Source organism: Oncorhynchus masou, chromosome 18, assembly GCF_036934945.1.
Source record: "Oncorhynchus masou masou isolate Uvic2021 chromosome 18, UVic_Omas_1.1, whole genome shotgun sequence".
NCBI lineage: Eukaryota > Metazoa > Chordata > Actinopteri > Salmoniformes > Salmonidae > Oncorhynchus > Oncorhynchus masou.
In genome coordinates, this window is record NC_088229.1 from 45,135,599 (window position 1) to 45,207,687 (window position 72,089).

Here is a 72,089-nt window from a genome sequence, read left to right on the forward strand (position 1 = left end):
GGAAGTCATTGTAAGATACCGAACACTACTCTCTCTGCTCATCTTCATTCCAAAGCATGTCTATTTAGCTTTGAGTCATGTTGGCTCGTTCTGGCTCAACATACTCACTGTAAAATGTCCTGATCGGCAACTGCACGTTGCATTGAGTAGAGAAAAAGTATTCCAGTAGATAGGATTTTGAAAGCAAAGCCCATCTATAGTGCAAGTACACACCTGAACTTTGCCTATCTTAAAACACTGCCCAAGTGCATTTGTTTTTCACGCTATCTTCAACAATATTTCAACGCTGTGATGAGATTTGTCCTCCAACTATATTAGTAATAGGGAAATATAATTGCTTCATATGTTCAGGTGCATCCAACATGCATTGCAATCAGTGCTAATTTGAAGATACTGTATGTGTATAGCTGTTCCTCTTACTAGACAAAACACACTGCATTGTCCTTTTTTAAATAAGGGGTTGAGGTAGCTGAATATAAATGATTAAACCCAATCGATATCATGTCTGTTATAGGGTGAAGTATTTTGTTGACATGAAGCTAACGTTAGCTAGCTAAAGGAAACAGAAGTGTCAATGTAGCGGAAGTGGTACTGCCCTGAACGATTCGAGGAGAGAGACGGAGAACGGAGGCTGCATTGTCCAGAGAAAAAGCAGGAATTAGAGCCGTAAAATTGTGAGTTTGCATACTCGGGACCCGAGAAAAGTTCATTTTTGTCTTGTGTTTATATTTCATGTGTTCAATATTACACATTATATCCGTTTCGGTGTAATTATATTCGTTAGCCATCATGCTAGCTCGCTAACTTTAATTATACAACGCTCCTCGGTGAAGTGTGCTGAACAAGGACTTGTTTTCTAGGTGGCTAGTAAGCTAACTGAGCTCCTACCAAACTAGCTAGCTAGGCCATGTACGCGAATTGAAAATGGTTAGCTAACTTATCAGCTATAACTGATAAAGCGGATAACATGAACTAAATCGTAGTGGAAAATAACCATTGACCTATTCCTACTGAAATGGACATGCGAAAAGTCGATAACCGCAGACATCGTATTTTACAGCTAGCTAGCTACTCCTAGCCATTTGACCGACCTCCACTATTCTGAGGTGGTGTGCTGCAGCTAGCTGTCGACTAGCATCTATAGCTATTCGTCTAATAACAGGCAGAACACAGGCCTTTGCGGCTGACCCGCAACGTTAGCCGGATAATTGTTTTGATTCAATAACAACACATATGTCTAAGCCAGCTAGTCAACTACTTTAAATTATATCGTTTGACAAGGATAGTAACCAACGTTACCGTTTGCGAGTTAAAGTTAGTTACATCAAGCCTATTACCGCAACGTTAACAAGCTAGCAAATGCCCCGCCATTCAACCATCGTTGTTTTAATATCGCATTAAATTGGCTAACGTTAGCTAGTAATAACCAACACGTTAACGCTAGATGGCAAAACATTATACAGAACATATGCCCCACTAAAGAGTTTAGGTAGTTAATATATACATACACCAATCGACATTAACCGTCCTATATATTTATTGAAATGAGCTGCTATATTTATTGATTTCAAACGGGGTGGCTAGCTAGGGGCGGGTGAAGACAAATCGAAAGGTTATTAATGTCGATTGATTGTTCTGTCAGAATTGGACAGCAGTAGTAAAGTTAACTAGCTTCTAGATAGCTTGCTAAATTGACGAAATTATTGACCCATTAATATACATCCCTGCTTAGCAATTTTATGCATGTAGTCTTACAAGTTATGTAGTGAGTGGTGCCGCCCTACGGCCCCACGACGCATTACTGCCACTAATATCTAGTACAAACTTGCGTGCAAGAACACATTTAGGACATGAACACACCACCATGCCTAGTTGTATGGAACTCTTACAATGGCGGCCATGCACCAGTAAAACATTAAGGCTAAGTGTAGTTCTACATAGCTACCTGTTTTAGCTAACATTCAATTGCAATCATTCAAATTCATAGAAAATTGCATAATCGTGGCGCAAATCACTGAAATCACTTATTTATCTATATTTCAAATGGCCTTAGTCCTGGTAATATGAAAGTAGACAATATCAGAGTCCCCTAGACATTAATTCATAAGAATGGCCTAATCTATCTAAAAACCAAGAGAAGGGACATGAACATTAATCAGTTAGATTAACCTACTGCCCTGTGTCACCTCTCAGCAGTTTGAATAAATTCTGTAATTGACTAGTCATATGTAGGGTGCTATAGGTATATCTAATATCAATAGTCCTGTCCTTCATCTGCACAGATATGACAAAAAGGCCCACCAGACTATTTCGATACACTCCTAACATTCTGCACTCTTTTTTTTTTTCTCACAGACTGAAAAATGGACAAGAACGACCTGGTACAAAAGGCCAAGCTCGCTGAGCAGGCTGAGCGCTATGACGATATGGCTGGGGCCATGAAGTCTGTGACGGAGCAGGGTGGGGAGCTCTCCAATGAGGAGCGCAACCTGCTGTCAGTGGCCTACAAGAACGTTGTGGGGGCACGCCGCTCATCCTGGCGGGTCATCTCCAGCATTGAGCAAAAGACAGAGGGCAATGAGAAGAAGCAAGCCATGGCGAAGGAGTACCGGGAGAAGATTGAAACCGAGCTGCAGGACATCTGCAATGATGTGCTGGTAAGAACTGTTGTGGTCCACCCTCTGAAATATAACTTTTACATTTCTCTCTAGGTGGGTATGCTGATTTCAATAATTTTTGTCTTCTCTTTCAGGGACTTCTTGACAAGTACCTGATTGCCAATGCAACTGCAGCTGAGAGCAAGGTGTTCTACCTGAAAATGAAAGGCGATTATTATAGATACCTGTCTGAGGTAGCAGCTGGGGATGCAAAAAAGAGTAAGTAAACAAGACAGTTTATTTAGTTGTATGACATACACCAAATCACATAATGACTGCTAATGGATCAGATGTCTGGATAGAGGAATATGTTAAAATATTCCCTAAAGATGTGATGAATTGTACTGCTACACACTAAGTGCTCAAATTTATCCTCTCCCTCCTTGTTGCCTTTAAAGCCACAGTGGATAATTCCCAGCAGGCATACCAGGATGCTTTCGACATCAGCAAGAAGGAGATGCAGCCAACACACCCCATCAGGCTCGGCCTGGCCCTCAACTTCTCTGTCTTTTACTATGAAATCCTCAACAACCCTGAGAAGGCCTGCACCTTGGCCAAGACGGTGAGAGAGCGACTTCAAGTGCTAAATCATGCCGCCTCAGCTTTCACCCCCAAGACAATAAAAAAGTGCTTCACTCAAAGAATGCAGAGCCATTGTGACATGTCTTATCTTGCCAGTTTTTGCAATTGTAAGAAGGCACTTTGGCTCAGTTTGCAAACATGAAATTGGATCTAAAATTGTGCCCATCCTGCAGTTATTTCAGCATACCACTATTTTAACAAATGACTGGCGTGACAATAACTTAATGCATTTGTATAGCAAAGGGATAGCTGTGTACTGGAATAACTGGTGGCAATTTAGCATTCTATTCTCAGTGTAATTTCTTCTTTACAGGCATTTGATGAAGCCATCGCTGAACTTGACACCTTAAATGAGGATTCCTACAAAGACAGTACTTTGATCATGCAACTACTAAGGGACAACCTGACTGTAAGTCTTTTCTTTCTTCTTTTTTTTGTATAATTATTAAATGGCTTGACACCAATTCCTCTTATTGTAATTTCTTCAAGTCAACCCATTGATGCTTCCAGTTACATGCATATGTTTTGTTCATTTCTATGGCGTGGTGTAGAAGATACCAAATTCAGTTTGGGGAGTATAATGTAACAAACTTTTTTTTTTTTGCAGCTGTGGACATCGGAAAACCAGGGAGATGAGGGAGAGACCGGAGAAGGGGAAAACTAATGGAATTGCACTGTTAATCTACCTACACTCTTAAACACAAACGGCTTATAAACATCCACCTCCACTCCATCAACCCCTCCCCCCTCTGTATGACAAGCAGCCGGAATTGTTCCTGACCAACTAGTTTATCCCTCTCAGGTCACTGAGGCGACAGGGTAATGTCCAGGTTGTCATTTTGTTTGTGAAAATAATGTGGTTGTATTGAGTAGCGAGTCCATGTTGCTGTTATTTAGTTGTTGTTTTTTTGTGTGTGTGCGTTAAATTGGGTGTGTGAATGACTGACTGTGTTGGGGGCGGGGGTTGTTAATTCTAATCGTCCTTAATTCCTTTGTTCCACCTAGCTGGTTGTGCATATTTTGTTACGGTCATTTTTTTTTGTGATTTGTCATGGTATTGCAGATTTAACGTATGGTTATTAAACTTGCAGTTAATTTTCACCAATACTGTGATGCTAAGTGTTATATTTTCTTCCCCACATCACTATTGCTTTAAAAAAAATTCAGACAGTACAATCCTGTATTTAACTAACAGTGCAATTCTGCTGTGTGCTCATACAGAAAGGAGGCAAGTTGTATTGTGACACTGGCATCTGGGCGTTTTGCTCTATAATCACTTTCACAATTTCAAGGTTTGATTAAGGGACCCCTTACTTCACCATGTTAGATTTCCCCATTATAAGACATTCCACCAGAATTGTATTAGGCTTTATGAAAGGCAGAACTCTTTTTGAACAAAGTGGATTATTGTCCTAATGGTAAAACTCACTGTTCAAGATCAAGCGCTGCTTGAACTCAATACAATGAAAATTGTATGTGCTTAAATGTTCCATGTATTTTGCAAGATTGACTATCTTTCTTTAAAACCTAAAGTAACTGAACATTTTTTTTGAAAATGTCATCACACTGTATCAACCCTGCTTGCAAAATATTCCTCTTAAAGTGGTTGTTTTCTCCAATGTTTCTGTGCCTGGTTTCCTATTAGACACTTCAAAATGGAAGACTGTTCATGTCGCTTGTTTGACTGCCAAGAAGTTGAAATTAAGCTTAGACAGTCTTCTATTCTCTCTTAGAATCTCAACATATTTGTTATGTTTGTTCTATGGTTTGTAAGGTATGTCATAATTTGCTCTCATGCCCCTAAACTCCACTGCTTTGAACATAAGCCTCTGAAGCCATTGCTGTACAATTTATTGTGAAGCAGCAGATTGGAGACCCAACCCATACCACAACCCAAGTAAGAAGCAGTGTCACAAAATCACAATATCAACACAACCATTACATCCCACATAGAGTAAGACACTCATCTACATATAGCGGCCAGTCTGCTTTCTTAGAGTCAATTCTCATCTTTATCTGAATAAATAAAATGTGGAACAGGCTATCTTGCTTTGTTTTTACTGACCAGTATTCTTTCTTGACAAAAATGTGCTCCTATAACCAGGTTTCTATCAAACCTTTTGTGATTAAAGTACATGTTGGAGAATTGGTTTTAATGACAGGTCTGATGGAAACAGCTGATTTGTCTGTAAACTTTCCAAATGTCGACAAAACAAAATATGCTAGACAAGAAGGGCTCATTTTTTGTTGGTAAAATTGATTGTACGAGATGTGGATGGAAATGCTTTTATACATTAATATCGACAAAAGCATTATATCAAAGTAAACTTGCAGTCTCACAATATGTTGTGTGGTACTCCCACTGACCCAGGAAAGACATGATGGTTGATGCTTGCCTGCCTTTTGACAAATGCACATTTCATGTAGTATAGGCTATCCTACATGCACTGTGTCTGCGAGCTGTTGTTTAGAGCACACGTGCCAGAACACAATATAGCTGAAAATGTTGTGACAAAGTCATCAGTGAAGTTAATCATTCGATGGAAACCCATTCAACTTTTAGTCTTTATTTGGTACATGGGAATTTAACAGTTAAGTTGTTTTTGTGTACTACGTCATCACGCCTGTCAATTTGATGGAAACATCTGGGGAAAATGCACATTGTATTTGTTTTTTGAAATAATATTATGAAAATCTGTTGCCAATTGGGTGGAAACCTAGCTTGAGACAGTCTATTTTCACAGTGGCACATGGTTGTCAAAAGTTAGAATAGCTAAAAGTAGCTACTAATGAAATTGGGAAAACAGGTTATAGATTAAATATTTGTCTTGCAAAAAACATCCCAGTTTCACTTAGGTAATCATTTGTAAACTGTCAAAGACCAAGTGAAATAAGGTTGTGTTTAAGATTTTTTTTAAAGGCAGAATGTCGTCATTTTTATTATTCAACAGTATTTACATAGTACATTATTGTACAATCATTGGTTTTTGCCAATTATCAACCTGGTCTCTGAGCATTTCGTATTATTCTGTATGTCAATTCTAGATAACATATAGTAAATAGACTATATTTCATATGGCATGTATTCATTTTGTGGATTTCCATCTCGTATGATATGTTATGAATTCAAGCAAGCTGGCTAACGTTAGCTAGGCTAGCGGTTAGGGTTAAGTTTAGGAGTTACATTAAGGGCAAGGGTTAGATAAAGGGTTAGTTAGATAATATAAGTAGTTGCAAAGTAGCTAAAAAGTAGTAAGTATATTGAACACAAATATAAACGCAACATGCAACAATTTAAAATATTTTACTAAGTTACTGTTCATATAAGGAAATCAGTCAATTTAAATAAATACATTAGGCTCTAATCTATGGATTTCACATGACTGGGAATACAGATACTGTATGAATCTTTTGGTCACAGATACCTTTAAAACAATAGGTAGGGGCACGGATCAGAAAACCAGTCAGTATCTGGTGTGACCACCAATTGCCCCATGCAGCACGACAAGTTGATGAGGATGTTAATTGTGGCCTGTGGAATGTTGTCCCACTCTTCTTCAATGGCTGTGTAAAGTTGCTGGATATTGGCGGGAACTGGAACATGCTGTAGTACACATCAATCCAGAGCATCCCAAACATGCTCAATGGGTGACATGTCTGGTGAGTATGCAGGCAATGGAAGAATTGGGACATTTTCAGCTTCCAGGAATTGTGCATAGTTCCTTGCGACATGGGGTCGGCCACGCATTATCATGCTGAAACATGAGGTGACATTTTCTGGCAATAGCTCTGGTGGACATTCCTGCAGTCAGCATGCCATTTGCATGCTCTGTTAAAACTTGAGACATCTGTGGCATTGTGTTGTGGGACAAAACCACATTTTAGAGTGGCCTTTTATTGCCCCCAGCACAAGGTGCACCTGTGTAATAATCATGCTGTTTAATCAGCTTCTTGATATGCCACACATGTCAACTGGATGGACTATCTTGGCAAAGGAGAAATGCTCACTAACAGGGATGTAAACAAAGATAATTAAGCTTTTTTGAAAATGTCTGGGATCTTTTATTTCAGCTGATGAAACATGGGACCAACACTTTACATATTGCATTTATATTTTTGTTAAGTGTAGTTGAAAAGTTGCTAATTAGCTAAAATTATGAGATTCAAACTCTCAACCTTTTATACACCCATCCACCCTACTTTTCTTTTTTGACTAAAGTAACCATATGTCTTATGTAACCATACAGTACCAAACATATTCTAATTTAGTTTAACGAATTTACGTTTACGCTACGTCTAGTATATGAGACGAGGCTGCAGTGATGTATACACCTGTCACTCATTTGTTTTAACAAATGTTGGACTTTTACTAAGTGTCCGGGACCCAGTTTTCTGTTTATTCGAATCCCAGAATGTAGCGTTTCAATGTACGGGACTACTTTTTCACGCAGAAGATTTATTCGGGCCGCGACGACATAGTTTATCATGGCTACGGAGTGACAAGGTTGGTGTTTCACAAGGAAACGCCGTTTGGGTCTTTGAGTGTCAAAAAAGATACACGTCAAAGAACACTATTTAAGTCGTCAGTAAGCTTTTAAATTTGACACGTCAAGTCACAGTTCTATTATAGAATGTTGTGTGCTGGATTTGTGTTAGCAAAGCACAACTATCAGTAGCATACAAAGCTGTACTAAAAAAGTATGCGAACAACACAGGCAAACGGTGTGTTTACAATACCGAGTTGGTAATAAGGTATTATTTGTTAGACCAGATGGGAAAACGTTTGTGTGAGCATTTGGAATAAGATTTTAAAAAATGAAATATTTTTGATACAGATGTTATTAGCAACTTCTAGAGTAGCTAGCTAGCTTTAGCTTGGTACCGAGCTAGCGTCAATGCAACCAGCCTGAAACTGCAGTCATTTACAATATTCTAAGCAATGATGTAGGAATCGTAAGTATTAGATAGGTAGCCACTTGTTGTTCGCCTATTGGAACTGAACTTAAGTTTATGAAAAATAACTAGCTAGCCATCTACTTATTCCTGTTGCCCATAGCTAAAACCATAAGCAGCCACTTACCATCGTTCGTGGACTGTGGGTGTTCGCACTTTTTTTAGTGCAGCTTTGACAGTGCTACAGATAGCGGTGCTTTGCGAACACAAATCCAGCACACACAAAATTATATAATAGAACTGTGTTACTTGTGTGAGGTTCTGTGTTATACACTATAGCCCGTTACCATATGTGATGGAATATTATTTGCTGTTGGCTTGTGTGGGTATATGTGTTATGCAACATAGCTGACTTGAGACATTGTTAACAGTTTCAGGGCCATGGGCCTTTCTCGTGATGGAAAAATACGGAATAACATAAAAACGGACACATACAGAACGTAGTGTAGGGAACAAACGGTCTTTTGTTAGATAACAGGAGCCAGGTGCCTGATAACTGTATCGAGCATGGGCGCATAGATATTCTACACAACGACAACGACTGACCGCTGAAGCGCCTAGAGGGTGGGACCAGCTCGGGCGCCAACAATCAGCGATAGGCTGAGTGAGTTTAAACCACGCCCAGTCTCTACTCTGACAGGCCGGCTCGGAAGCAGAAACTACTTCTGTCAAAGAGTATATTATAATTTTGTCAGAAACAAGTTAGTTCTCTGTTTGCCCTGCGAGGTGTGACAGAGAGCCCGTATATACGAAAATTGCATTTACCACTTATTGCTTAGCTAATAAAAAGTACATAGTATACAATCGGTGACTCATTGTCATATTTATCCTGATACGAGATTCGATTGACGCAACCCTTAACACTTGACGTGTCAAATTTAAAAGCTTATTTGAAGCGTCAAATAGTGTTCTGTGACGTGTATCTTTTTGACACGCAAAGACCCAAACGGCGTTCCCTACTGTAGTTTAATGACCAAAAAAACTACTTTTATAGGCCAGCACTTTGTAAATTAAGTAATCTGACTGTGCTCTGTTTCCACCTTGGGCATTTGAATAAGGTCAGTGTTGGAGGATTTTTATCAATAATGACTAAATAGTGTATACATTTTATGTGGAATTATAACTAACATTAATTAACAGAATTCTATGCTGTCTGAAGAGTAAGATGTTTGTACTAAGAGGAAGTGTTAACAGACAGCTTGTGACCACAGTGAAACTAACAACAGGAGAAATGTCTGGTCCCCATCCAGGGAGGGGAAAAACCGTAGGCCTTGCAATAGATTGTGTAACATGTGGTAACATAAGATAAACAATATGTGTGTGTTGGAATTGGAATTGCATTGAATTGCATTGAAAAGTAGCTAAGTCATTGTCCAAGAGGAAGAGAGACAATGTCCAAGAAGAGGAGGGACATATTAAAAGCTATGACGCTATGTGTGATATAAAACCTAATGAACATGTGATTAAAAGCAGAGCTCTCGGAAATAAATGCTACTGATTACTTTTAAGGCTGGTCTCTGTCCATTTTATGCAAATAAGGATCTTACAAATTCTTAGAAACGGACAGAGTGTTTTAATTGAATTGGTTAATGAACATATAGGAATCAAAATTCCTCTAACATTCAGTCATTCTCCAATAATATAGATTTATAAATGGCAATCAAACTTGTGGAAAAGATGGACACTCAACCTCAAACAAGTGAACATTACTGTGCAATCCATATTTAGGTTTTTACTCAGTTCAAGTTTAAAAGTTAAAGTTTAATATTTGTTTTCAAACAAAGTGTTGGGAGTCCAACTTGGCTTGTGACCTGAACCTAGCTAGCTGACATTCGCATTCTCAAAAATAAGAATAAATGGCAATCATGGAACAAAGGCTAAAAAGGCAGAGGAATTAGCCTAACGTTAGCTAACTAGCTATCTATGTAAGTTGCTAAACAGCTAGCTAGCTAGCTAGCTAGCAAGCCATGTAGCTAAGCAAACAAGTTGTATTTCAAACAAATGACCGAATGCTACCTGCTAGAAATCTGCAATCTGTTTCTACTACGAACGTTGTAGTTAATTTAACTCACTGCGTACCAAGCATCGATGATCATGTCACCATAATAAGATCTTTGATTTTTATTGGAAAGGAGTATCAAGCAAATCCCCTTGCACTTTCAGCACCCTGGGAAGTTCATAATTTATTAGCCCTTATTTATCTGTAGCCTAATAAACAACTAATTTTCCTGAAGAGTTGTAGTGGGAGGACCACACAACATGCCATAGTGTGACTCCAAAGCCTTGTTTCCATTGGCATTTAAAATTAGGGCCAAGTTTGAGCTGGCTCAAATGGAATTCTGAAATTCGAGCTGGGTTGATGGAAAACCAGTGCAGCCCAGTTTCACAACTGGTGCCAAAGGTGACAGCTCCCTCTTTTTCCCCTGCCCCGCTACAAAGTTTCTCCCTGCAGGCGGTCACTGAGTCCAAGGTGCTAAAGGAGCTCCTTGAACATGACCCCAAAAACACATCTGGGTCAGATGGTTTAGACCCTTCTTTAAGGTTGTTGTCCCTATCATCGCTAAGCCTATCCCTGACCTTTTTAACCTGTCTTCTCTCTGGGGAGATTCCCATTGCTTGGAAGGCAGCCACGGTTAGTCCTTTATTTATTAAATGGAGGATCAGCTTGATCTCCATCTGTTATAGGCCTATTTATATTTTGCCCTGTTTATCAAACATGTTGGAAAAAGTTGTCAATAATCAACTGACTGGCTTTCTTTTTGATGTCTATAGTTCTCTCTCTGGTATGCAATCTGGTTTCCGCTCAGGTTACGGATGTGTCACTGCAACCTTAAAGGTCCTCAATGATGTCACCATTGCCCTTGATTGTAAGCAATGGTTGTGCTGCTCTTTTTATTAACTTGGCCAAAGCTTTTGATACGGTAGACCATTCCATACTTGTGGGCTGGCTAAGGAGTATTGGTGTCTCTGAAGGGTCTTTGGCCTGGTTTGCTAACTACCTCTCTGAAAGAGTGCAGTGTATAAAGTCAGAACATCTGCTGTCTCAGCCACTGCCTGTCACCAAGGGTGTACCCCAAGGCTCAATCCTAGGCCCCACGCTCTTCTCAATTTGCATCAACATCATAGCTCAGGCAGTAGGAAGCTCTCATCTATGTATATGCAGATGATAGTGTTACACCCAGTTGGCCTCTCCTTGGATTTTGTGTTAAACTCTCTACAACAAAGCTTTCTTAGTTTCCAACAAGCTTTCTCTGCCGTTAACCTTGTCCTGAACACCTCCAAAATAAAGGTCATGTGGTTTGGTAAGAAGAATGCCCCTCTCCCCACAGATGTTCTTCTTCTGAGGCTTTAGAGCTTGAGGTAGTCAGTCACCTCATACAAGTACTTGGGAGTATGGCTAGACGGTACACTGTTCTCTCAGCACATATCAAAGCTGCAGGCTAAAGTTAAATCTAGACTTGGTTTCCTCTATCGTAATTGCTCCTCTTTCACTCCAGCTGCCAAACTATCCCATCCTGGATTATGGAGACGTAATTTATAGATCGCAGGTAGGGGTGCTCGAGGGGCTAGATGTGCTTTACCATTTGGCCATCAGATTTGCCACCAATGCTGCTTTGCGTGATGTATTGTTGTCTCTACCTTCTTGCCACCTGTCCTGTTGTCTGTGCCCAATAATGTTTGTACCCTGTTTTGTGCTGATACCATGCTGTGTTGCTACAATGTTGGTGTCATGTTGTGTTGATAACAAACGCTATGTTGGTGTCTTAGGTCTCTCTTTATGTAGTGTTGTCTCTCTTGTTGTGATGTCTGTTTTGTCCTATATTGTATTTAATGTTTTTCTTTTTAATCCCAGCCCCCGTCCCCGCAGGAGGCCTTTTGCCTTTTGGTAGGCCGTCATTGTAAATAAGAATTTGTTCTTAACTGAATTGCCTAGTTAAATAAAAACATAAAGACGCTGTTACTATGCAACCACCATGTTGATCACTGCTGGATGCTGACACAACATTAGCTAGCTCGTCTGGGCTTGTTGCTGTTAGCTAGCACATGGACAAGCAGTACTGCGTTAATCCCACATTACACAAGTTACCACCATAGCTGTTGGTTCATTTTTGCACAACACCATTTTTTCGTGAGAACAGTCAGCCCTCAAATGCTAGCTACCTAACATTAGCTAGCAGGAATTTTAGCTGTCCAGGTCATATTGAAATCTAGCTAGGTACATCATATCAAACCTGTCGTCTGGTTAGCTTGCTAGCTGATAATCAACTCCATGGTAAGCAAGGTTAAGCTAGCTAGCGTGTAATGCTAGTGAAGACGCTAACCGTTTAGCTAGATAGCTAACGTCAGCAAGCTAAATACCTGGCTCTTGCTGGAACTGTCTGGCTGGCACCCTGCTGTAATGTTAGTTACAGCATCGTGAGGGTGAATACAATTCTTCAACATGCTAGCTAGCATCATTAGAGAAGCCGGCTGCAGTCACATAATGGCTATCTAGCAACATTACATAATTTGTCATTTCTGGAGGCAGTGGAAACTCAATTTGAGCTAGGCCAGCCAAACCTAGTTTGACTTTTAAAGTGATAATGGAAACGGAGCTCAAGTTTACTTCGATATAATGGTTATAATATTTAGACACAAAATGAGCTCCCCTTGTCTACCGTATTTAGTTTTGTCGACATTTGGAAAGTTTATTGGAGTTTATAGGCCTGTCATCACTTTTTTTAAATCCAGCATGTACTTTACTTGCATAAAAAGGTTAGATGGAAACCTGGTTACTGTGCCAAAATGGATATACGAATTTAAGTCTGACATGTTAAAATGATCTTGGCAAGCGGGGCTCTCAAATTATGGATAAAAATATACAGTACCAGTCAATAATACTCATTCCAGGGTTTTTCTTTTTGTACTATTTTCTATATTAAAGAATAATAGTGAAGACATCAACACACTGAAATAACACATGGAATCATGTAGTAACCAAACAAGTGTTATACTTTATATTTGAGATTCTTCAAAGTAGCCATCCTTTGCCTTGATGACAGCTTTTCACACTCTTGGCATTCTCTCAACCAGCTTCATGAGGTAGTCACCTGGAATGCATTTCAATTAGCAGGTGTGCCTTGTTAAAAGTTAATTTGTGGGATTTATTTTCTTGTTAATGCATTTGAGCCAATTAGTTGTATTGTAGCAATTTAGAGGTGGTATACAGATATAGCCCTATTTGGTAAAAGACCAAGTCCATATTATGGCAAGAACAGCTCAAATAAGCAAAGAGAAACGACATTCCATCATCACTTTAAGACATGAATGAGTCAATCCGGAAAATTTCAATAACTTTGAAAGTTTCTTCAAGTGCAGTGGTAAGCCAAGCCATAAGACTCCTGAACAGGTAATCAAATGGCTACCCGGACTATTTGCATTGTGTGACCCCCTTGGTGTCTGTATGTAGCTTCTACTTTTATAGCCTCGCTACTGGATATAATCTTTTTACTGTTTTATTTCTTTACTTACCTATTGTTCACCTAATACATTTTTTGCACTATTGGTTAGAGCCTGTAAGTAATCATTTCACTGTAATGTCTACACCGGTTGTATTCGGCACACATGAAATAAACCTTGATTTGAAAAACCATCAAGCGCTATGATGAAACTGGCTCTCATGAGAAACGCTACAGGAAATGAAATCTGTCCTTTGGTGTGAGTCCGAATTTGAGATTTTTGGGTCCAACTGCCGTGTCTTTTTGAGACGCAGAGTAGGTGAACGGAGGATCTCCGCATGTGTGGTTCCCACAGTGAAGCATGGAGGAAGAGGTGTGATGGTGTGGGGGTGCTTTGCTGGTGACACTGTTTGTGATTTATTTAGAATTCAAGGCACACTTAACCAGCATGGCTACCACCACATTCTGCAGTGATACTCCACCCTATCTGGTTTGTGCTGGGACTATCATTTGTTTTTCAACAGGACAATGACCCAACACACCTCCAGGCGGTGTAAGGGCTATTTGACCAATAAGGTGAGTGATGGAGTGCTCAGCATATGTGGGAACTCCTTCAAGACTGTTGGAAAAGCATTCCAGGTGAAGCTGGTTGAGTGAATACCAAGAGTGTGCAAAGCTATCATCAAGGCAAAGGGTGGCTACTTTGTAGAATTTAAAATACATTTAGATTTGTTTAACACTTTTTTGGTTACTACATGATTCCATGTGTTATTTAATAGTTTTGATGTCTTCACTATTATTCTATAATGTAGAAAATGGTAAAAAATTAAGAAAAAACCCTTGAATGAGTAGGTGTGTCCAAACTTTTGACTGGTACCGTATATATGATTTGTATTTTTTTTTGTATAAGATACAAACAGGTGAGGAGACTGGGGAGGGGGGACTCTTATGACATTGCCAGCAGTAAGATTTGAGTTCGACTACCCAAAAAGGAATTTAGCTTTCAAATGTCACTTTCCCCCCAAACTCACTGGAAACAACCACTGAGTTAAATAGGTTAATGAAGTAGTCTTTGAACCTCACAAATCACCAGACATTGTTGTGTAACATTACTCAAATTTTTATGGAGGGCAAGTGCTAGCATAGACCTCACACAACCAGTTCAGACAGAACATAGTTGCCACACTTGGCTTGATAGGCCATTCTGATCCTCAGCTCGTCAATTCCGTTATGTGCCACAGGTGACACCTCCCCTTCCACCCCCACCCGAGAGACAGACCATGTGTCTCAAGTTCCAGGTCAGATAAACTAACTAGCCTAAATCTGTAAGACTTGGTAACGTCATATAAGAAAGCAGTCAATGAAATAGTGCAAAACAGTCTCCAACTCAACGTCAGTTTGTATTATGTTGTCTGCTATTTTCGGTCTATCTTCTTCACTCTCTCTGTGTTTGCAGGATGAACAGCACTGGTTAATCATACCAGTTGTCCTCCCAGTACACAGGGGACCTGCACCCTGATGTCACAGAGGCCATACTCTACCAGAAGTTTTCTCCTGCTGGACCCATCATGTCCATCTTACTCTGTCGTGATGTCATCACTCGTAGGTCCCTAGGATAAGCCAACATCAACTTCCAGCAGCCCACTGATGGTAATTATTTTTCTATTCAGATTTTTACTACGTATCAATCATGGACAAATAGACATATGGTGTCAGTTACCATCAGCTTATGAGAGCTTTGTCTGTCTCTAACTAGAGCCACTCCAAAGGTCAACTACATTGAAGTAGACTTTGATATTTGCTTTGATCAGCTGGATGGCAAGATTAATCCTGCTAATTGATTAATATTCCAATGATTAAACCAATTAAATATATTTGTTTATTCATGGACATTTGTGTGTTGAGCTGATGTTTGATGCAGTGGATGTCTTTACTCTTAAAATTTTTCTGCGGAACGTGCTCTGGATACGATGAACTATGAGGTCCTCAAGGGTCGACCTACCAGGGCTACGGAAGTCTGGAGCTGGAAACATTTTTATCAAGAACATGAACATGCCCCACTGACAACAGTGGGGCAAAAAAGGTATTTAGTCAGCCACCAATTGTGCAAGTTCTCCCACTTAAAAAGATGAGAGGCCTGTAATGTTCATCATAGGTACACTTCAACTATGACAGACAAAATGAGGGGGGAAAAATCCAGAAAATCACATTGCAGGATTTGTTATGAATTTATTTGCAAATTATGGTGGAAAATAAGTATTTGGTCACCTGCAAACAAGCAAGATTTCTGGCTCTCACAGACCTGTAACTTCTTCTTTAAGAGGCTCCTCTGTCCTCCACTCGTTACCTGTATTAATGGCACCTGTTTGAACTTATCAGTCACACTCCAAACTCCACTATGGCCAAGGCCAAGACCAAATAGCTGTCAAAGGACACCAGAAACAAAATTGTAGACCTGCACCAGGCTGGGAAGACCGAATCTGCAATAGGTAAGCAGTTTGGTTTGAAGAAATCAACTGTGGGAGCAATTATTAGGAAATGGAAGACATACAAGACCACTGATAATCTCCCTAAATCTGGGGCTCCAAGCAAGATCTCACCCCGTGGGGTCAAAATGATCACAAGAACGGTGAGCAAAAATCCCAGAACCACACTGGGGACCTAGTGAATGACCTGCAGAGAGCTGGGACCAAAGTAACAAAGCCTACCATCAGTAACACACTACGCCGCCAGGAACTCAAATCCTGCAGTGCCAGACATGTCCCCCTGCTTAAGCCAGTACATGTCCAGGCCCGTCTGAAGTTTGCTAGAGAGCATTTGGATGATCCAGAAGAAGATTGGGAGAATGGGCAACGAAGGAGTGGCTTCGTAAGAAGCATTTCAAGGTCCTGGAGTGGCCTAGCCAGTCTCCAGATCTCAACCCCATAGAAAATCGTTGGAGGGAGTTGAAAGTCTGTGTTGCCCAGCAACAGCCTCCAAACATCACTGCTCTCGAGGAGATCTGCATGGAGGAATGGGCCAAAATACCAGCAACAGTGTGTGAAAACCTTGTGAAGACCTCTGTCATTGCCAACAAAGGGTATATAAAAGTATTGAGATACTTTTGTTATTGACCAAATACTTATTTTCTACCATAATTTGCAAATAAATTCATTAAAAATCCTACAATGTGATTATCTGGATTTTTCTCTCATTTTGTCTGTCATAGTTGAAGTGTACCTATGATGAACATTACAGGCCTCATCTTTTTAAGTGGTGAACTTGCACAATTGGTGGCAGACTAAATACTTTTATCACATTTACAAAAATATTCAGACCCTTTACTCAGTACTTTGTTGAAGCACCTTTGGCAGCGATTACAGCATTGATTGTTCTTAGGTATGACACTACAAGCTTGGCACACCTGTATTTGGGGAGTTTCTCCCATTCTTCTCTGCAGATCCTCTCAAGCTCTGTCAGGTTGGATGGGGAGCGTTACTGCACAGCTATTTTCAGGTCTCTCCAGAGATGTTCGATCGGGTTCAAGTCCTGGTTCTGGCTGGGTCACTCTAGGACATTCAGAGACATGTCCCGAAGTCACTCCTGTGTTGTCTTGGCTGTGTGCTTAGGGTCGTTGTCCTGTTGGAAGGTGAACCTTTTTTGGTACCATTCTAGTGATGGTACCCAGAGCTGTGCCTCGACACAATCCCGTTTCTGAGCTCTACGGACAATTCCTTCGACCTCATGGCTTGATTTTTGCTCTGACATGCACTGTCAACTCTGGGACCTTACATACACAGGTGTGTGCCTTTCCAAATCACATCCAATCAATTGAATTTACTGCAGGTGGACTCCAATCAAGTTGTAGCTACATCAAGGATGATCAATGGAAACAGGATGCACCTGAACTCAATTTAGAATCTCATTTGCAATGAGTCTGAATATTTATGTAAATAAGGTATCTGTTTTTATTTTTAATACATTTGCAAAAATGTCAACCTGTTTTCGCTTCGACATTATTGGATATTGTGTGTAGTTTGCTGATGATTTTGTTTTATTTAATCAATTTTAGAATAAGGCTGTAACGTAACAAAATGTAGAAAACATCAAGGGGTCTGAACTTTTCGAAGGCACTGTATAGGCTTCTTTCTGTTCTTGGTATCCCAAGCAGGACCCTCAGTGTGTGGTTGATGTAAGAAAGGGGCCGGTCTCTTAGATTTGTAAACTATGGAAACCAATACAACCCTGAAGTTGCTCCCTTATGTGTCATCTCTTCATCAACCAGCATGATGTCATTATAATGTGAAAATTGGGAACATGACATTTAAAATTGGGCTTTTTAAGTCAACTTTGAATGCTTTTAGGCAGTTGAGGAGATGGGAATGGGAAAGAACTCGTTCCTGGTCGAGTTTTGTACGCGAGCGAGAGGATTGCGCGACAGGGGGAGCTGAAACGGAAGTTTAAACTGATGAAACAGGAACGCATCCACCACTATCAGGTACTATAGGGAAATGCACACACCTGTGTCATGAAGAAAAATGTCTTTAACCTAAATTAATTGGAAGAAGTGTTGTGTTGATTCAGTGGGTCAATTTGTGCATCATGAACTTGAGAAACTCAGGAAGGAGTTTGCCCCTTACATCACCATCACAGGTGCCAAGGTAGTAATACCCATACTTTATCATAAGTAGCCATCCAATGATGTATCACAAAGGTGACTGAGATGAACAGCCCCATCATCGCCACCAAGCTGCTGTACGTGGCTCTAGCCCAGTGCAAGGAGGGGAGTAACAAGTACATGAAGAGGCTGGGCACCGTCGGGACCATGCCCAGCCCAGTTATCGACTCCTACCAGCAGGCAGGCTACTACATGTCTGCTGTGCCTCAGGTTCGTAGTACAGTTGGAGGGAGGAGGTAATCACTAGATAGCTCACAGGCTCGCTGATTTTGTCGGTTACCTTTAGTCTTTTATCTTAGGACTGGCCTGGAAGAGGCGACTCCGGGATGCTGGTCTTCGCGGCAGAGTTGCAAAGATAAAGCCATATCTGGCCAATAAAAAAAGAGATTAAGATGGGCAAAAGAACACAAGACAGTAGACAGAGGAACTCTGCCTAGAAGGCCAGCATCTTGGAGTCACCTCTTCACTGTTGACGTTGGGGCTGGTGTTTTGCGGGTACTATTTAATGAAGCTGCCAGTTGAGGACTTGTTGAGGTGGCTGTTTCTCAAACTAGACACTCTAATGTACTTGTCCTCTTGCTCAGTTGTGCACTGGGGCCTCCCACTCATCTTTCTAGTCTGGTTAGAGCCAGTTTGCACTGTACTGTGAAAGGAGTAGTACACAGTATTGTACGAGTTCTTCAGTTTCTTGGCAATTTCTCAGAACAAGAATAGACTGACGAGTTTCAGAAGAAAGTGCTTTGTTTCTAGCCATTTTGAGCCTGTAATCGAATTTACAAATGCTGATGCTCCAGATACTCAACTAGTCTAAAGTCAAGACAATCTGAAGCACAAAACTTCTAGTTTTATTGCTGATTTAATTAGCACATCAGTTTGTGCTAACATAATTGCAAAAGTGTTTTCTAATGATCAATTAGTGCCATTGGAACACAGGAGTGATGGATGCTGATAATGGGCCTCTGTACACCTATGTAGATATTCCATTCAAAATCATCTGTTTCCAGCTACCATAGTCATTAATAACATTAACAATGTCTACTCTGTATTTCTGATCAATTTTGTTATTTTAATGGACCACATTTTTTTTTGTGTTTTTCTTTCAAAAACCAGGACATTTCTAAGTGACCCCAAACTTTTGAACAGTTGTGCATATGTGAAAATAAAATCATGCTGTTTGCAGTGGGTTATGTTTATTCTACCAGTGTTAAAATTTAAGGAAGAGAGTCATATTTTGTGCTTTAAACCTGTGGATCACGTCTCATTTGTTGTGGATCTGTGGAATGAAATCCCCTTCAATTTTTCTGTTATAGATCAATGATTAGTTCAAAACAATAGAATATTGAAGTGTGAAATTGTGGTAAGGATTGTGATGTGACTAATTCCTTGGAGAAGTAGTTAATGTTGATAATAGCCTAATACCCCAATGGGATCTTTCAAAGGTGAAAACAAACTAGAGGCAAGAGGGGATCATATTGAGATGGGAATAGTTTCTGAATGTTCCAATAATATCATGATGGAGACATTCAAACAAACCGATAGGTACAGGTACCAATTGAAACACCTTGGCTCATGCTGCATTTAAAAGTAACACATTAATGGTCAGTAACACAATTTAATGAAATGTTCTGTATGTAAGCAATAAGCATTACCTGCTGTGCTTGATAAAGGGCAATACCAGATTATAGAGCAGATGGTTTATTACTTAGGTGTGCAGTATAGCAATAATTGCACACGTTTAAACTCAGACTACATTATTTCACCATTGGCTCTTTCAACTGCAGGTATCATGCAACAAGTGGAGCACTGCACCTGACAACATTCATGTAAGTGCAGTAGAAATGTCTAGTAGCAATGTTCTACATGTTGCACTGGTTTACCCCACTGAATAAGCCCTGAGTGCTTTAGGTTTCAGTTAGGTTTCACCACCGGATTGGTTTTCATACAAAGAAGAGTACCCTTCATGTGCTTCTTAAACTTCTGATCTCGTAGACCGTAGATGAGAGGGCTGAGCAGCTGGGGTAACATGTTAGTTATGATGTTATTGCAGAACAGTATGATGGAGCGGAAGTTGGGGAAGAGGATGATGAGGGTAGTGTCCATGACAGGAGTGATGTAGGACAGCATACAGAGTAGCAGCTGCACCCCATGCAGTAGTATAGTAATCTGTGCTTTTCTGGCTGAAACTGGATCTGAGGTTGCAGCTTTGGCTGAAAGCATCACTCTGAAGTAAGTGTAGACCAATGTGATCCACACAAAGCACATGTAAAGGATATTGGTGGCATAGTTGTTGTTATAATTGTGAACAGAGTCAAAGACATTCTGATGATAGCACATCCTACCGGTAGAGAAAAATGACAAAGGCTTTAAGACAAAGGCGATAATGACATCTATGAACCCGGGGATGGCCCCTACAACCCAAATACAGGCGATGAGTGCATAGGTCCTACTCACTGTGCAGATCAGAGGGTGCTGTAAAGGATGACAGATGGCTACAAAGCGTTCAATAGACATGATTGCCAAGTTCAGAGGAGCGTTCTTATGAGTGTTGCTTCCTATTAGAATCAGAATTATACACACGGACACATTTAGGAAAGGGAGGACATATGACATGACAAGCAAGAGCACAATGAAAGACATCTTGATGCTGTCATTGATGATCAGCTGCATGTACAGGATGTACCTGGAGTCGCTGTGGAAGGTCACGTTGGTGAAGAAGGTGTACAACAGGGTCCCATTGATATAGTTAATAACAAGGCCAAACAGAACCACTGCGAGGTTCTTGAACAAAGCCTCCTCAAAGAAGTCTCTTCGCCCGCTGGAGGAGGAGAAGTTGCTAGTCATCCCTGTGGCCTCTGGTGCAGAGCCTAACACCAACGATGAACCTGTTACCTAGCTCTCACTGCTACCTCTAAGGTGTGTGAAGAGCAGACACTATAGTAGCGTTGTCTCCAAAACACGATAAAGGAAGATGCATTAAGTACAGATGTGCTATGAAATGAATCAAGAAAAAGATCATGATAAAGAACACATGGCTACTGTTAACCATTGTGGTTCCTTGAAAATGGATACATACAGTACTGAATATCTGTTCTGTTGAATGGATGGGAAATGTCTTACCCCTCTTTGAAGGGGGCTAGAAGGGTTTCTTATAGTCACTGGTGTAGAAAACAGGTCACCCACTGGTGATAGAACATAAGATGCATACATAGGATGTTCTCAAGGGTCCCAGCCTAAATGTCAAGAACCAAGGTACAGTAAAGGGACCAACATTGGGGTATGAGTTCATGTTTATTGGTGAAGTCTGCAGGCTCTCAACAGATCACTGCTGACTTGGGACCTGTAGAGTTCTACAGATAAACATCTTATCGTGGGGGCTTAGGGGACCCAGTGACATTTCACATTCTCCTCAGAGTCAATCCCAAGCGACTCCTTAAAATGGTTATTACCAGAATGCATCACTGTCAAGCAATTCTCATAAGATGTTGTTGACAAAAGTTAGGAGTGATTTGATGCGGGTTTCATAATTGGCATTCATGGGAGTTAGGACAGCACTAAGGGATTAATAATTGTGAGTTGAGAAAAGTCAAGACTATCTGAAGCACAAAACTTCTAAATCTATTGACCAGTTCTGTACTGCTAAATGTAGTGATTTATCAAATCAGTACCATACCCATGGTGTAACTGTGTAGGAATACAATTTCTACAGATGCGTTTACTCTATATTTAAACATTATAATTATAAAGCAGGAGATGGGGTTGCGTAAACACCAACTTAGAGAATAAGACCAGCTGTTGTAAACCAGGTTATGACAAATACATAGGACTTTGGATTGTGTCATCTGGAATGGAGGGCAAAGTCATTAAGATGACAAAAAGCATCACATTGGCCCACCCGAATCAAGTTGATTACAAAATGTTAACGTAAAGTAGTCTCAAAACAATTAATATCTTGCTTGTAAAAAATAAATATGTAGGCATCTTTTTTTAATTTAACACGTTAACTGACAAAAACGTACATGGCAAATGAACATTTCTAAAGCACAACTGAATGACTAAATGTCCAATAGAAATGCCCTAATGGGATGACAGGATATGGCAAACTGCAATTCGAGTCACAAGTTAATTTGGTTGGGCTGTCCAAAAATGGGTTGTTCTTCTGGGGTCAGTTTCAACAGAAATATACACAGACTTCCCACTAAAACAACTCTGTACCCTATGTGCCCCTCCCCCCACCAAAACCCCAAAAGGTAGTATTTTCACAATGCAGGTTGAAACAACATAATTTGCTCAAATGCAGCTACAGAAATGTGTCACTACAGAAGAACTCAAGCTTAGCCTCTAATAGCTGTCAGACTGAACAAAAAAACATTGCGTGATGAAGATAGGGTGGATTGGTACAGTAATTTGCTACTGTGTTCAATAAGATCCCAAAATATTGGCAAAAATGTACATTCCTGAAGCCAACAGGCATTGTGACATCTACCCCATGCATGGCAGAATCATTGCTGCACAGGCATCAATAACTGGGCTGCAGTTACAGAATCAGGAAAAAGGTTATGGTAGGTCGGAAAAGGTACGTATGCTGCAGTGATCATATTACCTACAGAGAGAGAAAAAAAACATTCCATCAATACTTGTCAAATACATATGCATTAGTCATGTACTAAATGTAGAAAACTGAGAGTTCAAAAGAACACAATCTAGCTACAGATTACAAAATCAGCAGCACAAATTCCCTAAACATGGTAATATTTCATTTTGGTTAATTCCCACCATCCCTAGCCAAACATAACTGATTTAAATACAAGGTATAAATATAAAATAATGACCATACATAATCCATTGGTACAAGGATACACACCAGCAAACCACCGCCCATGTAGCGCATTCACTGCAGCCATTGCTGTTGGGATAGTCGGGCATTTCATGTACACATTGCCCTAAAAAGGAAAGGAAGAAGGTAAGGGTAAACTATCAATCTGCAACAGACCATTTGATGGGTAAAAAAGTAGAAACATACATTTCTACATTAAACCATAATAGAAAATTAAAGAAATGGTAACTGCATTTATCATTAATTTGCAAAGTGCGCAATTTGCTGGACCACCTTAAACCTATCCACTTCTATAAAGTTGTCATGAAGTTGCCCTGTTGTAGGTTTATGACCGCCATAAATACATTTCTCCCTTCTCTCCACCCTACAGAATGGACTCTTGGAAAGCCCGTTGTTAACATTAAAAAGGTTGGGGAAAGGTACAACATTTCTGTAATCCATCCAGTTGAAAGTGTCCGTTGGTACTTAAAGAATATGTCGTCAGATCAGTTGGTGTATGAGACATTATATCTGATGATCGGACGACAAATTCTATCTTGGAAAGGCTACACATTATAGTTATCAGATTCACAAGGAATTGTTGTGCAATTTAAAATGTTTAAAATTACGTTTCATATTTAGATTCTAAATAATAGAATTGTTTTCATAAAGTAAACTATACTCACTCAGTGACCACGCCCAAGTGAACAGACATTGGTTGAGAACTATGAAACACACCCCCGTCTCTCCCCCAATACAAAAGCCCATTGATGGAAGTCAACTTAGGTTCTTCGATGACGTGAGGACTGGTGTCCATACGTTTAAAACGGCTAATTTCAACGTGGAGGTGACGATCATCACGCTGGAAGGAGGAATTTCTACTAGACAAACCAGAATTCAGCACGAGCTGATTATGGCAAAATTAACTTTGAACTCATTCACTAAAGAAATTATACATCCTAAAAGTTGAGTTATCAGCTGCAGCTGTAACCGTACGTGGCCTAGGAAGGGACAGAATCTCCTAATAAGAACAACAGGGTACAACATATCCGACCTACACCCAGAAATATTCTTCAAAGGACAAGGGCGATCTCTGCTGGGCAAACCAGTCTTCCATCTATCGAAGCACAGCTCAGTGTAAATATATATCTTGCATTTTCCTTATCCGAATGGGCAGTTATTAGAATTCATAAGATTCTGTATTTATGGCAGCATAGCTTCTCAAGGACCCAATACTTTTGTTCCTCAGTCTTCCCACTCTTTCATTTAAACCCAACCCCCTTTCTTTGTTTAATCAGCTGTCATATCGGTTTAGTCCGCTAGGGACTTTCTTTTATGACATGTAATCGATGTATGCTCCATCCTGTGTATATGTAATTCTGTGTGATCATTTACAGTGGGGCAAAAAGTATTTAGTCAGCCACCAATTGTGCAAGTTCTCCCACTTGAAAAGATGAGGCCTGTAATTTTCATCATAGGTACACATTGTAGGATTTTTAATGAATTTATTTGCAAATTATGGTGAAAAATAAGTATTTGGTCACCTACAAACAAGCAATATTTCAAATTAAATAATTTTTGTAGGCGAAATAGCTCCGTTTGTTTTTCACGTTTGGCTGAGAAATCGACCGGAAAGTCACTACAACGGCGAAATATATTCAAAATGAACACCATAATATCGACAGAAACATGGCAAACGTTGTTTATAACCAATCCTCAGGGTGTTTTTCAAATATCTATTCGATAATATATGAACCGGGACTGGTGGATTCTTAGTAGGAGAGAGAAACAACGGCCGCATTTGTCCTTTACGCACAAAACACAGAGACTTCAGCTGACCGTTGACATTCAGGCTCATTTTTCAAAATAAAAGCCTGAAACTATGTATTGTGACACTAGACACATTAGGGAAGCCATAGAAAAAGTAATCTGGTTGACATCTCATTCACTGCTCTATTAAGGACACATAGGAACGCAGAGCTTTCTAAACAAGAGTCCCTTCCTGATTGGATTTTTCTCAGGCTTTCGCCTGCAATATCAGTTCTGTCATACACAGACAATATTTTTTACAGTTTTGGAAACTTTAGAGTGTTTTCTATCCTAAGCTGTCAATTATATGCATTTTCTAGCATCTTGTCCTGACAAAATAGCTATTAACTTTGGGAAAGTTATTTTTCCAAAAATGAAAATAGTGCCCCCTAGATTCAAGAGGTAACCTCTTGAGGTTAGGGGGCAGCATTCTGAAATTTGGATGAAAAGCATGCCCAAATTAAACGGCCTGCTACTCGGACCCAGAAGATATGATATGCATAACTGGTAGATTTGGATAGAAAACACTAAAGTTTCCAAAACTGTTAAAATAGTGTCTGTGAATATAACAGAACTGATTTAGCAGGCGAAAACCTGAGAAAAATCTATTCAGGTTGTTTTTTTTTGTTGTAGTTTCTATTCAATGCCATTACAGTATCCATTGACTTAGGACTCCATTTGCAGTTCCTATGCCTTCCACTAGATGTCAACCGTCTTTAGAAATTGTTTCAGGCTTGTATTCTTATAAATGAGGGAGTAAGACCAGTCTGAACGAGTGGACCCTAACGTGACGCAGAGTTTCAGGCGCATTTCTTGTTTACCTTTTATATTGATGACGTTATTGTCCGGTTGAAATATTATAGATAATTTAGGCTAAAAAACAACCTGAGGATTGAATATAAACATCGTTTGACATGTTTCTATGAACTTTATGGATACAATTTGAATTTTTTGTTTGTTTTGACTGAGTTTGAGCCTGTGGATTACTGAAGAAAACGTGCTAACAAAACGTAGGTATTTGGATATAAAGAGACTTCAAACAAAAGGAACATTTGAGTAAATTAATGTCTTCTGATTGCCACCATATGAAGATCATCAAAGTTAAGGGATTAATTTTCTCTCTATTTCTGAGTTTTGTAACACTTCTGCTTGGCCGGTTACTTTTTGTAATAATTTGTCAACTGGGCTATGTTCTGGGCAAGGTATGCTTTCGCCGAAAAGCATTTTATAAATATGACACTGCGGTTGGTTTAACAAGAAGTTCATCTTTAAACCTATGTAAAATATGTTTTGTCTTCTGAATTTTTTATAATGAGCTTTTCTGTAATTGAATTTGTCGCTCTGCAACCTCACTGGATGTTGGCCAGATGGGACGCTAGCGTCCCACATACCCTAGAGAGGTTAACGAGTTAATTGTTGCATGGTTTAATTCAATTATGTAATCAATCAAACATTAGGTAATCGATTTGACAAAGTAGCCTATCATAATTTAATCAGTCAGAGACACAACAAAGTGCATTTCAAAAGTGGATTACCTGAGGGGAGTTCTTGTCAAGGTATATGTGGACAATTCCACCGTGTTTGTTGCACTCCTCAATGACGTCATCTTGAATCTCGACATCCCAGCCAGGTTCCTTTTCCCTGGAAAAGAGGCAGGTAATTTCAAGCCATTCATCACAAACGCATCTGACCTAACCCAGCTTCAGGACATTAACATTAAAGTAAATACTTTTGGGCTCCCAGAAACATGCCATATTAATTACTTTACAATCATTCAGTATTTTCCCATTTCTATCCTAATCTTATATTTGGGAATGCATTTATGAATTCAGTTCAGTGAATTAAATTGAAGATCTAAAACAATGCTTCCTTTCATCATGAACTGATAAGGTTAAAAGTCGTGTCTCACAACTGAGGGTTGAACATGTTGGACAGCTGTAGGCAGTGCGTAGCCAGTGGCTGCGTTGAGAGGGTCATGGCCTGGTTCATGCTTGGAGCCAGATTCAGTGAAAGGGTGGCAGGAGCTGTAAAAGGGGATGACAGTATCATTAACAGAGGTCCTTCTTACCAGAGCTGCTGTCAAGTGCAGATTAATGCCCGTCTGTTGAATTGAACATCAGTTCCTGGACTGACTGGAATTTCAATGGCATTAATTGACCCCACCGAGAACATCAGATTGACAATAATTTCCATTCCCTCCCAATGAATACATCTCAAAGTACAGGACCAGTTTTTCACATGTAGTTTCAATGCACATCTGGAAACCAGAGAAGATGAAAACAGACAGCTTGAGAATTTTATCATTTGGCTTAAACAAAAAGAAAATGTGGTTATGCATGACAGCAATGATTTCAAACCAATACAAGAAAAAAGGACCATTGGAGAGCTCTCTCCAGTTTGAAACATGAGAACTTGAAACAAAATGATTTATTTTAGATGAGCATTAAATAATGTGCAGATTTGAGAAGCTGTACACTTTCTTTCACATTCACCGTCAGGGGGGGGGGGGGGTGTTCAGGCTGGCTTGTATGTCTAAAAGATTAGAAGAAGAGAAATTAAGTACGCACTTCAGTTAGAAAAGGTTGTGAGGATGGAACAAAGCACAATGGATGAAGACCATTGACTTACTACACTGCAGTGCACATTAAGCCTATGTGCTAGAGGGGGACAACCATAGCATTAGGCACACAATATGAGAGAAGCAATGGTTATCTGCATGCTAGTTCAATATCAGCATTCACATCTAACATGGTACTGTGATATTGTAGTGTGTTACATAAGTTTGAAGAGTCCCTTCACTTAGCAAGACAAACTGCTGGCTTTGGCAAGTCAAAACAACACACGGGTTGACTTGAATGATGTTAACTCATTTCTCGGTTTCGTACAAGTTTCCCATGATATTCAATGTGCTTTTTTCAAGCAGCGCCAGTGAGTGAAAAAACAGCTTTCTCAGAGGCCGACTCATCAGAGACTGGCAGGATGTTGAAGTGATTAACATACCTCATAATGAGTGTTGGTGGCAATGCCAGATTGGCCTTTAGTGTTTACATGTAGATCTATTGGATACATGTGGAAGAGATCATTAAAAGGAGAAATGATAGTGAGAAAAGACAAGTCTTAAGGCAGTTCATTTGAGATCATATATTGGTGGTCATGGATGCAGATAATGTTAACACACTTAATCTCCAGATAATGTTAGCCCTCTTTACACTGTTTTCTGACACGTCAAAAACCAAATTAAGGGAGGAGCAAAAAGGTAACTGGAAATTATCCTGCCAAAGCAGGTGTGACAGCTTTCCGTTGATACCTACCTTTAGAATGAGATTCATGATCAATAGCCAAAGCAAATTTAGTGGTGAATTTCACATTTGCATGAGGCATCAAAAAGCTCAAACTTCAAATGCCTCCCCTTTGAGGAGTCTGCAGTGCTCTTAGATGAGGCCAGTGAGTAGTTCATTCCACATGGATAATGAGCCTACCTGTACCAGCTGCCATGTTGACGAAGTGGATTGGAGTCGAGTGGATGGAACCACTCATCTGTAGAGCCTGCTGTGCAGCCGGGGGGATCTGAAGACCAGTACCTGCGGGAAACAAACTATTCATTAGCATCAAGTCTGTTCAAAGCTATTCAAAACAACTTGAGCACACACTGGAGCGATTATAGAAGTCAACTGGAGTAACACCTTGGTTGACCAAATCAGTTTTAGATTTCAGCACAAAAGTAGACATATCGAATACTAAGCTCAACTTTCACTTACTGCTGACAAACCTAAATGGCAATTTTGAGCACCAAAAAACCCAAACTACATCCACTCAAAAACAGCAGTTAATATCGCACCCTCTGCCAGCCGGGCCATGAGCTGCAGGCGCCCGGTGGTGCCCAGGTCAATGCCTGTCCTCTCCAGCTCGTCGTTGTCCAGGAAGGAGCTGGCGGTGGAGGGGTCGGTGCGTTCCGTCACGTGACCAACTTTCATGGGTCGCCCGGCCAGCTCAAAGCCATTCAGCTGCTCCAGGGCCTTCTTAGCGCACTCTGCATCTGCAAACTACAATAATACAGCATGAATCAGCTAACTAAAATGGCACACACCCTAATCTATTGCAAGTCTAAAATCAGGAACTTACTGAGATGAAACCATATCCTTTGGATCGTCCAGTTTCACTGTCATTCATCAGTTGTATGCTCTCAATCTGTTAAGGAAAACAGTTAGATACAAGAGTTAGTGTAAAAGGAGGTTAAAATGTAATTGATAAGTAATGGTGTTTCCTCCTTACTCTTCCGAAAGGCTCGAAGACACCTCGCAGCATGTCCTCTGTGATGTTGAAGTGTAGAGAGCCCACATACAGCCGCATAGGGCCAGCATTACCCTTCTGAAGGTTGTTGGCCATTGCTGCAGCTCTGTTCTTCTCAGCCTGCACACACACAAAAAATGGTGAGTCTATGCCATCTGCCAAGTAAGCGGTGAAAGGTGACATCACATATAATAATTCCATCAATGCTAAATATTATAGTTAACCTCTGCACGGAACCCGCAAGTGGGCTGAAATTCCACAACATACGGTGATCGCTACATAAAGTCATATTAAACATTCATGAAAATACAAGTATCTCACATGTATCGAAAGCCTAGATTCTTGCTAATCCAACTGTGTTGTCAGATTTAAAAAAGGATTTACTGCGAAAGAATACGATGCGATTATCTGAGCATAGAGCCCCATAAAAATAAAAGATTTTTTAACCAGCACAGGCGTAACATAATCACAAACAGCATTAAAATAAATCGCTTCCCTTTGACGATCTTCGTCTGTTTGCAATTCCAATGCTCATTGTTACACAATGAATGATCTTTTGTTTGATAAAAATCGGTTTTTATGGCCTAACACAAAACATTTTGTGAACCGCTTGTGTCGTGAATTCCGTCTCATTCCATTTTCGACGACACATTCCAGGTAAATAACCCACACAGAACGTGACATTTCCAGTCATGTTTGGTTTCACTGCGATCAACTGGTTTGTTTGTAACACAATCAAACCTGATGGGCCATTTTGCGGGACGTATTGACTGAAAGAAACCGATTTGAAGACAACAAGTCATGACATTGTGCACCAATGATTTTCCCGCTGTTTCGTTGATTGACTGTCTTTTAACCCAATGACCACTGATCGTCTTGAAATCTAGCTGGGTAGATAGCCAATGAGCTGAGCTAAACGGCAATACGCCATGTTTATGTGTTGCAAGACCAACCCATGTAGTAAGCTCCAGCGTAAAGAGAGTCATGTGCCATTGCATTTTCATACTGGAAGGAGAAACACATTACGCATTGCATTGTTTGGCGAACGCGCAGATTCAGCTGTTTATATATCAATCATTATGGCGACTAAGTCAGGCAAAGCTAAATCTAAGTCTAGATATACAGATGTACACACAATTTTAGAATAAATTGATTGGGAAGGTGAGACAGATTGTTGTAGGCCGATTAATTTAGCGATTGTGGAGGAATATTTTTGAACGGGAGAGGACATCGTTTTGGACTGGTAAGTTCTTATCATGCTAATGCCCTTGTTTGAAATTAATAATATAAAATATTAATTGTGATTTTTAAATTTTAGAAGCAATATATAAACATGTATTGTGAGATGCATGTGTCTGCCGCCCCACCCCAACCCACATGGACTACCTGGCATGATGACTCCTTGCTGTCTCCAGTCCACCTGGCCTTGCCGCTGTTCTAGTTTCATCTGTTCTGCCTTGGGCTATGGAACCCTAAACTGCTGTCCTTTTGCACCCTCTACAACCACTGATCTCCACCCGGCACAGCCAGAAGAGGACTGGCCACCCCTCGTAGCCTGGTTCTTCGAGGTTTCTTCCTAGGTTTTTGCCTTTCTAGGGAGTTTTTCCTAGCCACCGTGCTTCTACACCGGCATTGCTTGCTGTTTGGGGTTTTAGGCTGGGGCTATATAAATTGATTTGATAGAGGACTGAGGGTCTTCCAAATATTGAAAGTGTGTAAATTAAATAGTTACCCATGTTATTTTGTAAATATATATATATATATTTTTCCACCATATATTTTTTTAATCAATAATTATTATTTTTTCATTTATTTTTCTCAATTCTTTGGGGGGGAGGGGGGGGGGGGTGTTAGAATACCATTTTGGTATTTTGTATATAGTTATTTGTTTCAAAATGTATACCTTCACCAATTTGGCCACTTGGGTACATTTGGGCTACTTGTGTGGGACACCTGGGTGACTTCATGATAAATGTAGCACACTCATTTTGGAAGTTATCACTCTGAAACTTTGCACAAGTACTGTTGCCCTCTTATATTTTCCACTGAAATTGTCCCCATCATCCTGTCTGAATGTTTGTTATATCTTGTTCATTTTAAAGTAAAAAAATGTATGGTTTTCTTCATTGTTTTATCTAAACCAGATCTATTGTGTTATATTCTCCTACATTCAATTTACATGTACACAAACTTCAGAGTGTTTTCTTTCAAATGGTACCAAGAATATGCATATCCTTGGTTCTGTGCCTGAGCTACAGGCTGTTAGATTTGGGTATGTCTTCAGGCGGAAATTGCACAAAGTAGGGGGGAACCTATAAGAGGTTAAATCCACTACCTGAGGGGCCTGTACGATGATGGGCACTCCTAGAAGTCTCTGACCAGTTAAGCCAATAGCCAGCGGGACTGAATTCACATCCAGAAACTCAATGTAGGCAATGCCCTTTGACCTCCTGGAGTTTCTGTCAGAGATCATCCTCACGTCTCTCACCTACAGGGGATACAATAGTAATAGTGTGTCAAGAGTGAGCACCTTCCTAATGACCATTAGCTAAATTCTGTCAAAATAAAGTCTGTTGAATTATTTCATACGGCAAAGATAATGCAATCTACTTTTAAGTTTGTGAACTGTAAACTGCGAATACTGACTTTCCCCACGGCTGAGAAGAAGTCCTCTAGGTCTCGTGGTTTGATTCTGGCTGCCAGCTGCATACAAAATACAGTGTGGGCATCCCTCTCCTCTGGGGTCAGGTTGTCAATTGGTTTCCTTGAAAAAAAGCACAGAGTTTAACACATATCATTTTCATGGATGGTGAGCAAAAAAAATAAAAAATGAAAACATGAGAGCGCTTATAAATCAAAGTTTATTGGTCACATACACAGATTTGCAAAAGTTATCCTAGGTGCAGCAAAATACTTATGTCCAGCTCAAACAATGCAGCAATACAACACACAAGTAGAAATAACAACGAGCAGTATCTGAACGATCAATGTCCACAATATAAATATGTATATACAGCATATGAATAGAAAAGGTGATTACAGCAGTAGTTATATAGGATAAGCCATGACTAGAATACTATACACACACATAGTCGTGGCCAAAAGTTGAGAATTACACAAATATACATTTTCACAACGTCTGCTGCCTCAGTTTGTTGATGCCAATTTGCATATTCTCCAGAATGTTATGAAGAGTGATTAGATTAATTGCAATTAACTGCAAAGTCCCTCTTTGCCATGTAAATGAACTGAATCCCCCCCCAAAAACTCCATTGCATTTCAGCCCTACCACAAAAGGACCAGCTGACATCATGTCAGGTGATTCTCTCGTTAACACAGGTGTGAGTGTTGGCGAGGACAAGGCTGGAGATCACTCTGTCATGCTTATTGAGTTCAAATAACAGACTGGAAGCTTCAAAAGGAGGGCGGTGCTTGGAATCATTGTTCTTCCTCTGTAAACCATGGTTACCTGCAAGGAAACACGTGCCATCATCATTGCTTTGCACAAAAAGGACTTCACAGGCAAGGATATTGCTAGTAAGATTGCACCTAAATCAACAATTTATTTATCGGATCATCAAGAACTTCAAGGAGATTGTTTCAATTGTTGTGAAGGCGGCTTCAGGGCGTCTAAGAAAGTCCAGCAAGCGCCAGGACCGTCTCCTAAAGTTGATTCAGCTGCAGGATTGGGGCACCACCAGAACAGAGCTTGCTCAGGAATGGCAGCAGGCAGGTGTGAGTGCATCTGCACGCACAGTGAGGTGAAGACTTTTGGGAGGATGGCCTGGTGTCAAGAAGGGGAGCAAAGAAGCCACTTCTCTGCAGGAAAAACATCAGGGACAGACTGATATTCTGCAAAAGATACAGGGTTTGGACTGCTGAGGACTGGGGTAAAGTCATTTTCTCTGATGAATCCCCTTTCCGATTGTTTGGGGCATCCGGAAAAAAGCTTATTCGGAGAAGACAAGGTGAGCGCTAGCATCAGACCTGTGTCATGCCAACGGTAAAGCAGACCATTCATGTGTGGGGTTGCTCCTCAGCCAAGGGAGTGGGCTCACTCACAATTTTGCCTAAGAACACAGAACATGAATAAAGAATGATACCAACACATTATCGGAGAGCAACTTCTCCCAACCATCCAGGAACAGTTTGGTGACAAACAATGCCTTTTCCAGCATGATGGATCGCCTTGCCATAAGGCAAAAGTGATAACTAAGTGGTTTGGGGAACAAAACGTTGATATTTTGGGTCCATGGCCAGGAAACTCCCCAGACCTTAATCCCATTGAGAACTTGTGGTCAATCCTCAAGAGGCGGGTGGACAAACAAAACCCCACAAATTCTGACAACCTCCAAGCATTGATTATGCAAGAATGGGCTGCAATCAGTCAGGATGTGGTCCAGAAGTTAATTGACAGCATTCCAGGGCATATTGTAGAAGTCTTGAAAAAGGGTCAACACTAAATATTGACTCTTTGCATCAACTTCATGTAATTGTCAATAAAAGCCTTTGACACTTGTAATTATACTTCAGTATCACATAGTAACATCTGACAAAAATATCTAGACACTGAGGCAGCAGACTTTGTGCAAATTAATATATTTGTGTCATTCCAAACTTTTGGCCACGACTGTGTGTGGTATGTATGCATGCATGTACACATACACCACGCCGGGTGGTGCCAGAACAACAACCTATCCATCAACGTAACCAAGAATAAGGAGATGATTGTGGACCACAGGAAAAGGAGGACCGAGCACGCCCCCATTCTCATCGACGGGGCTGTAGTGGAGCTTCAAGTTCCTAGTTGTCCACATAAACAACAAACTAGAATGGTCCAAACACACCAAGACAGTCGTGAAGAGGGCACGACAAAGCCTATTCCCCCTCAGGAAACGAAAAAGATTTGGCATGGGTCCTGAGATCCTCAAAAGGTTCTACAGCTGCAACATCAAGAGCATGACTGGTTGCATCTCTGCCTGGTACGGCAATTGCTCGGCCTCTGACCACAAGGCACTACAAAGGGTAGTGCGTACTGCCCAGTACATCACTGGGGCTAAGCTGCCTGCCACCCAGGACCTCTATACCAGGCGGTGTCAGAGAAAGACCATTTTTAGGGCCTAAGACCCCAGCCACCCCAGTCATAGACTGTTCTTTACTACCACATGGCAAGCGGTACCAGAGTCCCAAGTCTTGGACAAAAAGGCTTCAACAGTTTTTACCCCCAAGCCATAAGACTCCTTAACAGGTAATCAAGTGGCTACCCGGTCAATTTGCATTGTGAACCCCCCCAAAACCACTCTCTGTTCATCATATATGCATTGTCATTTTACCTATACATTCATGTACATACTACCTAAATTGGGCCGACCAACCAGTGCTCCCACACATTGGCTAACCGGGCTATCTGCATTGTGTCCCACCCTCCACCCCCTCTTTTACACTACTGCTACTCTCTGTTCATCATATATGCATAGTCACTTTAACCATATCTACATACTACCTCAATCAGCCTGACTAACCGGTGTCTGTATGTAGCATCACTACTGTATACAGCCTGTCTTTTTATTTCTTTACCTACCCATTGATCACCTAATACCTTTTTTTGCACTATCAGTTAGAGCCTGTAAGTAAGCATTTCATTTTAAGGTCTACACCTGTTGTATTCGGCGCACGTGACAAATTAACTTTGATTTCACACACACACACGGTAAGAGCGTTGGGCCAGTAACCGAAAGGTTGATAGATCAAATCCCTGAGCTGACAAGGTACAAATCTGTCGTTCTGCCCCTGAACAGGCAGTTGACCCACGGTTCCTAGGCCGTCATTGAAAATAAGAATTTGTTCTTAACCGACTTGCTTAGTTAAATAAAGGTAAAAAAAAAAAAAAAAAAAAAAAAAAAAAAAAAACAGAGTTCCTAGGCCGTCATTGTAAAAAGTTTCACTTCTTAGGGCTCCAATCCCGTTAACGGGATCGATATGACAACAGCCAGTAAAAGTGCAGGGCGCCAAATTCAAAACAGAAATCTCAATTAAAATTCCTCAAACATAAATCCCATCACTGTCTGATTTCAAATAGGCTTTACAGCGAAAGCACCACAAACGATTATGTTAGGTCACCACCAACTCACAGAAGTCACAAAAAGCAGAAAGAGAGAAAATTAATCACTAACCTTTGATGATCTTCATCAGATGATACGCATAGGACTTCATGTTGCACAATACATGTATGTTTTGTTTGATAAAGTTAATATTTATATTTAAAAAAATCTGAGTTCACACTGGCGCGTTACGTTCAGTAGTTCTAAAACATGCAGTGATATTGCAGAGAGCCACATCAATTTACAGAAATACTCATAATAAACATTGACAAAGATACCACTATTATACATGGAACTTTAGATAAACTTCTCCTTAATGCAACCGCTTTGTCAGATTTCAGAAAAACTTTACGGAGAAAGCAAACCATGCAATAATCTGAGAACAGCCTTTAGACAACAAAGCAGCCAAAAAGATACCCGCCATATTGGGTAGTCAACATTACTCAGAAATAGCATTTTAAATATTTACTTACCTTTGATGATCATCAGAATGCACTCCCAGGAATCCCAGGTCCACCATAAATGTTTGATTTGCTCGATAATGTCAATCAGTTATGTCCAAATATCTTCTTCTGTTTGGGCGTTTGGTAAACAAATCCAAATCGGATGAAAAGTTCAAAAAGTTCCGTTACAGCCCGTAGAAACATGCCAAACTAAGTATGGAATCAATCTTTAGGATGTTTTTAACATAAAACTTCATTCATGTTCCAACCGGACAATTCCTTTGTCTGTACAAATGAAGTGGAACGTAGCTACCTTTCACGTGAGCGCGCCAGACCGAGGCTGTGGCACTCTGGCAGACCACTCACTCAAAGAGCCCTCTCATGAGCCCCTCCTTTAGAGTAGAATCCTCAAAACAGGTTCTAAATACTGTTGACATCTAGTGGAAGCCTTGGGAAGTGAAACAACTAATATCACCCTGTATCTTCATTGGGGGCTGAATTGAAAATCTACAAACCTCAGATTTCCCACTTCCTGGTTGGATTTTTTTTCTTCGGGTTCTTGCCTGCCATACGAGTTCTGTTATACTCACAGACATTATTCAAATGGTTTTTACAATTTCAGAGTGTTTTCTATCCAAATTTACTAATTATATGCATATTCTAGGTTTTACGGCTGAGTAGCAGGCAGCTTAATTTGGGCACGTCCAAGCTACCCAATACTGCCCCCTACCCCAAAGAAGTTAATGAAGGTTAAATAATTAAAAATATATATATTTTAAGTGGGTTAAAACAGTATGTAAGCATTGTTAAAAAGTGACCCGTGTTCAATGACTATGTACATAGGGCAGCAGTCTAAGGTTCAGGGCAGGGTACCAGCTGGCTAGCGAAGGCTGTTTATCAGTCTCTCAGTCCCAGCTTTGATGCACCTGTAGTGTCTCCACCTTCTTAATGATCATTCTTGCCTTCCTGTGACACCGGATGATGTAGATGTCCTGGAGGACAGGCAGTGTGCCCCCCATAATGCACTGGCTGACCGCGCCACCCTATGGTTGCGGCCGGTGAAGTTGCCATACCAGTCGTTGAAACAGCCCGACAGAATGCTCTTGATGGTGCATCTGTTGAAGTTTGTGAGGGTCTTGGGGGCAAAGCCAAATTTCTTCAGCCTCCAGAGGTTGAAGCGGCACTGTTGCACCTTCTTCACCCCGCTGTCGGTGTGCAGGAACCATTTTAGATCCTCTGTGATGTGCATGCTAAGGAACTTGAAGCTTTTGACCCACCCCACTGTGGCTTCTAAGATAATCCGGCTGTGTATCTCACCTTACTGGACTCTTGTCTTTCTTGAAGGGGCTACAACTTCTGGAGCGTTTCCAACTGAAAAAAGGATCAATCACAACGTTTAGTTCTTACTCAGACTTTACATACATACTTTATTGACAAGACATCCAACAGGGAAACAGTAACACAACACATCAAAGAATTATATATATTAAAAAAAACAAAAAACTTTGTTGTCATGTGGTGGACCAACCTTCCCTCCCGAAACTCCACAAAATTTCAGCTCCAAACTAGGGTGTAAAACAAGGTTCAGCTCAGTATGTACGCCTACAATGCCAAACTGTATAGGTTTTTAATACATAAGTATTATTCTATTCAACTTACTTTCCTTCCCTCATTTGGGCCTACTTTTTGTACTCTACTTCACTTGAAACACATCAGCCCGGTCACAAACAGGGAGGGGATTGACCTGAGGACACAAAACCAGGGCTATGGCTTCAAGTTCAGATGACAACAGTAGTAGGCTTGATTACCAACGATGACGAGATAGCCTACAGGGAGGAGGGAAGGGCTCGGAGTGTGGTGCCTGGAAAACAACATCAACAAAACAAAATGATCACAGACTTCAGGAAACAGCAGAGGGTGCACCCCCCTATCTACATTGACGGGACCGCAGTGGAGACGCTGGAAAACTTCAAGTTCCTTGGCGTACACATCACTGAAACTGAAATGGACCATCCACACAGACAGTATGGTGAAGAAGGCACAACAGAGTCTCTTCAACCTCAGGAGGCTAAAGAAATTTGGCTTGTCACCTAAAACCCTCAAGCTTTTACAGATGCACAATTGAAAACATCCTGTCGGGCTGTATCACTGCCTGCTACGGCAACTGAACCGCCCACAACTGCAAGGATCTCCAGAGGGTAGCGCAGTCTGCCCAAATCACTACAGGGGGACAGCACCCAATGTCACAGGAAGGCCAAAAAGATCATCAAGGACAACAACCACCCGAGCCACTGCCTGTTCACCCTGCTATCATCCAGAAGCCGAGGTCAGTACAGGTGCATCAAAGCTGGGACCGAGAGACTGAAAAACAGATTCTATCTCAAGGCCATCAGACTGTTAAACAGCCACCACTAACACATTCGAGGCTGCTGCCTATAGACATATACTAGAAATCACTGGCCACTTTAAGGAATGGAACACTGGTCACTTTAATAATGTTCACATATCTTGCATTATTCAGCTCATATGTACAGTGGGGCAAAAAAGTATTTAGTCAGCCACCAATTGTGCAAGTTCTCCCACTTAAAAAGATGAGAGAGGCCTGTAATTTTCATCATAGGTACACTTCCAACTATGACAGACAAAACGAGGGAAAAAAATCCAGAAAATCACATTGTAGGATTTTTTATGAATTTATTTGCAAATTATAGTGGAAAATAAGTATTTGGTCACCTACAAACAAGCAAGATTTCTGGCTCTCACAGACCTGTAACTTCTTCTTAAGAGGCTCCTCTGTCCTCCACTCGTTACCTGTATTAATGGCACCTGTTTGAACTTATTATCAGTATAAAAGACACCTGTCCACAACCTCAAACAGTCGCACTCCAAACTCCACTATGGCCAAGACCAAAGAGCTGTCAGAGGACACGAGAAACAAAATTGTACACCTGTACCAGGCTGGGAAGACTGAATCTGCAATAGGTAAACAGCTTGGTTTGAAGAAATCAACTGTGGGAGCAATTATTAGGAAATGGAAGACATACAAGACCACTGATAATCTCCCTCGATCTGGGGCTCCACGCAAGATCTCACCCCATTCACAAGAATGGTGAGCAAAAGTGACCTAGTGAATGACCTGCAGAGAGCTGGGACCAAAGAAACAAAGTCTACCATCAGCAAGGGCATTGAAGATGAAACATGGCTGGGTCTTTCAGCAAGAAAATGATCCCAAACACACTGCCCGGGCAATGAAGGAGTGGCTTCGTAAGAAGCATTTCAAGGTTCTGGAATGGCCTAGCCAGTCTCCAGATCTCAACCCATAGAACATCTTTGGAGGGAGTTGAAAGTCTGTGTTGCCCAGCAACAGCCCCAAACATCACTGCTCTAGAGGAGATCTGCATGGAGGAATGGGACAAAATACCAGCAACAGTGTGTGAAAACCTTGTGAAGACTTACAGAAAACGTTTGACCTCTGTCATTGCCAACAAAGGGTATATAACAAAGTTGAGAAACTTTTGTTATTGACCAAATACTTATTTTCCACCATAATTTGCAAATACATTCATTACAAATCATACAATGTGATTTTATGGATTTTTTTTTTCTCATTTTGTCTGTCATAGTTGAAGTGCACCAATTATGAAAATTACAGGCCTCTCATCTTTTTAAGTGGGAGAACTTGCACAATTGGTGGCTGACTAAATACTTTTTTGCCCCACTGTATATACCTTATTCTATACCATCTTTACCAGAAACAAGGCTCTCACCGTTGCTGCTTGTTATAGACCCCCTTCAGCCCCCAGCTGTGCACTGGACACCATATGTGAATTGATCGCACCCCCCCATCTATCTTCAGAGTTCGTACTGTTAGGTGACCTAAACTGGGACATGCTTTAACACCCCGGCCGTCCTACATACTAGGCTAGATGCCTAGTATCTAGGTACAACCCTAAATCCATAACCATGGGCACCCATCCTGACCAACTTGCCCTCTAAATACACATCTGCTGTCTTAACTTCTTGAAACTCCCCATCCCGGATCCGGGTTTGTGACTAAAGCCTCAGGCTCATTAGCATAACGCAACGTTAACGATTTCTGAAAATCGCAAATAAAATGAAAATAATGCATCTGCTCTCAAGCTTAGCCTTTTCTTAACAACACTGTCATCTCAGATTTTCAAAATATGCTTTTGAACCATAGAAATTGACTAATTTGTGTAAGAGTATGCAAAGCTAGCATAGCATTTTGAGTAGCATTTAGCACGCAACATTTTCACAAAAACCAGATAACCAAATAAATAAAATCATTTACCTTTGAAGAGCTTCTGATGTTTTCAATGAGGAGACTCTCAGTTACATACCAAATGCGCAGTTTTTCCTGAAAGCGTCTGTGTGTAGGAGAAATCGTTCCGTTTTCTACATTGCGTCTGGCTACCGAAACGAACCGAAAATTCAGTCACCTACAACGTAAAACTTTTTCCGGATTAACTACATAATATCGACCGAAACATGGCAAACGTTGTTTGGAATCAATCCTCAAGGTGTTTTTTCACATATCTCTTCATTGATATGCAGTTCGTGGAAGCTTGCTTTCCTCTCTGTATCGCATGGAAAAATACTGGCAGGTGACTTTTGCGCACCAATTTCAGCGCAGGACACCGGGCGGACACCTGGTAAATGTGGTCTCTTATGGTCAATCTTCCAATGATCTGCCTACAAATACGTCACAATGCTGCAGACACCTTGGGGAAACGACAGAAAGGACAGGCTCATTCCTCTCGCATTCACAGCCATATAAGGAGACAATGGAAAACAGAGCCTCAAAAATCCTTGTCATTTCCTGGATGCCATCTCATCTTGGTTTTGCCTGAAGCTCACGTTCTAGGGCACGCACAGAGAATATCTTGGTATTTCTGGACACGTCACAGTGTTTTCTTTCGAATGGTATCAATTATATGCATAGTCGAGCATCTTTTTGTGACAAAATATCTTGTTTAAAACGGGAACGTTTTTCATCCAAAAATGAAATAGCGCCCCCATAGATGTAAGAGGTTAAACGAGGATCTCAGCGATCACTGCCTCATTGCCTGCGTGTGTAATGGGGCCGCGGTCAAACGTACACCGTCATCACGGTCAAACACTTCAGATAGCAGGCCTTTGTAATCGACCTGGCCTGGGTCCCCTAGAAGGATATTGACCTCATCCCGTCAGTAGAAGATGCCAGTACTCTTCAAAAGTGCTTTCCTCACCATCTTAAATAAACATACCAAAATAAACAAAATTGAACTAAGAACAGATATAGCCCTTGGTTCATCCCAGACCTGACTGCCCTTGACCAGCACAAAAACATCCTGTGACATTCTACATTAGCATTGAATAGCTCCCGCGATATGCAACTTTTCAGGGAAGTCAGAACCCAATATACTCAGTCAATTAAGAAAGCTAAGGCTAGCTTTTTCAAACATAAATTTGCTTCCTGGGACACTAAAGTCCATGGAGAATAAGAACACCTCCTCCCAGCTGCCCACTGCACTGAGGCTAGGAAACTGTCACCACTGATAAATCCACTATAATTGAGAACTTCAATAAGCATCTTTCTACAGCTGGCCATGCTTTTCACCTGGCTACCCCTACCCCGTCCAACATCTCAGCACCCCCTGCAGCAACTTGCCCAAGACACACCCCCCCCACTTCTCCTTTACCCAAATCCAGACAGCTGATGTTCTGAAAGAGCTGCCAAATCTGGATCCCTACAAATCAGCTGGCCAAGACAATCTGGACCCGCTCTAAAATTACCCACCTAAATAATTGCAACCCCTATTACTAGCCTATTCAACCTCTTTCGTATCGTCTGAGATCCCCAAAGATTGGAAAACTGCCGCGGTCAATCCCCCTCTTCAAAGGGGAGACACTCTAGACCCAAACTGTTATAGACCTATATCCATCCTGCCCTGCCTTTCTAAAATCTTCGATAGCCAAGTTAACAAAAATATCACCGACCATTTAAAATCTCACCATACCTTCTCCAATATGCAATCTGGTTTCCGAGCTGGTCACGGGTGCACCTCAGCCACGCTCAGGGTCCTAAACGATATAACCGCAATCGATAAAAGACAGTACTGTGCAGCCGCCTTTTTCGACTTGGCCAAGGCTTTCGACTGTCAATCACTGCATTCTTTTCGACAGATTCAATAGCCTTCACTTCTCAAATGACTGCCTCGCCTGGTTCACCAACTACTTCTCAGATAGAGTTCAGTGTGTCAAATCGAAGGGCCTGTTGTCCGGACCTCTGGCAGTCTCTATGGGGTGCCACAGGGTTCAATTCTCGATGTCGCTCTCGTTGCTGGTGATTCTCTGATCCACCGCTACGCAGACGACACCACTCTGTATACATCTGGCCCTTCTTTGGACACTGTGCTAACAAACCTCCAAAACGAGCTTCGACGCCATACAACACTTCTTCCGCGGCCTCCAACTGCTCTTAAATGCTAGTAAAGCTAAGTTCATGCTCTTCAACCGATTGCTGCACACACCCTCCCGCCCTACTAGCATCACTAAGCTGTATTTGTCTGACCTAGAATATGTGGAAAACTTCAAATACCTAGGTGTCTGGTTAGACTAAACTCTCCTTCCAAACTCCCATTAAGCATCTCCAATCCAAAATTAAAGCTAAAAATGGCTTCCTATTTCGCAACAAAGCCTCCTTCACTCATGTTGCCAAACATACCACCCTTCCGATCCTTGACTTCGGCGATGTCATTTACAAAATAGCCCCCAACACTCTACTCAGCAAACTGGATGTAGTCTATCACAGTGCCATCCGGGGTCACCAAAGCCCCATACACTACCCACCACTGTGACCTGTATGCTCTCGCTGGCTGGCCCTCACTACATATTCAGCGCCGAACCCACCGGCTCCAGGTCATCTATAAAAGCCTTTGCTAGGTAAAGCCCCACCTTATCTCAGCTCAATGGTCACCATTGCAACACCCACCCGTAGAACGCGCTCCAGCAGGTATATTTCACTGGTCATCCCCAAAGCCAACACTGCCGTTGGCCACCTTTCCTTCCAGTTCTCTGCTGCCAATGACTGGAACGAATTGCAAAAAAATAAATAACTAAAAATCACTGAAGCTGGAGTCATATCTCGCTCTCTAACTTTAAACATCAGCTGTCAGAGCACTGTCCCTGTTCATGGCCAATCTGTAAATAGCACACCCAACTACCTCATCCCCACATTATTACTTACCCTCTTGCTCTTTTACATCCCAGTATCTCTACTTGCACATCATCATCTGCACATCTATCACTCCAGTGTTAATGCTAAATTGTAATTATTTCACCTCTATGGCCAATTTATTGCCTAACTCCATACTCTTCTACATTTGCACACAATGTATATAGATTTTCTGTTTTTTTTCTATTGTGTTATTGACTGTGTGTTTGTTTTAATTTTTTTATTTCACCTTTATTTAACCAGGTAGGCTAGTTGAGAACAAGTTCTCATTTACAACTGCGACCTGGCCAAGATAAAGCATAGCAGTGTGAACAGACAACACAGAGTTACACATGGAGTAAACAATTAAGTCAATAACACAGTAGAAAAAAAAAGAGTCTATATACATTGTGTGCATGAGGAGGTAGGCGAATAATTACAATTTTGCAGATTAACACTGGAGTGATAAATGATCAGATGGTCATGTACAGGTAGAGATACTGGTGTGCAAAAGAGCAGAAAAGTAAATAAATATAAACAGTATGGGGATGAGATAGGTAAATTGGGTGGGCTATTTACCGATAGACTATGTACAGCTGCAGTGATCGGTTAGCGATTGTTTATGGGTAACTTGTTTTTGTCACACTGCTCTGCTTTATCTTGGCCAGGTCGCAGTTGTAAATGAGAATTTGTTCTCAACTGGCCTACTAGGTTAAATAAAGGTGAAATAAAATTCTACTGTATCTTAGTCCGTTCCGCTCTGACATTGCTTGTCCATATGTATATAGTCTTAATTCATTTTGCTACACCCGCAATAACATCTGCTAATCACATATGTGACCAATACCATTTGATTAGAAAGGCAACAAACTACACCACTTTTAAATACAAAACCAGGTTTCATTTCATCATCAACACTAAGTTTATAGACAACAGCTTTCACAGTGGAAAACACAAATTATGTCCAAGGAGCAGACATAGCAGATTATTCCAACCCATTTTTGTCTGTAGACAACACAAGACACAAGGAAGCCCAAAAATTGTGACACAGGAAAAAAAGAAGAAGACATAAGCGTTTCCCAAACTCAATCCCCAGGAACCAAAGAGGTGACGTTTTGGTTTTTACCCTAAACAGCTGACTAAAATGATCCAAGCTTGATGATCAGTTGATTATTTGAATCAGCTGTGTAGTGCTTGGGCAAAAAATGAAATGTGCACAGTTTGGAAAAGCCTGCAATACGTACAAGGGGCCCCGGCATCCTCTGTAGCGTCCAGCATGTCCCCTGCTATGGGAACCACTGCGCCGGCGTTCTTTACTGTGGCTGAGTTTCTTCTCCGGACTCTTCTTCCCATCTTTGCTGTAACACTTGTCAGAGCTCGGGCTGTGACTACTCCTACGATGGCTCCTCTTTTTCCTGGAACACAGGATGACATTCAGGGTGCAGTCACACAACACAATTGGAAACGGATACTTCAGACATCTTGCCATCACTGATGCCGTTTCCAACCGGTTACATGATTGAAACATGACTTGTAGCAACTGACAAGATAAATCAAAACACATTGTATTTGTCATATGCGCCAAATACAACAGGTGAAATGCTTACTTACAAGCCCCTAACCAACAACGCAGTTAAGAAAAATAAACAAAAATAAATAAAAGTAACAAATAATTAAAGAGCATCAGTAATATAACAATAGCGAGGCTATATACACGTGTTACCGGTATGGAGTCAATGTGCTGGGGCAACAGTCAAGGTAATATGTACATGTATGTAGAGTTATTAAAATGACTATGCAGAGATAATAACAGAGTAACAGCAGCTGGGGGGGGGGAATCAATGCAAATAGTCTGGGTAGCCATTTGATTAGATGTTCAGAAGTCTTCTGGATTGGGGGTAAAAGCTGTTTAGAAGCCTCTGACCTAGACTTTAGCGCTCCCGTACCGCTTGCTGTGCGGTAGCAGAGAGAATAGTCTGTATGGAGATGGTTTAGCAAAGAGTTTAAAAATCAGTACTTACTTCTTACTACTGCGCTCTTCATTTCCATTAACACTAGAGGACTTTATTTCATCCTAAGCAGGGTTGATAGAAGAACATCATGAGGATGTAGAGGAAACATTGCAAGTCGTCAGGGGTGAGGGAGGGAACAAGAAAATACAGAACACAACCATTAGGTTAAAATACTGTTAACATTAATATGTAAGGGGGTCCTTCTACAGCCCCTGTAGAGTTCCATTCCAATTACTCCCCCTGCTGTTATAACTACATATCATACAGTACTCAATCCAACCAAAAGTCAAAGTATATCGGAAAAATATATACTATTTTGGCATGATACAGTAAGTTATGGGAACAGTTTGGTCATCTCAACCCCACCCCTCCTTTGTCGTACCACTATCTGTTCCTAAGCCCACTGAGACCATGCTTGGCCCACAGCCGCTAAAAGTGATCCTGTGGTTGATGTCAGTCCAGTGATCTTCACCCATTTTCCTTCTTGGACTGTAAGAGTTCGATGCCACCTCTGTCACATCTCGCCCTGAAGCAAACAGGGATTCACACTGCTTAGTAATATGGACTCCCAAGTAAAACTGAAGAAAAAAAATCTACTAGTTTAGCCTCATGTTAAATGTCCAATATTTTTTTTTGGGTGCCAGCTAAATGGAGATGTTTGTATTTGAATGGCTTGAATTTTATGAGGGAAAAAATACTCATACTGGTGAAATCATTAACTAAATGTATAATAGAAATGAAACCTTGAAATAAATCTTAAATAAATTGTAGTAAGAAAATAAACGTAAAATATTACTGGTGTTAAAAGGCATGCAAAGTCAAGATGCTGATTTACAAAATCAGAAACCATCACAATAGACTTGGGCAAGGAGACAGTATTCATATTTTAAAATAATCAATAGCTTGTTTTGTTGACCTTGGCAAAATCATGACTACTCATTTAAGCCTGATTTGTTAAGGGATATACTATAGAGAAGACTAATCCACTACAGCCAAATGTAAGGGTAAAATAAGTACTTATGCATGTAAGGCCTATTTTAGGTCAGACTTACTTGATTGACACTGATGCATAACAAAAGGTCAAGTATATAAATAGAATATGTGCCAGAACTACTGGTACCACAGTAATTATATTTATATGGGTCAATCCAACTGTAACATTAGGTGTAAACATTGTGAAAATGCCTTTAGCTACCATGTCAACAGAAAATGTGAATATTGTCTCCTTTGCATGTGGGGTAAAATGTGCTGATTATCATCCATTTGCATTCACCTTGTTGCAACCAAACAGGTGATAGATAGGATGTTCTAAGATGAAGCACTTTTTGTCCTAGGGGATCACAGTACATCAATACATTGCTAAATTACTACCTTACACTCTCCCCCCAACACACAGTTCTCACTCAAATCAAAAGGTGAGAGAAGAGATGAGATATCGTTTAGGCAAGTCTACAAAGAGAGAGAGATGGGCGTTTATTCAGACTTTTTGGATTATGTCAATGCATCACACACCTCATTCAAACGTTGAGGCACAAACAACCATTTAACCATAAATAATAGCAACATATCTCTGAGCAACAAGATGATACAAGACCAGCAAATAGTGAATGCGCAAAAAAACATAGCTACAAGCCTGGCAATTCTAGCTTCCCACCTTTTTGTATGGAGCCTCTAGCATAGCCTCAACATCAAAGTCGTCTGCCATGGTCTCCTGAAAGAGAAAACCCGATACAATCAAGTCAGAACATCAGTCATGAGACACATGATACATATTTCTGCTGTTATCTAGATAGCTAGATAATACAACTGGCACAGAAAATAGGGGTTAGCTGACAACGTCACGAAAACGATGTGCACACTTAATTGGGGCAGAAGTCCGTGTTGTTGTGATTCTGGATGGCCAGATAGCTAGCAACAATGACAAGAACCTGCCATGTGGGGAATCGTAGGTGACTCGTTTCAGCTTGTTCTTGATACCATGTCTTGTTTTGACTGGTGTCACGTCTATGTTAATATTGCTAAAATGCATTGGCTAGCTAACCAATCAACAATGTATGAGAGACAAGTGCTCATTGTGAAAATGTATTTACGTTTTCAATAAACATTGGAGACAAAATATTGTTTACATGTTGTCAATCTAGCCAAGCCAATAGCTTGCCTAGCTAGTTGGTCTAATTTGAATAATATACTAGTCATAATAGATTCAGACCCTGCTTGCTTACAGCTGCACTGAGTTGGACAGGTTTCCTGTTTAAATTAAGACACCACTGTGCCGGTGTTGTGCCGACGTTGTGACAACGTTAGCCAAAATATGTGAGGAAGATGTGCCTGTGACGATTTGTAATGGTAACGTTAGCTAACTTACCGCAGGGATTTGTCCCAACGCCTGCTTCTCCTGTGACCAGAAACAATTAAGTTAGCTAGCAAACTTATAAAACGAGCCAGTGAACTAACGTTAGCCAACTACGTCTTCAGGATAAAATTGGCCAAATATGACCACGGATTCGCCTGCTGCTGTTCTTCCCAACAACACACAACAGCTTAAAAAGTAATGCTCTCGTTCCACGCTACTGTACAGTAGCTAGCAAACGAAATTATTAACAGCATCCAGTAATTAATTCAGACTTATATTCGCTAGCTATAACTTGTTTTGCGTTTGAAGTTCATTAGCGTCTCTAAAATGGCGTTCTCTCGTTTTATCAACACGCGACTTGCTATGAGCCTGGTCCTATCGAGTGTTGCCAACGCCGTAATGAAAGCAGCTATTGCTGCTATCAGTAAGGAAAGCAGCTATTGGCTGTCTTAGAAGTTGCTAAATTACGTCATCACCTCATTTGCATAAGTGGCCTTGTGCATGTAATTGTGATGGAAGCTGTAGGAGAGAGGAACAACGTCGTGTGAGAGACAAAAAGTGAGTAAAAAAACACCCTAAATATGTTAGGAACTACAGATGAACTTTCTTCTGTCGTTTCTTGTTTTTTTTTATGTCTCAATTCCAACCCTCCTCCTTTATTCGGGCTTGGGACTGACAAAAGTGACCCAAAAGAGACACTCTGGCGGAGTTGCTTAGTTTTTTATTATAAAAAAAAGTGTTTAGTTTTCTTAGTTTGGTTTTTAACCTTATGGTCCACTTAGGAGCCTACAACAAGTCACAGTAAAACATGAACATTTTTAAACATTTGTTTTAATACAATCTAAATGGACCAAAAAGAGACAATAGAAAAAACTCTCAATGGCAATGTGCGAGAATTATGGTGACTAGTCTGGCCCTAATTCACATTAATTTTGTATGTATGCCAGGGCGGGATCAGCTAGGGTCGGCTTCCTGCATGCGCAATTCATTTGCAGTCTCGGCGGGGTGAACATCTCCTGTTCTGACTGCAGCTGGGAGGGACTGCTGTGTGAGGACTGGGCCTCCTGTGAGTGCTTTGAGACGGGGGTGGGGCCCACAGCAGCGCTCGTTGAGAAGAGTAAGAACGCTATGTGCTTTCACTTAAGCGTCTCCAATAACACCAGAAAAAGTCGCTATTTTGAAAATGTGTCGCTAGAGGGGTCTGAATACTCGCTAAATATAGCGACAAAGTCGTTAAATTGGCAACTCTGGTCCTATCTAAAAAGGGATTAGTGCAATCCGGGATCCTTTGGACTTCCCTACCATAACCCCCTACTACTTATTCTATGGTATATTGGCGATCTCACACACTGTAATATGCATCCCGCCACCTACTTTGCGGGATGGAAACAGGATTCCCTTAAACTGAACTACCAAAAAAAAAAAACATATCTGATCCCTACACAGGCTCAAGGGGAACCTGGGAGGGCGGGGTCTTCCGGCACCAGTACCCCTTGCAACTCTTCCAATGTTAAGTTCTTGCGTCCAGAACACTTTTCTGCTGCAGCCACAATAATGTCTAGTTTCTTCGACTTCTGCTGTACAGTTTATAACTGTGGCAATGAACACAAAATCCCCCTTTTTGAGGCACAGGGTAACTTTTTGTCTGTCAGCAAATATTTACTACAGGCTGTGGGGTATCCACTAGCATTACTTGTTTTTGCAAACCTTTTAATCGCCTCTGCATATGAGATTCGATTGACTGCTCTAACTTTGACACCTCAATTTCCTTCACATTTAACATTTAAGTCATTTAGCAGACGCTCTTATCACCCTTACAGGGCACTCCAAGGAACTCAGCATCATGATATCCACCACAATTGCAACACCGTCGTCCTTCTACATACCTTTCTTCAGAATAATCTTTTTGTCTGCATACACTTGAAACATGGCCCAATTCTTACACTGCAGTGGTTTGGAGACGAAAGCTCTTACGTCGTATCTTACAAAACCAGGCTTCACATGCATAAGTACTTGCTCTTTATTTAAACAACAACAGGACTGACATACTTTCGTGTTTTTTCTCCATTCACCCAGCGGGTCACATGCCGGGCACCAACCACACCAGGTATTCTCTTCAACTATTCAACCTGAACATCCGTTGGCACCCCTGAGATGACTCCTTTGACCTGTGCTCTACTCCGAAGTTCAAAACACAACTTCTGTGGTCCGGATTCTTTGAGGCTCACTGCAATCTTCCTCTGCACTTCAGAAATACAATTCATTAAAATAAGACCACTCCTGGTCACTCTGACAGATTCTTCCAAGCGCATACTTCACAATTTGACACCTCAAACGGGTTTCCCACATATGCATCCAAACAAGAAGTGATTCATTTGCACACGTATTCTCCATTCCAATTTTAGACAATTTATTTTTTTGTTCCAGTTTTCAATATTACTGTTGAACATTCGCCTTCACACAATTTACTCAACGCGCTGATCCATTTGAACTCATCAACCATTTCTGCTATCTTCCTCCCTTAACCCCCTGCCATTTGACATGTCAACTTCAATAGGGTCGGGACTTCCCAAGAATCCAGATAGCAAAAGAGCTTGTTAAAAAGGGCACTCCACCGCCTCACTATGGTACTTTACCTCGTCTACTGGAAGATCAGATGAATTCACACAAAATCAATGTGAAAACAAATGCCCCATAGGACTGTATTACCACCTGCACATAAGTTTACGTTTATAAACAACTAAAAATTGACATGGATTTCATCTGCCAGTGAGACAGACTTGCACACTATAACATTTGAAAATTAGTACAAAAGCAAATTAGAATGGTTCATTTCGTTAAATCACTGTGTGTGTGTAACACTTTTATTGTGTGTGACTGTAAATACAGAAGTGCAAGAAAGAGAAATGGACCAGAGTACATTATCCATGACTGAGGGTTTCTTCTATTAAACTGAACAAATATACAATTATTTTCTAATCAATTTGAATCAAATTAAACGTATTTATACAATTTAAATGCATAGCTATCACTCTATTGTGCTGTCGAATCAGTTCTGATTTGACCATTTAGACCCATTGGACAATCATAGTCGGGCGGAACATTGAAAATAGCTCATCATCAAAGCAGAGGTCATCTGAGGGTGATGCAAGATATGGCAGCTTCAACACAAAGTCTCTCAATACACCTAGTGCTGCCACTCCGATAGTGGAGAACACAGATGCCAGCTGGTAGAGGGCCTGTCCCCTGGCACTGCGCCCCAGAACCTGGCTGAAGACTAGGGATCAACTCCTGGAGCTCCAGAAGCTTAGGGTCTCCTTCCATAGGTGCCCTGTGGCTAAAGATCTCATACATACTGGGTCCATACACCTCAGTGGCTGTCACAATGGCACATAACCCCTCAGCGCTTTTTGCAATTCTCAGTGCAGAAGGTGCATAAAAGCCCTGAAATCCTTAGATCAGAGAAAGCCTGCAGGTCCTGATCTTCTTGATCCCTGCTTTTTAAAACTGGCAGCTGATTTCATAGCTGAACCAATTCAATCTAACCCTGGAATTTACTGAAATTCCAAAGATCTGGAAATCAGCATTTGTCCTACCACTTTTAAAAGGGGGAGATCCAACTCTTTAAAATAATTATAGGCCAATCTCAAAGCTGTCTCCCCTGGTGAAAATACTTGAAACCCTTGTCTATAAAAACTTTTATCTGTTCACTAATTCTATTTTATGAATGTACCAATCGGGCTTCAGAAAGAAGCATAACACAATTACAGCAGCCGTGAAGGTTTTAAATTATTTCACTGAAGCCCTTGACAAAAAACAGCACTGTCTCACTTTTTATTGATCTCTCGAAGGCTTTTAATACAGTTGATCATGCTATACTGAGGCAGAGATTGTCGAGTGTCGGTCTTTCGGCGCATGCAGCTGCATGGTTTGCTAACTGTGTTTCTGATAGAAGAACTCGGTGCACTCAATTTGATGGGCTCATGTCTGTTAAATTGTCTGTCTAATGGTGTGCCCCAGGGCTCTGTACTTGGTCCCCTCTTATTCACTATTTAAAAAAATAATTTAGTCAAATGTGCAAAATGCACAACTTCACTTTTATGCTGATAATGTTGTTATTTATTGTTGTGCCTCATCTCTCACAAAAGCTTTCCAGAACTTGCAAACTGCTTTTTATATTGTTCAACATACCTTGTGTCAATTGAAGCTTATCCTCAATACTGACACCTAAACTAATGGTGTTTCCTAAGGCAAAAAATAGACCTCTGAACCTTTCACCTATTACTACCTATCAGGGCAATGAGATTGAGACTGTAACCTCGTAAATATCTTTGAATTTAGTTTGGTAAATGTGCTTTTATGTACTCTGCGTCATCGGATTGGAACGCCTTACAAAATACTTTTAAATTGGAATAAAAAAATTTAATCATTGATGAAGGATTTTGAGACTGATTCCTTGACCTGTCAATATTTTTAATTTGCTGTTTAATGATTTTGAAATACTCTTGTGAATTCATTTTTTTTTCCTAGGTTACCTGTAGTTGTTCTTGTTGTCTGTCTGTAATTGTGTAATGACTTGGTGCTGCCTATCTTGGCCAGGACACTCTTGAAAAATACATTTCAAATCTCAATGAGCCCTTCCTGGTTAAATAAAATACGAGTCCTGTGAGGCCATGCAGGTTATGGACACCACATTGGATCTGGAAGTGGTGGGCCAGAAAGGAGCTGAGATGCTTGTATCCCATCACGCCCAGCACATACGCTGCTGCAGGAGTGATCATCACGTCCACCGACAACCCCGACTGCCAGTGTCACTTTTTGGATGTCGGCCATGGTGATCTTGCCGTTCTTGTTGAGCATGGTGGAGAGGGCAAATGCCGTGAGGATGGAGGAGCTGAAGTTGTGCAGGATGGCCCTGTGCTGGTCATCTCTCTTCAGGGTTAGAGCAAAGTTAGAGGACCAGAACACCCAGAGAAATAAGGTGTCCATAACTGACAGGATGTCTGACTGGTAACTGGTGTTCTCCTTGCCGTGGCCCTTGTTCAGATGTGAACTTTACAGGACAAACGTTACACCCAGGCCGAAATAGCAGGCTAATAGGTGGATGAGGATGGATCCCCCTGCGTTGTTGATCTTCAGGTACTTGAGCACATCACATTCATTGACTGAAAACACTGGGATCTCCAGCAGGGCTTTGACTAGGTGCTGCACTAGGCTGGTCTTCCCCAGGACGGCCCCAAAGGAGATTAGCACCACGGCAAAGGCAAACTCTGCATTGACCAGGTTGATGACCCCCTGGTGGATATTCCCATCATGGCTGAACTGGAAGTAGCCCTGCACCAGGATGGCCCACTGGATGGCGAAGGTGTCCGTCAGAAGGTTGAAGACCGTCCCACTGAAGCCGTGGAGGCAAAAGAAGACCAGAAGGAACCCCAAACCGATTAATATCATCACCTGAATGTCAGCAAAGAATGGGTAATATCTGTAAAGTGCGTTGTCCACGGGTTTGGTCTTATTGTTCTGCAGTTTAGCATCATCGTTGTAGCTAACAAAGGCAGCATAGAGGGCTAGGAAGAGCACCTCCAGGACAGGCATTCTCACCCTCAGAATTGTGAAATGCTTCTTCACGCTGACAGCTGTTTCACAAATATGACCAGCATTACTTTTTCTTGCCATTGTATTATCTCTCCCTAGATAAGAAAAGCATAGAAACACTGCTACTTGTACTTTGGCTTTTACAATAAGCTATCGCAGGGTCAGTGTTGGAGAAGCTACTCTATAAAATAAAGCTACCAATTACTTCACATTGGAAGACGTTGAGCTACAGTAAAGCTACCCTGAAAATAAATATATACTGAACCAAAATGTAAACGCAACATGAAACAATTTCATAGATTTACAGTTTATATAAGTCAAATTTAAATAAATTCATTAGGCCCTACTCTACAGATTTCACAGGACTGGAACAACAGATATGCATCTGTTGGTCAGATACCTTTAAAAAAAGTTAAGGGTGTGGGTCAGAACCAGTCGGTATCTGGTGTGACCACCATTTGCCTCATGCAGATCTCCTTCGCATAGACTTGATCAGGGTGTTATTTGTGGCCTGTGGAATGTTGTCCCACTCCTCGTCAATGGCTCTGCAAAGTTGCTGGATAGTGGCAGGAACTGAAACATGCTGTCATACACATTGATCCAGAGCATCCCAGATGTGCTCAAGGGGTGACATGTCTGGTATGCAGGCCATGAAAGAGCTGGGACATTTTCAGCTTTCAGGAATTGTGTACAGATCTTGGTGACATGGGGCCACGCATTATTAGACTAAAACATGAGGTGATGGTGATATATGCCTGGCACGACAATGGTCCTCATTGCCATTATTGCCATTGATAAAATGCAATTATGTTCATTGTCTGTAGCTTATGCCTACCCACACCATAACCTCCCCTGCCAAAATGGGGCACTCTGTCACAACGTTGACATCAGCAAACCACTTGCCCACACGACACCATACACGTGGTCTGCGGTTGTGAGGCCGGTTGGACACATTGCAAATTTTGCTGTTGTTCGGTTCAGCGTAGTTTGTTTAGGTTTTCGCTCCAACCATAAAAATTAGCAGGTTAATAAGCTAAATCAGGTTAGTTACAACTGGGGCTGTAGTGAAAACCTACAGGAGGGTAGCGCTCCAGGAACAGGGTTGGAGAGCCCTGGGCTAGGCCTTGTCTGGTGAGTGGGACTTTTATATATAATTTTTTGTTGTTGCAGCTAACCAGTGCCCCCGCACGTTGACTCTGTACTGGTACCCAGCTGTATATAGTCTCGCCATTGTTATTTTCAGTGGTGGAAAGAGTACTGTAAAATCTTACTCAAGTAGAAGTACTGTTACTTTTAATGAAGTACTTGTGTTGAAAACTACTCAAGTAAACACAGTCTAACACAGACTTCCACACTTGTTATTCTCAGATACTGAGATTGATTTGAATTGTTCAAATGCATTCAGACCTAACACATTCTCTAATGTTGAGTCCATGTCTGGCTGTACCCAAACAGTTATATGCAAAGGTTATTGTCCAGCACCTGTAATGAAACTTAAATAAAGAAACACATGACAAAAAAAACAAAGAAAAGACTGAAAGACCAAAAGATATCATATGGACAATGTGGTTCAAACCTTTTGGAGTAAAGAAATCATACCGGCTGTGATGACATTAGCTTTGTCAGTCCAAGACGTCTTGAACTTTGGCAGAAGGATTGCAGCAGCAAAAAGCTGTGGCTCCTCCATCATTTCTCCAAAGAACCTTTGGAGACTGTTCTGAATGGCTCTGATAAGTGGTAGGCACATTTGGAAGATGCTTCCGGCCTTTGAAGTTTTGTTTTTAGAAAGAAATCACTGGCAGCAGCCACTCCATATGCGTGTTGGTCTCAGATTGTAGAATGTTCAAGGCTTCATCGCTTTGCAGTACTCATTCAAGAAGGATGTTTCTGCCGGGCTTAGCCTGACAAGGTACATGTAATACCTCTTAGAATTCTAACATCTCATGGACAATACATATTACTGTAATAGGAAAACATTACAATTATTCAAAGAATTGCTAGTCACATTTTCACTTTTAATTCTTCACACACATTTCTTATGGCATCCTTCCCCTTCTCTTGTATGATACGCGTGATCCTCTCCACAGCCAGGTAAGTTGAGTTCCAACATGTCTGATTTGGACGGATCAACTGCAGTTTGTACTCATTCTCTACAACTTTAGCTTGTTGCAATGAGGTTAAGCAGGTGACATGCACACCGTTGATGCTGAGGGAGATGATAATCTAGGCCACTGTAATTTTCTAGGATGGAATAGGTGTCTTGGTATTCAACCTGCTCTGCTGGCTCTTCAGCATCTGAGTCTCGGTCTGCTGACTCAACTGCCTGGCTCTGCTCACCAAAAACATTGAATGCTTTGATGTTTGATCTACTCTCTGTGGTTCTTACCACTTTCCCCCTGATCCTCTATGCACAATGGATGTCATCGAGGGCACCTGCAAGCACATCAAATGTGTGGGAACCTCTCAATCTCTTGCATGCGAGTGTAGCAGAACGTCTTACCAGAGGTTCTTCATCTATCCATGTAACTCCTTTGAGCTGTCCAACAATCAGGGGTTGGTGGCAACTTAATTTACCCTGCCTCGGTCTGCCATAACTCTCTTCTTCATGTGATTGCTTCATGTATTCTTGAATGAACAGTAGATCTGGAGATCACTTTGCATTGAGGATGCAGGGTGGTTACCAACTATTTAAAAGCTGGTTGTTTGACCACAGAGAATAGCCCTCACAGAACAAATTGACAAGCTTGTCAACGGTTGCCTGTGAGATGCACCTGGCTCCTCCCACTGCCATCATTTCAGACATCTTTGTTTTCTTGCAAGTTGAAGAGGTGTTTGATAGTTCCTTGGTTTGTTTGTTTGTGGTTGCAGAGGTGAGCATATTGTAGTTTGTCATCTTTAATGGATGATTCCTCTGTAGACAAAATTATTGCAGCAATCTTGGCAATTTATATAGCCTGACCAGTTTGGGTTAAAGTGCAGGTGTTTTTATTCATATCAAATTAACCATTTAGAAATTACAGCATGTTTTGAATATTGTCACTGTCCAAATACATACGTATATTGGGGAATATTGTTCTTTCTTTTCCCCAGTTAGACGAACTATAGTTTTACCCAAAATTATTTTGGGCTATTATTCGAAACTCAATGATCCAAACAGATATAGCTAGGTAATAAGCAAGCAAAAAAATATACTGTACAAACCTAAACAGCCCAGGTATCAAAATGATTTATTTATTTTATATTCACAAGTTCATTAATAATTTCACTATTAGCTATCCCCAACAACTTACATTATGGGGATGGCTAGCTACTAGCCACCATAATGTCAATGCGGTTGTAGCACGCACTACAGCTTATAGTTCTTCAGCTGTATAAAGACGTTGGTCAGGGTTAGCTTCTAACTAGCTAACAGGATTAGCTAGCTAGCGTTAGCATTATGCTACAGATTGAATGCAGCTGGCTAACGCCATTCATGGCTATAAAATATATTTATAACTATACTTTTTGTACCACTACATGTTTCCTCAAGTTTGATGCAGAGTTTTTGTAGTCAGCCACCGCCACCATCTTTGGTAAGCAGAACTTACATTCCATAGTTACACTGTCTACTCTTCTCTGCTTGAAGTTGAGATGCGGCCAGGGATTTCCTTCCTCGTGGTTTTCAGAAGATCCGTCCACTGGCTCTGTGTCTGTATTGTCTCCTGAACCTGCTTAATCTCATTAGGCTCCATTTATTTTTCAAGTTGATTAGGGAACCTTTTATTTTCATGGCATGTAAGTTACCTTTTTTTGTACTGTTAGAAAATCCTGCTACCGATCATCACTTCGTCTGCATACACAGCTATGATTGGGCCATTTTGGCGCGAAGCGTGAAATTGAATTGGTCCATCTGGTCACGTTACTTATCAGTGACAAACAAGTGAACAGTTCTAGCCGCTACAAAAGGCGCAAACGTTATGTGCTTGCCATGATGTGTATCCTTTTTCTAGATTGTACTCTGTGTAAAGTGTGGCAGCCCACTTTCCAGCTCCAGATCCCAATCACAGGAATTCTAATCACCTGTTCACAGACCTGCATGTCATCATCCCACACTATTTAGTTCAGTTCCTTGCACCCCATCACTGTGAGGTATTGTTTGTTTTGAGAGAGACTTTTTCGGAGCACTGGGTTTTCACCGCCTGTCTCACCTCCCATGTATGATAGTTTTTGCCTGCCTGCCTCACTCATGACGCCTTTTGCCTATTCCCTACTTGTACTGCTGCCATTTTTGGACCTACCGTGTATGACCTTCTGCCTGCCCCTGGACCCAGCTACCTGCCTCCAATGGAGGAGATTTTCTAGATTTTTTTAGTTTGATACAATGTATTGGAAGATTTTTGGTCCCTCCTAAAGGCCTAGGTCCTATAGTCACGATTTGCCACTGTGACTACCGCATCTCTGTACCCCACAGCTACAATTATCTGTAAGGTCTCTCAGTCAAAATTTCAAACACAGATTCAACCACTAAGACCAGGGAGGTTTTCCAATTCCTCGCAAAGAAGGGCACCAATTGGTAGATTGGTAAAAAAATAAGGTCTGATTTCAAATGATAGCCATGTGCTCAATAATCAGTTTCAAACTTTTACTTTGATTTATATAACTCTGAAGCCTCTGGAGATTCCCAGTTGACAGACACCATCCCCTCAAGTTTACCAATACCGAAGCTAAACGACAAAGTGAGAATGGATCTTGATAAACCAATTACCTCTTCAGAAATTTTACAAGCCATAAAGTCCTTAAAGAATGGCAAAACACCGGGACCAGACAGGTTCTCAGCTGAGATTTTTTTAAAGACATTTGCTTAACAACTCGTACTGCTTTTATCCTCAGCCTTCTCCCACCTGTTTGATACCAAATCTCTACCCCAGACTTTTTACCAAACCACTATATCAATAATTCTAAAGAAAGATAAGGATCCCATTGAGTGTGCCTCCTACAGTCCTATTAAGCTATAACATATTGTATAAAACCTTATCACTTTTCCTTGAGACTGCCTTACCTTCTATAATCAACCCCGATCAGACAGGGTTTATTTAAAAACAGAAATTTTTTGTTGTTGTTGAGATGCCCATTTAATATTTATTTATTTATTTATTTATTTATATATATATATATATACATATATACTCCACCCTCTGCAAATTCAGAAATAGTTATTTTGATGGATGCAGAAAAAACATTTGACCATATTAGAATGGAATTATTTATTCCAAGCTTTAAAGGGCTTTGGTTTTGGAGATGCATTTATTTAATGGGGTAAAATAATATACACATTTCCACTGGCTTCTGTTTGAAGTAATGCCATCCTTTCTGAATACTTTCCTTTACAACATTCCACTAGGCAGGGCTGTTCAATGTCTCCATTACTTTGTCTTTAGTCAAAGAGCCACTAGCCATCGCTCTACGTAGCAGTGAGGTTGTGAAAGGGGTGATAAAGAGGTCTCAAACACACAGTCTCACTTTATGCTGATTATATACTTTTATTTATCTCTGATCCAATGTTATCTGCACCAATGGTTTTGAATACTCTTGAAACCTTTGGGGAAATATCGGGGTATAAACTAAATCTGCATAAATGTTTCCTATTCTCCCGCATGATGGATCCACCAGTTTGGCTACACTTCCGTTCAAAAGGGTTACAAGCAAATTCACATATCCAGATGTTTCAATTACCCTCTATTTTGAAAGACTTCCTAAAGGCAAACTTTACAAAGCTACTAGAAAATATTAAACTTGACTTTGAGCGTTGGTCTCTTCTCCACCTTTCACTATCTGGATGCATAAACACTGTGAAAATGAATGTCTTGCCAATGTTTACCCACCTATTTCAATGTGTTTTGGGGGATATTTGTTTTCAGCTCATGAAACATGGGACCAACACTTTACATGTTGCATGTATTATATTTTATCTATCAATAAAAAAGTGGTCAGATGAAGCAGATGCTAAGCTACAGGACTGTTTTGCTAGCACAGAATGTAATATGTTCCGAGATTCTTCCGAAGGCATTGAGGAGGAGTACACCACATCAGTCACTGGCTTCATCAATAAGTGCTTTGATGATGTCGTCCCTACAGTGACTGTACATACATACCCCAACCAGAAGCCATGGATTACAGGGAACATCCGTACTGAGCTACAGGGTAGAGCTGCCGCTTTTCAAGGAGTGGGACCAGGAAGCTTATAAGAAATCCCACTATGCCCTCCGATGAATCATCAAATAGGCAAAGCGTCAATACAGGACTAAGATTGAATCATTCTACTGTACATTGGCTACGACGCTTGTTGGATGTGGCAGGGCTTGCAAACTATTACAGACTACAAAGGGAAGCACTGCCGAGAGCTGCCCAGTGACACGAGCCTACCAGACAAGCTAAATTACTTCTATGATCACTTCGAGGCAGGTAACACTGAAACACGCATGAGAGCATCAGCTGTTCCAGACAACCTTGTGATCACGCTCTCCGTAGCCAATGTGAGTAAGACCTTTTAAACAGGTCAACATTCACAAGGTCGCAGGGCCAGATGGATTACCAGGATGTGTACTCAGAGCATGCGCTGACCAATGGCAGGTGTCTTCACTGACATTTTCAACCTGTCCCTGACTGAGTCTGTAATACCAACATATTTCAAGCAGACCACCATAGGCCCTGTGCCCAAGAACACTAAGGTAACCTGCCTAAATGACTACCGACCTGTAGCACTCACATCCGTAGCCATGAAGTGCTTTGAAAGGCTGGTCATGGCTCACATCAACACCATCATCCCATACATCCTAGACCCACTCCAATTTTCATACCGCCCAAATAGATCCATAGATTATGCAATCTCTATTGCACTCCACACTGCCCTTTCACACCAGGACAAAAGAAACACTTATGTGAGAATGCTATTCATTGACTACAGCTCAGCATTCAACACCATAATGCCCTCCAAAGCTCATCACTAAGCTAAGGACCCTAGAACTAAACACCCCCTCAGGCAACTGAAAAGATTTGACATGGGTCCTCAGATCCTCAAAAGGTTTTACAGCTGCACCATCGAGAGCATCCTGACCAGTTGCATCACTGCTTGGTATGGCAACTGCTCGGCCTCCGACCACAAGCTTCCTGCCATCCAGGACCTTTTACCAGGCGGTGTCAGAGTAAGGCCCTAAAAATTGTCAGACTCCAGCCACCCTAGTCATAGACTGTTCTCTCTGCTACGGCACGGCCAGCAGTACTGGAGCGCCAAGTCTACGTCTAAGAGGCCTTCTGAAACAGCTTCTACCCCGAAGCCATAAGACTGCTGAACATCTAATCAAATGGCTACCCAGACTTTTGCACCCCCCCCCCCTACGCTGCTGCTACTTTCTGTTATTATCCATGCATAGCCACTTTAATAACTCTATCTACATGTAAATAATTATGTCAATTAATTTGACACCGGTGCCCCCACATATTGACACATTGACTCTGTACTGGTACTCCCTGTATATAGCCCCGCTGTTATTTACTGCTGCTCTATAATTATTTGTTATTCTTATCTCTTACTTTTGGGGGGGGGGGTTCTTAACTGCATTGTTGGTTAAGGGCCTGTAAGTAATCATTTCACTGTAAGGTGTATTATTCGACACATGTGACAAATACAATTTGAATTGATTACCTCAAGCCATAAGACTTCTGAACTGCTAATCAAGTGGCTACCCTGACTATTTGCATTGTCCCCCCCCCTTACGCTGCTGCTACTATATTACCTCAATTACCTCTACTAACTGGTGCCACCGCACATTGACTCTGTACCAGTACCCCCTGTATATAGTCTAGCTATTGTTATTTTTCTGCTGCTCTTTCATTATTTGTTACTTTTATTAAACATTTTTTACTTATTTTTCTTAACTGCAGTGTTGGTTAAGGGCTTGTAAGTTTTACTGTATGGTATTCTGTTGTATTCGGTGCATGTGACAAATACAATTAGATTTGATCTATCTATAAAGCAGGCATTGAATATCCCTTTGAGCCATAGCAAAGCTATTAATTACATGTTGGATGGTGTATCAATATACCCAGTCACTACAAAGATACAGGCATGCTTCCTAACTCAGTTGTAGGAGAGGAAGGAAACAACTCAGGGATTTCAACCATGAGGCCAATGGTGACTTTAAAACAGTTACAGAGTTGAATGGCTGTGAGAGGAGAACTGAGGCTGGACCAACAACATTGTAGTTACTCCACAGTACTAACTTCATTGACAGAGTGAAAAGGAAGCTTGTTTAGAATAAAAATATTCCAAAACATGCATCCTGTTTGCAATAAGGCACTAAAACTGCAAAAAAATGTGGCAACGAATACAAAGCTGACCACAAGTCTTTATGTTTGGGGCAAATCCAACATCACATCACTCTTCCTATTTTAGCAATGATCATCAACCAACTTGACAGAGCTTGAAGAATTTATTGTACTATGTATTCATTCAGCAAACACATGCTCTCAATATAATTAATGCAAGTCATCACAACCTAAACTCAAAGAGCACACCTTTCTCCAGGTGCAAACACTAAGCCTCAAAATTGTTAACACACCTAGCAGAATCAATAAATAGGGCCAAGAAGCATGTCCATGTGCTTTGGAACAATGGATCCTTACAATGCTGAAGTTGCAAGACAGTAGAGAGGATGAGGACAACGACAACAACAATAAAGCCAAGTAATCTCAGATGAAATCCGTGCCACCCTAGTTCATCATGTGCTCATACATGGGAGGACTATTTAGAGAAGCTGGACAGCTAGGCATGGTCCTAGGGCTCAGGTCCTCCTAGAGAAGAGAGAGAGAAAGAGAGAAATAAAAGAGAGAGAATTAGAGGGAGCATACTTAAATTTGCACAGGACACTGGATGAGACAGGAGAAATACACAAACTCTGCTTGTAACCCCACAGATTGTAACCTGACAACACCCATGCAACTAGGCGTCACACACACCCCAAGGGGGTAGAGAGAGAGGATATATTACATACAGTTATGTCATTGTCTTTCATACCTGTTGTAAAACATTGAAACGTTAAATATTTGTTAAACTTAGAAATGTCCTTGTTTTTGAAAGAAAAGCAAAAAAGTGTCAATTAAAATAACATCAAATTGATCAGAAATACAGTGTAGACATTGTTAAATGTATTGTTTTTCATATTAATAATAAAAAATTCAAAACAGAAATACTTTATTTCCATAAGTATTCAGACCCTTTACTATGACACTCAATTGAGCTCAGGTGCATCTTGTTTCCATTGATCATCCTTGAGATGGTTCTGCAACTTGACTGTAGTCCACCTGTGGTAAATTAAATTGATTGGACACGATTTGGGAAGGCACACGCCTGTCTATATAAGGTCTCATAGTTAACAGTGCATGTCAGAGCAAAAACCAAGCCATGAGGTTGAAGGAATTGTCTGTAGAGTTACGAAACAAGATTGTGTCGAAGCACAGATCTGGGGAAGGGAACAAATGTCCCCAATAACATAGTGGCCTCCATCATTCTTAAATGGAAGATGTTTGGAACCACCAAGACTCTTCCTGGAGCTGGTCACCTGGCAAACTGAGCAATCGGGGGAGAAGGGCCTTGGTCAGGGAGTTAACCATGAACTAGATGGTCAGTCTGACAGAGCTCCAGAGTTCCTCTGTGGAGATGGGAGAACCTTCTCTACAGCCCTCCATCAATCAGCAGATTCCTACATTTTGATTTTGTCGATCCCCTCTTCTTTGTCGATCGCACCATCTTTCCTCGCACCCCCAGAGGCCTTGATGAGCTTGAGAGATGGAAGGCAAGAGAGTTCTGTCAGTTTCTCCTGTAAATGGGGGAACTGGTGCTGAAGGGAGCATTTTCATGTTTGAAAACCACCTGCAGACAATCAAGAAGATGGTGCGATCTGTGAAGAGTCCCCTAGCTCAAATATTCAACAGACTGGAGGAGAGTCTGACCAGGACAATTGAACAGCCAAAAAGCCAAACCACAAAAAAGAGCAAGGACCAGACCAAACTTGTTGCAAGATGGAGAGAGCTGTGAGCTTGTGGTGGTGGTTGGGAAAGAGGGAAAGGGGCTTTGCAAACTGTACCACCAACCAGAACCTCTGTTCTTGGAGTCATGCAGCTCATCCCTGATTGGTATGTTCAAATACCACAGGAGAAACACTGTTGTAAAATGAATACCAACCACGGAGATCTGGCAGAGGGCCAAACGAGTGGAGAGAGGACAAAATACAATTTTTATTGCAGTACTACATCTGAACATGCCTGCTGTGGAGACTAACACACTGACACAAACACAGACAAACATGGTGGCTGACCTAGCTGAGATCTTGACGAATGGAAGTTGTTCCATTGCCACTAGTGGCACAAACATGGGCCTGACAGAGCTGACCTCTGAAGATGCAAGGTTGGAACTCTCTGGAGAGGAGATGCCGCTGTTAGAGGAAGGAAGACATGCCACTGCCAAGTAACTCTCAGAACTCTCAATCTGAAGATGCCTGCTGTGGAGACTAACACACACTGACACAAACACGGTTGCTGCCCTATCACATATGAGATCTTGACGAATGGAAGATGTTCAACTGCCACTAGTGGCACAAACATTTGGTGAGAACACAAAAACCGTATGCCACAGTGCCATGGTAGTGGTCACTGATCAATGTTATCTTTCAAATCAAATCTAATTTTATTGGTCACATACACATGGTTAGCAGATGTTAATGCAAGTGTAGCGAAATGCTTGTGCTTCTAGTTCCAACATTGCAGTGGAATCAGAACATGATTTTGTGCATACGTGTGTCACGGTTTGGGGTTTAGCTTGCCCAAAGCCTGATGAATTTCTAATGAGCTTATTTGAACATATTCTTCATAAACATTGAGACACCTCACCAGTGATCACATATAACTAAAAGATATTCACTATGAACTCACCAAAAGGGATTCACCTTGATATTGGATACAATTCTGAAAGTAATCAAATGATCATGAAATAATGCAAATGCACACTTATTTGTTTTGATTGTCCATGATCAGGTGCAGTGGGTCCTGGAGGTGGAGGAAGGCAGGCACCATCAGCCAGAGACTGGTAACACACTCGTCTTGTTCCAGGACAGAGAAGAGCGTGACTAAATGCCACCAATTGAGGAGTTTTTGTATGGAGGTCAATGAGAGAGTATTGCATTTGGTCAGCAATAAAATGTCATTGCTCATTTACTATATGAGGTGAGGCTTATTTGATGTTTAAGTTTTACGAATGTACTGATACAAGTAGACAAGGTCACAGTGGATAATGACTTGATTTCAAACTTAAGTGTGGAACTGCACTGCTTGCATTTTGTCTACTTGTATACTGTATGTGCTCACAGACAATGACAAACCCTCAACACCATTCTCAGATGGACTGTACACAGCTGCCCAGCAAACAGCTCACTTCCTGGCACCACAGATTCAATTAATTCATGATATTTTAACCTTTTATTTTAGGTTTAGTTTAACCTGAAACATTTATTTTATACTTCTCAAGTACTGTATTTTTATTAATGTGACTTGCAACATTGAAAATGTGACTCTACATTCGCCTCCTTTCACGTACCTTCCATATTTTCTTCAAATTTGAGGACATGTATTTCCATTGTTAAGGCTAAGTTCTTTGTTAGAACCTTTGTAGGATGGCATCGTTAAATCTCCAAGCTGTTTCCAAGCTATTTCCGAAAACCATTGTTACTAATGTTGCACTTGAAAATGCTCTTTATTTACTGACTGCCTCAGACCACTTGTAGGACAGCTAAGGGCATTATTATACACAAGATATCTGCTATACACGGAATCAATATGTTTTTCTGTCTCTCTGTGACCACTGTTAGCTTCAGAACAAAGTTGACTACAAATACAAAGTTGCCAATGTCTTTGGAATTGTTACAAACAACCAAAGGATACAAATATACTTAATGTAAACTGAAATGACTGCATAGCAAGATAATTAAGCAACAGTGGGCTATATATTGAAAGCATATTGAAATCAATTTCATGTTTAATCAAGCTCTATTTTCTATTGTACTACATTTTCGCCCTAAGCATTTAGAATAAGCCGCCTCACTATTTGCAGCCATAGGTGTAATGTATCTTTAGGGGCTGATCTGTCGTCAGTATTGTGAAATAATTATAATGTTAAGGTAAGATTTGAATGGAGAAAACTGTTCAGAGAGCAGCGCTGGATTTCTTTCGATCCTATCAGTATCAACACATATCTTTGTCATACAATCTGCGATGGGAGCTTTAACAGTACATGGATAAGGTTGATAGAATCCATGTGTGATCACTGTCATGGGTGAACAGGGAGTACAGGAGGGGACTGAGCAACAGGGAGAACAGGAGGGGACTGAGCATGCACCCCTGAGGGGCCCCCGTGTTGAGGATCAGCATGGCAGAGGTGTTGTTACCTACCCTTACTACCTGGGGGCGGCCCGTCATGAAGTCCAGGATCCAGTTGCAGAGGGAGGTGTTTGGTTCTAGGGTCCTTAGCTTAGTGATGAGCTTTGAGGCCACTATGGTATAGAATGCTGAACTGTAGTCAATGAATAGCATTCTAACGTAGGTGTTCCTTTTGTACATGTGGGAAAGGGCAGTGTGGAGTGCAATAGAGACGGCATCATCTGTGGATCTGTTGGGGCGGTATGCAACTTGGGGTGGGTCTGGGGTTTCTGGGATAAAGGTGTTGATGTGAGCGATGACCAGGCTTTCAAAGCACTTCATGGCTACAGACGAGAGTGCTACGGGTTGGTAGTCATTTAGGCAGGTTACCTTGGTGTTCTTGGGCACAGGGACTATGGTGTTCTGCTTTAAACATGTTTGTATTACAAACTCGGTCAGGGACAGGTTGAAAATGTCAGTGAAGACACTTTCCAGTTGGTCAGTGCATGCTTGGAGCACACGTCCCGGTAATCCATCTAGTCCTGTGGCCTTGGGAATGTTGACCTGTTTAAAGGTCTTACTCACATTGGTTACGGAGAGCGTGATCACACAGTCGCCCGGAACAGCTTCGGTGTTGCTTGTCTCGAAGTGAGCATAGAAGTTATAGAAGTGTGGTAGGCACGTATCACTGGGCAGCTTTGCGGCTGTGCTTCCCTTTGTAGTCCATAGTAGTTTGCACGTCCTGTCACATCTGACGAGCGTTGGAGCCGGTGTAGTACGATTCGATCTTAGTCCTGTATTGAGGCTTTCCCTGTTTGATGGTTCGTCTGAAGGCATAGTGGTATTTCTTGGTTAGAGTCCCGCTCCCTGAAAGTGGCAACTGTACCCTTTAGCTCATTGTGGATGTTGCCTGTAATCCATGGCTTCTGGTTGGGCTTTGTACGTACGGTCACTGTGGGGATGAAGTCATCGATGTTCTTATTGATGAAGCCAGTGACTGATGTGGTTTACTCTTCAATTAAGTGCTTTGAAAGGTTGGTAATGGGTCACATCAACACCATTATCCCAGAAACCCTAGACCCACTCCAATTTGCATACCGCCCAAACAGTTCCACAGATGATGCAATCCCTGTGTTCAATCAAGAAAACCTACTCCTGACTCGTTTATTCCACCTTTCCGCTTTAGTGATGCCCAATTACTTGGTCCGCTTACATTGACTACAGCTCAGCGTTCAACACCATAGTACCCTCAAAGCTCATCTTCAACTGGATCCTGGAGTTTCTGATGGGCCGCCCCCATGTGGTGAGGGTCAGGAGTTACACATCTGCCACGCTGATCCTCAACACTGGAGCTTCCCAGGGGTGCGTGCTCAGTCCCCTCCTGTACTCCCTGTTCACCCACGACTGCATGGCCAGGCACGACTCCAACACCATCATTAAGTTCGCAGACGACACAACAGCCTGATCACTGACAACGACGAGACAGCCTATAGGGAGGAGGTCAGAGCCCCGACCGGATGGGGCCAGAATAACAACCTATCCCTCAACGTAACCAAAACTAAGGAGATGATTGTGGACTACAGGAAAAGGAGGACCGAGCAAGCCCCCATTCTCATTGATGGGGCTGTAGTGGAGCAGGTTCCATGGTGTCCACATCAATAACAAACTAGAATGGTCCAAACACACCAAGACAGTCGTGAAGAGGGCACGACAAAGCCTATTCCCCCTCAGGAAACAAAAAAGATTTGGCATGGGTCCTGAGATCCTCAAAAGGTTCTACAGCTCAAACATCGAGAGGCAATTGCTCGGCATCCGACCGCAAGGCACTACAGAGGGTAGTGTTAGGGCTAAGCTGCCTGCCATCCAGGACCTCTACACTAGGCGGTGTCAGAGGAAGGCCCTAAAAATTGTCAAAGACAACAGCCACCCCAGTCATAGACTATTCTCTCCACTACCGCATGGCAAGCGGTACCAGAGTGCCATGTCTAGGACAAAAAGGCTTCTCAACAGTTTTTACCCCCAAGCCATAAGACTCCTGAACAGGTAATCAAGTGGCGACCTGGACTATTTGCATTCTTCTTTTTACGCTGCTGCTACTCTCTTTTTATCATATATGCATAGTCACTTTAACTATTCATTCATGTCCATAATACCTCAATTGGGCCGACCAACCTGTGCTCCCGCACATTGGCTAACCGGGCTATCTGCATTGTGTCCCGCCACCAACCACCCGCCAACCCTTTTTTTACACTACTGCTACTCTCTGTTGCATAGTCAATTTAACCATATCTACATGTACATACTACGTCAATCAGCCCGACTAACCTGTCTGTATGTAGCCTTGCTACTTTTATAGCCTCGCTACTGAATAGAGCCTGTCTTTTTACTTTACTATTATTTCTTTACTTACCTATTGTTCACCTAATACCTTTTTGCACTATTGGTTAGAGCCTGCAAGTAAGCTTTTCACTTACTTACAACACCTGTTATATTCGGCGCATGTGACAAATAAACTTTGATTTGATTGGATTTGAATTTGCTTAAATTAATAAGAAATACACACCTGGTGTGAACAAGAAACGAATTGTTCAGAGATTTGAACTTATTGTTTTGAAAAAAAGAATTATCATTTGAGAATTAAGCCAAAGCTATTGAGAACCTGTAACATACACAACACAAAAAATCACACAAAAGAATGCCAAAACAGCTCCTACACCATTTTGCATGTCTATTTGAATGTATGCGAGACACTGTTCTTTGTTACCTTTTACATGCACAGAAACCCGAAAAAGTGTTTTAAACACCAATATGAAGAACCACATATTTCAGAGAACTTCTATTCTGTTTGAAAACACATTGTGTGTTTCAGAACACTTAAATTGGCTTTACAGCCTCCAAACACCAGATCTCATCTTAAGTATATTACTTTGCATGGTTTCATTATACAGTGATGGTGTTTTGAGTGTTTAATAGAGGAGGAAGGAGAAGGCAAAGAATAAGAGTCCCTGATGAAATCAGAGCCACAATTGTGGACTGTGTCATCAAGCACAAGACATTTGCAATGTGGATACAGCCAACAATTCCATCAGGCTAAGAGGGATCCAAAGTGCAATCATAAATGACAACATCATTGCAAATATCAATTCTGGCAGCATTTCCACTCTAGACGGATAATCAAATGACTATGAAACAACTCTACAAGGTGCCACTTGAGAGGAATAGTGACTGAGTGAAGGAGCTGTGTTACCAGTATGTCCAGGTAGGAGCTGTGGGACCAGTATGTCCAGGTAGGAGCTGCAGTACCAGTATGTCCAGGTACCAGTATGTCCAGGTAGGAGCTGCAGTACCAGGATGTCCAGGTAGGAGCTGCAGTACCAGGATGTCCAGGTAGGAGCTGCAGTACCAGGATGTCCAGGTAGGAGCTGCAGTACCAGGATGTCCAGGTAGGAGCTGCAGTACCAGGATGTCCAGGTAGGAGCTGTGGTACCAGTATGTCCTGGTACCAGTATGTCCAGGTACCAGTATGTCCAGGTAGGAGCTGCAGTACCAGGATGTCCAGGTAGGAGCTGCAGTGCCAGGATGTCCAGGTACCAGTATGCCCAGGTAGGAGCTGTGGTACCAGTATGTCCAGGTAGGAGCTGTGGTAACAGTATGTCCAGGTTAACCATTGGTGTGCACATGGTATATTATACAGGGAGTTTTACTGTACTTCAGTGATGCCTGTATATATTTATTGAAGTTTTAGATACCCATGAAAACATTTCTACTTTACTAAACTGTCTGATTCCAGAAAAGGCTATGTTAAACTAACTTCATGTTTTGTTTCTGTGTTACTATATAGATAATAATGGAGCTGGAAGGACATGAAATGACCCACATTCTTGTTTTTGTGGAAGAGGCTAGGTTCAATCTGGCCGAAGGCAGAGACGTGGAAGCAATCTCATTGGCCACCGAGCCACAATTGTCACACCAGGCAAACGTGGGGGCAATATTACAATGTGTGCTGCCATTTCTGAGAATGTTGTGAGCAAACATATTCCACACAGTGGGTCCTATAACACCCAACTTCTCCTGTCCTTCCTAAATACACTGTACAGAGACCTAATACCAGAACATGGGAGATTACATCACAAGGTAAAACATCAGATGTGATTCTGACTAAAATCTCTGGCCAGACCAACAAGAGCGACAGGGTGTCCAAGAAGATGGGAACTTGTAGTGTTACGGAGTGTGCGGAGGTACTATTTATTGTTTTTTACAGAACTGTCGCAATGTTTCGAGTTTATTTATTTTTTGCATAGATGTCATTTTGTGGCAAATTTTCTGTTCAATATATATGACTTTACATGTAAGAAATTTGTAAAAATGGACAAGCAAATGTGAATTTTCTGTTTACATGTAACAGATTGCTATAAATGTACATACAAATGTGCATATCCTTTTTCTGTGTACTACAGTATTGTTCAGTATTGACTTTTCCCAGTAAACTTTGACCTACTATTGAAGTCGGTATCTAAAAAGCTCAGTGTGATACACAATAGCATTCACCTAGACAAAACTGGCGTTCTGGTATAGTTCAGTAAGCAGTCAGTTTCCACAAAAAAGTAGAACAAAACTGAAATGTGTATTTAACAAACATTTCCAGGGTTGACTGCCACGGTGAAAAAACATCTAAACATTTTAACCAGTACGGCTCACACGATGACAAAAAAAACGTTATATTTCGGTGGCGTTGGTCAATTTACTGACACAATAACTAGGCTTTGAAGCACAAATAGAAAACATTGGGTGAGTGACTACATTTTGCAGACATTCAATAGAGTTGTGATGTCCCATAAAACAGTTGTGACAATTGCACTTACAGTTTAGAGAATGTTAAGCCTGTTTAAAAATTTGAGCCAAAGCGATTGAGGAAAAACTGATTATTTATATATATTAGCTTGTTTATACACTAGGGGGCACTATATGTTAGGGTCATTGGTCACTGGGCAACTACAGTTGCCTGGCACATTGTGACAGTATGCTGTTACAATCAAAATGTTTAAGGCTATACAAGTTATAGCAGAGCTAACATGTATAAAGTAGTTCTTCATCTATGTTATTTACGTGTTTTATGTTTGTCATCATTGCTTGGTATGCTATTTCTCTGTCTCTCTGCAGAAAACCATACATGCAAGACAAGGATCACAGACAAATTCCATCAGAACTGTCAACGCAACCATGTTATCTAACGCTAATGTACTGTGATTAAATTAGAACAACACAAATGTCCCAACACAAAAATACAAATTTCCCTGATAGACAAAATAATGGATGACTATTTGATAGCATTGAGCCCTGGGCTGAAGTTTTTTAAGGGCTACTGTTTTAGAGAGTAGCACTATATTAGACGACCATAAGAGCGTTTTAACCTTTCTCAGTAGTGCTCCCAGTCTCTGGCAAGGTGTTTCAGAACATGCAGGGTTCTCCCCATTAATTTCTGACAAAGTGGTGCTGATGTAAAGCATGGGGAGGGGGGAAGCTGGAGTAAATGCCATTTCTTGAAATCTTGAGCCTCAAATTATGGGTGCGTTTGTAAATTCACTCTGACTATCTATTCCGATTTCAGAGCACTCTTGTCTGTGTGCCAGAGCGCAGAATAATTTATGATTTTTACCTGTCAGCTAAAAAATGAATTAAATTGTTGCCAGCTACACAGGTACAGTCACCATAGCTCTAGATAACATGAAAACAATGATCAGAGTGATGTGTTCTCTCATTTGTGTCTGGAAGTAACTAGTAAGCTAGCCAACTTTAGCCGTTAGCTTGGGTACTTCACTGCCGTTGTGGGGTCAGAACGCTCAAATCTATCCTACTCCTCTGCTGATCATCCTCGCAGTGGCAGACCATGTGTAACACCTGCACAGGATCGGTACATCCAAACATCACACCTGCGGGACATGTACAGGATGGCAAACAACAACTGCCCAAGTTACAACAGGAGCGCACAATCCCTCCATCAGTGCTCAGACTGTCCGCAATAGGCTGAGAGAGGCTGGACTGAGGGCTTGTAGGCCTGTTGTAAGGCAGATCCTCACCAGACATCACTGGCAACAATGTCACCTATGGGCACAAACCCACCTTCGCTGGACCAGACAGGACTGGCAAAAAGTGCTGTTCACTGACAAGTCGTGGTTTTGTTTCACCAGGGGTGATGGTCGGATTCGCATTTATCGCCGAAGGAATGAGCGTTACACCGAGCCCTGTACTCTGGAGTGGGATCAATTTGGAGGTGGAGGTTCCTCATGGTCTGGGGCGAGGTGTCACAGCATCATCGGACTGAGCTTGTTTTCATTGCAGGCAATCTCAACGCTGTGCGTTACAGGGAAGACATCCTCCTCTCTCATGTGGTGCCCTTCCTGCAGGTTCATCCTGACATGACCCTCAGCATGACAATGCCACCAGCCATACTGCTCGTTCTGTGCGTAATTTCCTTCAAGTAAAGAATCCCATTGAGCACGTCTGGGACCTGTTGGATCAGAGGGTGAGGGCTAGGGCCATTACCCCCAGAAATATCCGGGAACTTGCAGGTGCCTTGGTGGAAGAGTGGGGTAACATCTCTGACAAATCTGGTGCAGTCCATGCGGAGGAGATGCACTACAGTACTTTATGCAGCTGGTGGCCACACCAGATACTGACTATTACTTTTGATTTTGAGCCCCCTTTTGTTCAGGGACACATTCTTCC

General features: G+C 41.3%; 3 protein-coding genes and 1 pseudogene across 6 annotated transcripts; 1 reads left to right on the forward strand and 3 right to left on the reverse strand.

The window, feature by feature from the left end:
* Positions 1-566: 566 nt before the first annotated feature.
* On the forward strand, positions 567-5,281 carry LOC135504689 (14-3-3 protein beta/alpha-2-like). Its single transcript, XM_064923478.1, has 6 exons — positions 567-674; positions 2,356-2,657; positions 2,753-2,876; positions 3,056-3,219; positions 3,553-3,648; positions 3,847-5,281. Exons 2-6 carry the CDS (start codon positions 2,364-2,366, stop codon positions 3,901-3,903), a joined length of 735 nt encoding a protein of 244 aa, XP_064779550.1. The 5' UTR covers positions 567-674; positions 2,356-2,363; the 3' UTR covers positions 3,904-5,281.
* Positions 5,282-19,885: 14,604 nt separating this feature from the next.
* or90j1 (odorant receptor, family 90, subfamily J, member 1) lies at positions 19,886-21,474 on the reverse strand. Its single transcript, XM_064923483.1, has one exon. It carries the CDS (start codon positions 21,126-21,128, stop codon positions 20,196-20,198), a length of 933 nt encoding a protein of 310 aa, XP_064779555.1. The 5' UTR covers positions 21,129-21,474; the 3' UTR covers positions 19,886-20,195.
* Positions 21,475-22,254: 780 nt separating this feature from the next.
* LOC135504690 (RNA-binding protein 39-like) lies at positions 22,255-47,707 on the reverse strand. 4 transcript variants are annotated; one of them, XM_064923479.1, is made up of 15 exons: positions 47,337-47,707; positions 46,626-46,682; positions 44,981-45,033; positions 44,204-44,374; positions 37,061-37,114; positions 31,846-31,963; positions 31,535-31,687; positions 29,182-29,319; positions 29,032-29,097; positions 28,748-28,952; positions 28,389-28,490; positions 26,819-26,933; positions 26,445-26,550; positions 23,149-23,227; positions 22,255-22,887 (listed from the first exon to the last, which is right to left on the reverse strand). In XM_064923479.1, the coding sequence occupies exons 2-15, from the start codon at positions 46,674-46,676 to the stop codon at positions 22,787-22,789; spliced, it is 1,512 nt and encodes a 503-aa protein (XP_064779551.1). In that variant the 5' UTR covers positions 46,677-46,682; positions 47,337-47,707; the 3' UTR covers positions 22,255-22,786. The 4 variants fall into 4 exon arrangements, with proteins under 4 accessions (XP_064779551.1, XP_064779552.1, XP_064779553.1 ...); XM_064923480.1 differs by lacking the exon at positions 37,061-37,114; XM_064923481.1 differs by lacking the exons at positions 44,981-45,033; positions 46,626-46,682; positions 47,337-47,707 and adding exons at positions 37,272-37,308; positions 37,403-37,487 and having other exon boundaries at positions 35,774-37,114; positions 44,204-44,291.
* Positions 47,708-50,357: 2,650 nt separating this feature from the next.
* On the reverse strand, positions 50,358-53,000 carry LOC135559372 (ammonium transporter Rh type B-like; annotated as a pseudogene).
* Positions 53,001-72,089: the final 19,089 nt, after the last annotated feature.

Excerpts from the sequence above, each read along its gene's own strand:
- LOC135504689 (XM_064923478.1), top strand. The coding sequence starts at position 2,364 with ATGGACAAGAACGACCTGGTACAAAAGGCCAAGCTCGCTGAGCAGGCT. Across the intron at positions 2,877-3,055 it reads AGCTGGGGATGCAAAAAAGA|CCACAGTGGATAATTCCCAG; the intron begins GTAAGTAAACAA and ends TTGCCTTTAAAG. Across the intron at positions 3,220-3,552 it reads CCTGCACCTTGGCCAAGACG|GCATTTGATGAAGCCATCGC; the intron begins GTGAGAGAGCGA and ends TCTTCTTTACAG.
- or90j1 (XM_064923483.1), bottom strand. The coding sequence starts at position 21,128 with ATGACTAGCAACTTCTCCTCCTCCAGCGGGCGAAGAGACTTCTTTGAG.
- LOC135504690 (XM_064923479.1), bottom strand. The coding sequence starts at position 46,676 with ATGGCAGACGACTTTGATGTTGAGGCTATGCTAGAGGCTCCATACAAA. Across the intron at positions 37,115-44,203 it reads AGAGGATGCCGGGGCCCCTT|TTGGAAACGCTCCAGAAGTT; the intron begins GTACGTATTGCA and ends TCCTTTTTTCAG. Across the intron at positions 29,098-29,181 it reads TCTTCGAGCCTTTCGGAAGA|ATTGAGAGCATACAACTGAT; the intron begins GTAAGGAGGAAA and ends TTTCCTTAACAG.